Source organism: Haliotis rubra, unplaced genomic scaffold, assembly GCF_003918875.1.
Source record: "Haliotis rubra isolate DU_JTF1 unplaced genomic scaffold, ASM391887v1 Scf1476, whole genome shotgun sequence".
Classification (NCBI taxonomy): Eukaryota; Metazoa; Mollusca; class Gastropoda; order Lepetellida; family Haliotidae; genus Haliotis; species Haliotis rubra.
The window spans coordinates 89,440-161,528 of NW_025765421.1; the positions used below are offsets into that span (position 1 = coordinate 89,440).

Here is a 72,089-nt window from a genome sequence, read left to right on the forward strand (position 1 = left end):
TTAACGTGATCTAAAATGAATAATACATTAAACATTTCGTCACCTTTCATTGTGAATGATCAAATTAATTAGTTACACTATGAAGTTTTTTAAGAAGGAATTTATTTGGGTTGTTTTGCCTCAGTCCGCCCGTGTGTGGACAACATAACCAATAATCTATTAACAAGTTCATGATATTTCATGAATACACCAACTGCATAACACCGTCTCTGACCACAAACCCAAACGGGTTGTTCTCTATTCCCCTACATCCCAATTTGCCTACAGCCTTACAACAACATCTCATGGTCTGTTGACTGTTGATTACGCAATAATAAACCACCCAAACGGTCCATCCCTTGTGACAGGTGTTAATTAGAGGGGTACCAATTAGAGAATGTATTCTACTACAATAGCTTCTATTATTCCCTGGCAGGGTTCACTTTTATGACATGTAATAAACCCTGTCCAGTCAGTCAGTGGGTCCAGTAAACTTTTATTTAATCCATGATTTAACAGTAGGTCTATGTAATTTGTGTTTATGCAAACCGTGACAGGTAAAAAAATATTTGCGTTTCTGTGGATTACAAGTAAAACATACACTTACAACGATATTTTGGAAAATGCTAGCCATACCAAGGCAAATATAACAGTCAATATCAATTTTTGACACTTAGAACAACAAGGATGCAGATGAGTGAAGTTATACCAGGGAACGTCTTTCTCCAATCTTTCTCTCTCTTTGTTGCTCTCTCTCCTTCTCCTCTAACACGCAGCATCCACCATTATAAATACAACGTAAAAGTGAATAACATATCATAATATACTTGGGCAAATCAATATCAATAATATTCAATATCACAATTATAATTCACAGAGGAGGATGTCGTATATACACGGCCAGTCATAATAATCATGTTAACACCGGCCCCATGCAACATAAAATATATAAAAGCGAAATGGAGGATGTGACGCCATCGATATTGACTATTGCATAAATATATTTTTAAATACATATAAATATATACAGATTACAGCAAATGCAACTATTCTCTAAGTAGTCATAATTAGAGACTTACAGTTGTGTGTGTGTCAACAAGCTATTTTAGGAATATAAATCAATCATGAGAAAGTTGTTGAGTTAATTTAAGCATTTCCCTGAAAAATTTGAAGCGCTTGTGTCTGATGATATATATAATCGTGGACCGGATTCAAATATATTCTGGTTTACACAAGGAGTAAATTCTTTGTTTCCGTTCAAAATATTATCCAGGTTATAACGGGTAGTTGATATCCACAAGAGCAACGTGCACTGTCTATTAAATGTCTGTTATACTTATCGGCGTTTGGGTCGCTAGATCCGAGCCTGAGGCGACAGGGAACGATTTGACAAAAACAAGAGCCATAATTAAGATCAATATAAATCTTTTTTCGTTTTAAAATTCTTTGAGACTGCATGACTCTTTCGAATTTGGCAGGGCATTCTATAAATTTATTGTGTCGGGTAGAAAGGGTTTGGCATGAGAGGCAGTTCGACTGGAAATTCCTTGTATTTCAGAGTTATTTCTTAAACTATAGCTTGTAGTTTCGCAGACGGAGTAAATCTGAGTAGGTAAATTAATTTCTCTTTGATCACGAAGTTACCTACACAAAGTGTTTAAATTATTAAAGACATTTACATGAGTATGTTAATCAATTTATCTTATAAAGTTTCATTAAGTTACCTCGACAAGATTCAGTTACATAGCAAATCAGTAATTAGCTAGGGTGAATCCATTCTATCAGACAGGGGAGTATGGTGTGTTTTCCTTGTTAATTACCTACTCCACTGTCTCATAACTAGGAGTCTCACAACTGGGAGTTCTCTCAAATGGGAGTAGATATTAATGTACCGAGGCGGTGAACGGAGTTGATGCATTGTGTATATGTGTGGTGTTAAAAGAAGGTGTTTAACTGTGTACAATAATTGTGAAGTATGTCCATATGCACAATAGCAAAAGAAAATGCAATATGGATGTGACGCAGGGCTGGCGTGTATTGGATGTGGTTGGAGGTGGGGTCGGTTGGCGTTCAGCAGGCGCTCTTGAAGAGCAGGAGTTAAATTCTGATGTTATCGGGCTGTATGGAAAGCCCTATGGGTCATAAAGAACATCCATGTTTAATGCAAACAAAATGGTAACAGAAAAGATTTCTTACCGACAGCGTTCCAAAGAATTAAATAAGAAACACACTGTTTGAAAACAAATGTCACTATTGTCCTGAGAAGTGTTCGGTAGGTTATTCTGCCAAGACACCGTAAGGCAGTTGAGCAGAGAGTTCTAAAGTTCAGGTAATGACGTGGTCATCGCCGATCCCTGTCACAGAGTTGTTGCTGATCCGTTCTGAAGGTATTTGTGAAAACTGTACACAGGGGGCTTGGTGCAGGCCAAAGAAGCTGGATTCTCCGCTCCACTTACAGTTTGTCTGGTATATGTTCGGGTTTCCAAGTCCAAGAAACAGCAATGGGGTGGTCATGTGATGATCACTGGGGTAATCACAAAGGCTTCGAGGACGGATGATAATGATGAAAATACAATGACGAAAGCACAGATCACACAGAATACCTTGAGAATGCCTTGTTGCGTGTTGTTGTTCTTTGTTGAGACTGTTGTTGCTGTTGTTGTGGAGCCCCAGGACCTAAGACTTTGTCTTGATATAACTTCTTTTTGCTTCGTGCTTGGTGCTTGGAGGTACCGAAGATCTTGTCTCCACCAATATATCCGCCGTAGCAACACCAGTCCGTAGACGTTTCAGGTTGTCTACTACTATGTTGTTGTTGTAGTAGGTGTTGGTTGTTGTGTGTTGGCGGATATACCTCAAAGTGACAACACAAGTCCGTCTGCGGGTCCACAACGTTTTATTGTGAGCTGTGTTTAACTAGGAGCTTAGTGCTCAGCTCCCAGTTCCAAACTAACTAACCAACGCTCATTAGTTTGACTATATCTCAAGTCTGATAATCTGTCTTCCTGAAATGGTATTATGGCAAGACCATGTGGAACCTCGTCCACAACCCACATGCCTCTCGTGCAGTGGTCATCAGGATCATCCTACTCTTGACCTAATAAGACCATAGCAGAAAGCCACAGTGTCAGAATTTCAAGAGTATGTTTAAATCCTGCACCCATTATCAGGCCACTGGCCAAACAGCTGACCAGTACGTGCTTGACCTGTGACCTCGTTACATCCCCAATGCGGTGTTTGCTAAGGGGAAAGGGGGAGGCGATCAGTGTTACGACACTGGGAGTTCGCCCAGCGCACACTGCACGTGGCACGCCGTATAGTGTATGTGGTATACAGTATATTGCACTTGATATACTGTATACTGCATGTGATACATACATAAAGGAAATTTTGATGCTAGAGTTGATATGCCTCCTGTGTTTATTCCTGAATTAAACTGGTGGATAAACAACATAGGGAAGCTACCAACCCCTGTTTATACCCCTGACCCAGAGATAGAGTTATCTTCCGATGCGTCCCTCACCGGCTGGGGAGGGGCGTGCGAAGGGCAAACAACTGGGGGAGGCTGGTCAGCAGAGGAGCAACAGACACACATAAACTGTTTTGAAATCCGAGCTGCCAAGCTTGCTATTCAAAGTTTGTGTTCCTTGCGTTATTATCAACACGTAAGAGTGTTAATTGACAACACGACAGCCGTGGCATATGTGAATAAACAAGGCCGTAGCAAATTAAACTGTTATGAGGAAGTTAGATCATTATTGGACTGGTGCATCGACAGAAATCTCTGGGTTTCTGCTGCCTTTTTGCCAGCTGCCCAGAATACCTTAGCTGACCGCGAGTCACGTGACACTAATTGGCGGGACAAAGAATGGTCACTGGCTGACGAGGTGTTTAACGCAATTAAACGAGGGTATCCAGATTTACAACGTGACCTCTGTGCATCCCGGGTCAATTACAAGTTTAAAAATTATGTCTCGTGGTGACCTGATCCTCCTCATGGCGATTCACAGTGGCCTAGGATACAGTGGTTTGTGTACAGCAAGGTCAGCTTTATCATCCATTGTCACCATAGACGACACGCCGCTAGGACAACATCATTTCGTAAAACATCTTATGAAAGGCGTGTTTCATTTAAGACCCTCACTGCCGAGTTATTCCGTCATGTGGGACGTTGAGGAAGTGTTGTGTTCAATGAAGAACTATGGAAAATCACAGGACATACCTTTAAAAGACCTTTTATCCGTTCAGCTGTTCTTTTGTGCTTACCTCTGGACAGCGAGTTCAAACTGCGCATTTACTACATGTAGAGAATGTAGAATTTAGAAGTAACCATTTAGTTATTAGAATAGGCGATTTATTGAAACAATCTAGATGTAGTTACCATGTAGGAGAGCTAGTTTTTTAGTTACCCTGAGGATGATAGATTATGCATTGTGGAAAATATTCGTGCATATTTAGGCAGGACCCAAGCCATTAGGGGTAATGAGCCCCAGATGTTTATTGGACTTCAACGGCCACACAAGGCAGTGTGCAAAGACACAATTAGCAGATGGGTGAAGCTGATAGTGAGAGCTTCGGGTGGACGAGCCATATTTAAACCACATAGTGTGCGATCTGCTGCGACTAGCGCGGCATCGAGGTGTATGCTGCCGCTCCACACAATTCTGAGGACGGCAGGTAGCAAAACATCCTCGTTTAGAAGACATTACAACCTGCCACTCACTTTACTTATTTCTGCCAAAATGTTTTAAATGCTGCAAACCAGTTGTAACCTGTGTTACATTGAAGATTCTTGGTATAAACATGTGTTATACATATATAAATATATATATATATATATAGTTGTTGTGGATATAGGGTGCAAAATATTTGCATCTACTCTAAACATCTCACGTGACCCCTAAGGGAGGATGGTGAAATGGAATTACACAATTAAACGAGACTAATTACCTGTAAGGTGAAGTTTGATAGTAATTCCATGTGAGTTATGTGATCTGACTTGGAATCAATTTATTTCAAAGCTCATTTTCATGTCTTCACAATCTTGTAGTCTCCTATGGCCATTTCTTTACATATCTAGGTTTATTTCACAGTCTTGTAATCATCTACGTTTAGATTTCACAGTTGTGATCATCTGTGACCATTTCTTTATCTATCTGGTTTAGATTTCACAGTCTGTATCATTGAGGCTTTCAGACAGAAGTGCCTGTCATGCCTCCAGTTTCAGACCTTTGCTTGAAGTGTGGCTGTCTGCACCCTGACTGCAGTGTTTGTTCGGGTCACAATTGGCAGGTGCACTCCTCTGCTGGGTTTTGTTGTTGCAAAGTAATGGGCTCCTGTTAAGTTTAACTGTCAAATGCCCTTGGAAACAAAGTGAGTGTGTGAGTGGGTTTAGTTTTACGCAATCACGACGGAGGACACCAGAAATGGGCTTCCCACATTAGACCCATGTGGGGAATCGAACTCAGGTCTTTAGTGTGTATGCTTGAAGCTGGTAGGCTCGCCAAACACTCTTGGCAATAACTAGGCCAAAGGGAGGTGACTTCCAAAAGAAATTTCCCATACTAAAATACATCAACAAATAGCAGAAAACAATAATATGGAATTGCGGAACACATCACATATGACCATATGCATAAACTTGAATTATTTAGAGACAAAAACATTTGTGTATGATGTAATCATGGTGATGGTATTATATGTTACTGGCAATATTTTATTGGCATGTATGTTTGAGTTATCTTCATCACTGCATTGATGACTTAGAGTTTATACTGTTTGACAAGACCCATTTTCATGACAGCCAAATGTTGCACTCCTAGCAATGTCAACTAGTATGTTTAGCAATTGAAAATATCTGGAATTTGGTTTATTATACAAACAAAATCTTGTTTTGGTAAAGAAGCTCAGAGAACAATTGAACACTTTTGAGTGGATAGTTTTCAAATTTTGGGATCACCTTCCATGTTGATAGGAGAGGCGCAGAGCAAAGTTATATTTTGATATTTTAAATAAATGGAGAATTGTCACAAAGTACATCTCCTGAACTTGGGAGAAAAGTTCCACATCAAATTATTCAACCAATAACTTTACAGACATTTAATGGATTGTTTTCAGATTTGGGTAATGGTCATTGTTCATAGGAAAGGTGCAGTGCAATGTTTGATAGATATTTTGTATTTTTGTCAAGATATCTTGTCCAAGATATTTTTATGGATTAAACTTCTTTTTAATTTCTCTCACGACGTTTCGAGACCATTCCAGGTCCCTTCATCAGGTGAAAGAATAATGTTTACTAATTGTTGAACAGTTGAAGCGTGGAGTCACGATTAGGGGTATTGGTGAGCCTTGCTAACAATTTTTAACTTGTTTAACTCAGTTATAATGCTTCATATGCTACATGGAACATATAACTTGAGATTGTACCTGCTATGATTAACGTGTCTGTATCTATGTACCGGTATTTGAAATATTTTTAGGTGACCATGTCAACAACATCTGATATCCAGTTTCATCTGCTGATGAATAAGTGACATCCAAAATGGATCCAAATGACTCTGACGGGGATTTCTACAATTGGTATGAGTCAGAGGATGATTGTCTGGATTCTGACACTCAAAGTCTTCCTGATTCTCCAACACTAAGTCCTCCTATTGCTCTAACTCAAAGTCCTGCTGATTCTCCAACACAAGATCCTACTGATGTTCCAACTCAAGGTCCTACTGGCTCCAACACAGGGGCTACTAATGCTCCAACACTAGGGGCTACTAATGCTCCAACACTAGGGGCTACTGATGCTCCAACACAAGGTCCTACTGATTCTCCAACACAAGGTCCTACTGGTGCTCCAACACAGGTCCTACTCCAACACAACTCAAGTCCCTCAGAATGTCACACAAGGTCCTTCTATTCCTCAGACACAAAGTCCAACTGATGTTCCAAGACAAATTTGTCGGGGAACACAGAGGAAGACCAACCTACCTTGCCAAAACGTCTTAAATTAGATGATGGCAGCCATGATGTCATATATTCACGGGTGCCTCAATGCACCAGTCCTCAGACTAAACAGATGTTCCAGCCATGTACAAGTTCCCAACATGCCACTCAGCCAAAGGTGGGCTCTTCTGTGCAGAGTGTAGATAAAAGCCATGGAACTGTGGGTTTCAACTCAGAACTAAGTGCTTCAGGTAAAAGCAATATTGATGGTCAAAATATATATTAGTGCACTTTACAGCTGTGATTTATAAGTTTGCATTTATTGCCCCACAATGAAATATTGTAATGTCTTGATACAATGGAAAACCTGGTGTGCTAATTTGATCTAAAGCTTGTTTGTTCTCTTCATTTCATTTTGGTGTCAGCACATAGCATTTAGCATCTAACAGATTCAGGTGATTGACATGCTTTCTGTGCGGCTGACATATTCAAGTAAGGTATATAAAGTTACAAGCAATGTATACATAGCATATGTTCTTTAGTCAGTGTTTCTGTAAGTTTTGCTGGTATGGAAACTACTCAGTACATTGGACTGGTCATGATCTTGTTTGAAAATTTGAAAACAGTAGCCTACAGTGGTACTATTCCGCAGTAAAGATAATGATTCATCAAAGATTCACATTAGTCATTATATGTGTGTGTGTGCGTGCGTGCGTGCGTGCGTGCGTGCGTGCGTGCGTGCGTGCGTGCGTGCATGTGCGACCATTGTGTAATGTCAGATATGTTCTTGCAGGGTATGAAACTCCCAAAAATTTCAGCCAGACCACAGGGCAGGTTAGATGTAAAACTTGCCAGCCCTGACCAAAACTTACCTGCCCACACAAAATACTATTTTTCCATATCCTGACTCATGCTTATTTACTTTCTCTTTCCCCTCTTCCGAACGGTTATGTGGAAACTTGAATCCCTTCAAAATTCCCTTGAAGCGAACGTACAATCACCCACCCTGAGCTACCTCCTTTTCCCGCCAAAAGCGTCCACGTGATCCGCGCACTCCTCAAACCTCACTCTCTCCTCTATCGCCCAAGCGGACGGTTGGTCGGTTTCTCAGGGTCCCTTCTCGGCTTATATCTCTTCTAACTTTGGATAAATAACTCAAATTCTGCCGTGAATGCCTTTATAGCAATATTATTCATCATATTTGCAACAAATATTCTATAAATTTTGTCAGTTAACTTACGTTTTTCACTCCGTTCGAAGTGACTGTCTGTTTAATTTTGCGAATGTAAACATTGACCACATCACGTACAGCGCTTGACTCACACCCTGGTGTTCTTTTACTGCTGTATATTGGTTTGATGTTGTTGTTTTGTGTATAATCACATAATATGCATATTTTTATAACCTTGCGTGGGGTTTAAAAATGTATTATTGACTTATAACATGTGATTATTGACTTGTAAATTTTTGACATGTGAATTTGAAACTAAACTTACACAAGCTGTTGTCAGGTCCAGCTAGCCTGTGTCAAGATGAGGCAGTCACTGGCCTTGTGAGTTTTGTTGCGGACTACGTCGCCTGTTCGCCGTATCCCGTGTCTATGATGTGGTCCCAGTCAAAGTCTGCGCCATCTCACGTGCTGGCAGAGGTAACAGTACATACCTCAGGTAAGAGGAAGTCCTCTCCAGCAGAGACACCATCGAAGCATACCGAAAACCAGGTCAACATCGTCAGCGAAGCAGTCCTCTTCGTCCAGGCATTCCTCTAGATTAAGTCTACGAGGTCGGTAAGTCATGTCTGTTCGCAGCAATCACCGAGAGGATTGCAGTCATCCTTGCAGTCTTCGCCGGGATCGCTGCTCCCTTTGAGGGGCAGTCAATCGAGGGCACAATTGATCCAGCAGAAGCAGAGATGTCAACGGAGAACCTGTTAGCGTTTGAACGCTTACATCGGCCGACAATGTCCGGACGATGAGACTGTGACAGCTGTCACTCAGAAGTGGTCTCGAATCAACGATGAAGACTACTATGCTGAAGACTTTGTTGATGTGATCACCCGGCCGGGTGTATCAGGCTATGGAAAAGAAATTAGACATCCAGCAGAAGCAGATGTCTATCCAGGGCAACGTGAAGATAGCTTAAACTGTATTATTATTATAGGATATTTATATAGCGCATTATATCCAAGCAACTAGTTATCTCGCAGCAGCTCTACGGGCAACGGCGAGAAGGCCTTGTACCGCAGTATCAGCAACCAACATTGAAGACACACATCCGGGATCGGGCGTTTGAAGAAGAACAGCACGCTGATGGCGCATGCATATATCCATCCTGATACTGAAGTGCTGTCTTGGGAGGCTGACGGCCTCCCGAAATCATCGCCGACAAAGACATCCAACCCGGCCGAGACATACTGCATGCGGGGTGACGACTTTGAGTTGATCACCATCCCGCCGATGAAGCCCATCTCGGAAGTAGCAGACAACCTGAAGGCAGCCTTTGGTAAGGCTTCGAGGACTCAGGGGCAACATACCCCTCCGTTTACCGAACGATGATTTCGACATCACAACATGGACCATTTTATGAAGGCGCCTGAGGTAGATGAAGACTTCTACCTGGCCTGCGATGTGAAGTCATGAAGCTACCGAGTCGAAGATAAGAAGTTGGCCCAACACGACAACCCGGAGGGCTTTCTTCGGGTTAGCAAGATCCAGGGCAATTAACGAGGCGCTCTTAAACGTCTTTAAGAATCCTAGAACGGAAGAGGAGCGGATGATCCTGTCTACACTTGCTATGCAGCGTGAAGATCATGAGTTTATCTCGGATCACTTGGCCTCTACGTCGGCAGGTATTACACTACTATGTCGACAGGGGTTGTTAAGCTCCTGTATGTGGCCGGACGTCTACACAAAGCGTCTCCTGAGGAAGTCCTGGGCGGCACCTACCTTATTTGACGGTGGCATCAGTCAGTTATCCTGTGAACTCAAAGGACTTGATGTTAATCAAGTTGGTCCAGACTATGAATAACATATATTGGCAGTCGTCTCAACGAAGTCATCTACGATCCCGTTTCCCGGGCATCCAATGGTCCAAAGAGAAGAAGTTTCTGGCGTCACGGGGCGGATACTCGGGGTCTTTTTGTCGTTCCAACAACACTAGAAGATACTCCGGCCGAGGTTGTTCCTACGGGGCCGCACAAAGATCTCGGTACTGAAGAGCAGGTTTGAATCGACTGGTCCCTTCCAAGCCCCAGTCGTTCCTGTAGAACCGTCAATTGTGGGTGGACACCAGGGACGTTATTGGAAGAATTGGAGAGTACTCCAAGACGATTACGTTGTAGAAGTTGTCAGAAAGTAATGCATTTTGTTATTTTGAGTTTTAATTATGATAAGGGAATTAAGCCTTTTCCCTTTTTTGCCAGTTCAACAGTTACATACACCCAGCAGAAGCACCCGATTTCCTTTGCTCTTGTACATGTATATTTGTTATGTAACCACGTGCTGTCCGTGGGTTGACAGTGAGGTAATTTTGCCTCAAGCAAATGCCGGAAATGCCTGTAATGAAACATGAATGCCAGTAAACACTTACACTAACTACCGGCAACTTCTGGTCTTCTTTTCATGGTCCCATGAAATGGATTGTGTAAGTACTTGCCTAATTATGAACTTTGACGATGATGACTATGATATGCCCGGTGGAACACTGCCACGCTCGGAAGATGGGCGCCCTGTCCGGTTTTCGTCCAGACGCAGACGACCACCTGCCCTTTTGTCAGATTATGTTGTTGACATGAATTATGAACTTGATGAAATAATGACTACTCGTTCAGAAGTAAGTGTAGGAAGAGCACATTCAACTAGTTTGTCCGTTTTGTCCAGGCTGAGTGATAGGCAAACTGCCGAACTTGAGACGGTGAAACGAAAACATGAACTTGATGAACTTAAGAAACAGTTAGAGGAAGAAAGAGAGATAGCTGTTCACATTAAGCATATGGAGGATAAAGCATCTGAAACTAGACATGAGTTAGAGAGAATGGAGAGGACTATCAAGAAAGAGAAAAGAAAGTAGGATGTTACAGATAACTAAAGAAAGAAATTTAAGAGAAGCTGAGAACAAGTATATAGAGGCAACGTTAATTTCATCTATGATTGACAGTGGGGATCATGGTGATAGGATGAAAGAGCCAGATGTCAGTGAGACATCCAATCCCAGAGAAGTTAACACTGAGGTAACATACCCCCAAGGAAATTATTGATCAATGTGCACCAATACCCTCCAATAGACATATCAAACATGAAATTGAACATTCACATGTAGGCCAAAATCACAGCCTTGATCCAAGTGCTCACTTATTTGTACCCAGACAGAATGAGGATTTCCATGTTAATCCATCACCTGCTGATGTACCTCAGCCCAAACTTGCTTCAGGTGCTACCAGTGCTGATTTGCCCATGAATGCAATGCTGATTTCCTCTGTGTATGGAATTCCTAAACCTACTCTACCAGAGTTCAAGAGTGGTAAGGAACGAGACTTTATCTTACTGAAGATGGCACTTGAGACCTTAGTTGATGTACACCCTCACCTGACTGAATCATACAAGTATCAACTATTATTGGACAAACTTGGGAATAAACCAAGACAGCTTGCCGAGGCCTTCATGTTTAACCCTACACCTTATACAAGAGCTATGCAGGAGTTGCAACGCATATATGGTAGTGCAGGCCAACTGATTCAGAATGAGATAAGTGCCTTGCTTAACAGTCCACCGATTAAGTTTGGGGATTAGGATGCCTTTGAGAATTTTGCCTTGCATATACAGTCATTATTTGGGATGTTGAAATCTATGCAGAGCAGAGCAGAACTGTGACAGCGCGTCATGTGTGAACTTTGATCACCAATCTTCCCCATGGTATGCGTGATAACTTTACAGAGTACTGTATCAAACAGGGACTGTATGATTCAGGTTCTACTGTATCATACAATTTGACCCATCTTGACCAGTGGTTTCACCTGAAATCAAGGGCCAAAAGATTATCTCATCAAGCAGTGCCTAAAAGTGACTCCAGTAAGTTTGATAGTTTAATATCTCGATGTACAGATATCTCCAGCCAACACAGTAAGGAAGCAAGTTCTGCTTCAACATTCTACACTCAACAAAATGCTTCAAATGGTCGACAACAGAGTCAACTGGTCAAACCAAAGTACAAAAGGATACTGTCCTAAATGTGTATCAGCTGATCATTTTCTGAATAATTGCCCAGAGTTTAAGAAGCTTTCTTGATGTGGAAGTTGAATCTTGGATGAGAGATGTTTGCTATGAAAACATAAACCAGAGGACTGTAACCTAAAGAAACCGTGCAACTCTGTAACGAAGTTGCATCTACTGCCCTACATGATGCATACAGAAAATGACAGCACAGAAGATATGAAAGCATCTTCCCCATCTGCACAAGTATATCTTGATCAGCCATCCAAGCCCCTTAATACCATGTTGAATGTCGTTGAAGTTACTTTGTATGGACAATGCCAAAGCATGAATGCCTCACGTGATCCTTGATGACGGATCCCAAAGAACTATGATCCTTGAATCTGCTGTGAAGTCTCTTGATCTTGTGGAGATACCAGATACCGCTTTGCTTTCAAACAATTAGGCGTGAGCCATATCTGTGTAGTGGACAGTCTGTGAATCTCCAGGTATCTGCAAAGGATTTGCCAGAAACACGATACAATGTCGTCAATGCCTTCACGCCAAGTAACTTTATCTGAATATACATACCCAGTGGCTGCACTACAGAAACAGTGGGCACATATCAGAGACTTACCTTTGCCAAATATTGACAATGCTAAGCCAGTAAATTTGATTGGTTCAGACTTGGCTGAATTGATTGTGCCTCAAGAACCAATTAGAAGTGGACCGAGTGATTCGCCAATAGCTGTGCATACCAGGGTTGGTCACTTCAAGGACCCCAAAATGTACAGAAACAAGTTAAGACCCAAGCAGTATTATTCACAGAGATGGAATCTACTGGTCTCATGAGTGATGTTCAGGCATTGTGGAAAATAGATGTGATACCTTATCTGAATAAGGATGTGACAAGGTCCAAGCAGGATAACCTTTGCTCTTGCATATGTTAGAAACCCACACTGAAAGAGTGGAAGTGAATGGTGTTTACAGATATGCAACTCCATTGTTGAGATTTGATGATACAGTGTTTGATGCCTCAAAGGAAGATATGATCCCAACACTTCAAGGTATGGAGCCGTTTACTGAGTCATCCAGCAAAGGCAGAAATACACAGTGGTCTTATATACAACTTAGTTGAAGCTGGACTAGTACGAGTTATTAGTGACGAAGAGGACAGAAGGACTTCTGAGTCATGGTACATCTCTCATCATGTTGTGGAACACTATGATAAACACCGGTTGGTGTTTAATTGCTCCTTTGAACACAATGGTAAAAATCTCAACAAGAAATTGCTACCTGGACCACAGTTAGGACCATCCCTACTTGGAGTTCTTATGAGATTTCGACAGCATTCTGTTGCCATTGCTGGGGAAATAAAGGCTATGTTCCATCAGGTGAGACTTTTGCCAAGGGACAGATCACTTCTTCGTTTTCTGTGGCATGACATGAGATGCTATGGTGAACCAGATATTTATGAATGGCAGGTACTGCCATTTGGAACAACATGCAGTCCATTTTGTGCTACTTATGCGTTACAGAGGCATGTGAAGGATCACAGCTCTGGGAAAGAACGTCAAGAGATCTGTTATGGAGGCTTTCTATGTTGACAACTGCCTTGGCAGTGTACCAACTAGTGAAGAAGCTAGAATCTTGCTTTATGATATTGGGAAACTGTTGGGGACCAGTAATGATGCTTCTGTTGTGTGAGATGTCCCATCTGAGGACCGCTCAGATTCATGCTGCGAGATGTGGTTGAACAGAAGTGGAGATGATCAGTCTGAGAGAACTTTAGGTTTGTTGTGGTACATCAATACTGATGAGCTTGGTTACAAACAGAAGCTAACAGAATATGCCTCACTTACCTTGAGAGTGATTTATCGTGATACTTGCAGGACAATATGATCCTATTGATTTTTAAGCCCTTCTTAGCTGTAGCTAAGTGTATTGAGCAGTCAAGAGAGACTGGGATGCAACTATTGAACAAGGTGCGATATATGACAGTTGCAGCTTCGAAATGTCAGTGATTTGCGACTTCCACGTTGTTTTGCTACATTGACAACTGACCCCAAAGGAACAACGCGGGAAATTAATATTTTCTGTGATGCATCCGAGCGGACATATGGAGCTGTTGCATATATGAGAACTGTTGATGGTGACTATATTCAAGTCGGATTTCTTCAAGCACGTATGCGAGTTGCACCTAAGCGTCAATTGTCCATGCCTAGGTTGGAGTTATGTGCAGCTCTTGCTGGAGCTCAATTGTCAGATGTATTGTCTAGTGAACAATACACAGAATCTTTCTTTGGAGTGATTCAACAACAGTATTAACATGGATCAAATCTGACTCTTGCCGTTTCAAAGTGTTTGTTGGAACACGTATTGCTGAGATACAAACCCTCACTGAATCAGTGGTGTTATATCAACACTGCATCCAATCTAGCAGATGACTTGAAAAGCAGGAAATTAATGGACATAACTGATGAACAATCTAGATGGAGAAATGGTCCAACTTTCTTGCATCGACCTCATGACCAGTGGCCGATTTAATTTCAGCCAGACACTTTAGATGAAAGTGAATTGAAAACAAGGTGTTTGATGTCAGGATTCAATGTTGATCTGCCTGTTGATCCTAACAGTTGTACAGATTGGAACGATCTCGTCACCAAAACTATGGAGGTGCTTCATGGGGAAGCTGATAAGGCTGAGACTAGACACAAACTGAAATGCATCTCTACAGCCTTGCTCAGCGACAGTGCTTTCCAGATGAATTTACTGCACTTACCACTTACCTTCCAGTAGTAGGTTGTTGAAGATTGATCCTGTATACAATTCAACATACAAGGTTATCCGTGTTGGCGGAAGACTGAACAGATCTGAAGACATACCTGGTGACTTGAAACACCCTGTAGTGTTGGATCCAAAGCATACCATAACCCAGCTTCTAATAAAGGAGTATGTCGAACGCCGTAAACACTATGGGCCAGAGCGGTTCTTGCAGAAATGAGGAGAACATTCTGGATCATACATGGAAGAGAGGCAAGCAAGTATCAGCGCAAGTGCAGTACATGCCAGAAATGGAGGGCAAAGCCAGAAGCTCCCAAGATGGCTGATTAACGTCAGCACGACTTCGATTATTCAAGCCAGATTTTTTATTCCACTGGAATAGACTGTTTTGGTCCTTTGATTGTGAAGGTTGCTCAGAGATTGAAGAAGAGATGGGGCATTCTCTACAAATGTTTGACAACTAGGGCTGTTTGTCTCGACATTGTGGAGAAAATGGACACGGATTCATTTTTGATGTCCCTTAGACGATTCATATCAAGACGTGGCAAGCCTTATGAACTTTTATGTGACAGAGGTACAAATTTCCGGGGTTGCCAGAGAGAGCTTGAAGAAGCTTGGGCTACAATGACTCCTTCCCTGATTCAACAGCTGGTAAAACAGAAAATTTTAATCTATATCTCTTTTAGAATAAAACACTCCCGGATACATCGATAACACATCCGGTCAGCTCGAAGTCGCGCTCTGCGATATTACCTACTACCCACGATGGACCAGCATCAGCGGCAACAACAACAGGCTGATCGTCAATAACGAACGCAACCAACTAATGGACGGCTACTACAGCGTGTGCTCGCTCAACGAAGAAATCTTCAAACCCGTGGGAGCCAAACTCAAAATGAACAACTCGAACGGCATGGTTGTGGTAGCCAACAACGGAAAAACCAACTTGAGACTCAGTTGACTGTTGGCGAGAACGCTCGGGTTGATGTCAAACCGAATTGTTTTCGTCGCGGCAGTACAAGAAATTAACATGAGGCACCATCATGGAATTGGAAATATCAGTTTAAGACATTAAACACGATCCCATAAGTATAGGATATCTCAGTGCGACGCTGCACATACGACAGTGATCATGTCTTGAGGTCCATTAACACGCGTTAGAAAATGGCCAACATAGCGATCTCTGACCTCGGGGACACGCATGGATTTGACGAACCCGGAGTCGACGGCAAACTGTATGCCTTGCAACTGAAAAATAACATTTACAAAAGCATTGAACTGCCACCCTCTACTGCTGCCGGTAGCAAGAACGACCGAGGTGATTTCATCGATACCAAAGGAGTGGTCAACAACACGCAGTACGACCTGGTCCGCAACCACGAGGACGAATGGACGATAACCCCAGCGTTCCGCGGCAAGCTATTCCACCTGGATGACGTCGAGATCACGGCCGTCTCCAGAAACACGCAGTACACTCTCGTCTTTAAATGACAACAAATGGGTATTAGTGCCATCCCAAATCGACTGGAGTCTCAACATCACGCTCGGCTCTCCCCACGTTTTCACGGACAACAAAGATGACTATCTGACGAAAGTCGTGAACAATGGAACGCTGCTCGTGGCTTACATCCCAACTCATGGACGAGCATGATCGCTGTGAAGTAGCCCACATGCTATCGAGCGAACCCGGGACGCAAAACGTGGGATTACATGCAGGTGAACGCAAATGCCTACACCACTCTGCAGGGAGTCACCGTCAACGTGGAAGACACGATATCGCTCACCAAGTTTTCCTACCCGACAACATACATCTCATGGATCTGAATTGCACGTCGAAGGAATTAACTGAAAACCAAGTGAAAACCATTTCGTAATTTGTATAAACGATGAACCATCAATCCAACGTAGAACGCTAGCGCCGATCTCGGGACACGCGAGGGATTCGATCTGCCCGGCGAGGACAACACCTTATACGTCCTGCACTTACAAGACAACGTGTACAAACGACAAGAAGTGATGATCGAATCTCAATTGAACTGGATCATCGATATTATCCTTACCACCCCCTATCTTGTGATGGATGATGAAGGTAATGTCATGGAACTAAAAAATAAGGGGGTTGTACTAAATAGTTTTATTGCAGGTACAAAAATAGGGAAGTACGTATCAACATTAACCACACACACACACACCCCACAAACCCTCCCCAACACACACCGCGACTTGCCCACAGCGCTCGCTCAACCCAGAAATACAATTGTGAACTGTGACCTGTCAACTCTGACCTCTCTCGCTCTCTCAACATAGACTAGGAAAATCGAATACGGAGTTTGGTGGCTCAGTCCGCTAAGCTGCTGGGGTCAGCTTGCTTGTCGTGCAGCCACGCAACTGTGCGATTTGTGAGTTCGTGTCATGACCGGCATCTCAAGATTTTCCGAAACGTCAGTAAGGTTATCTGAGGCTCGCAGTTGGATGCAATCCCACAAGGGAGGAAGCTTTGCACATCGCAATCTATCTATCTATTTCTTTCTCCCTCGATTGGGATTGTGACCGCAGTGGACGTTTTGCTAAAATATACTAAACCACAAAAGAAACGCAACTTGAATTGCAAATGCCAACAAATGTTAATTTATGGAACACATAATTTGAACATTATGAATAAACAACAGACAAGTAAACGTTGAAGAAATGGGTAGTAGTCTCTGGCGAAAACAACACTAATGTTTATTGAAAAAGCATTTGTCACCACTCCACCCCAAACACAAAAAATGTCATGAAACAGTGTCTCCATCAGTAGCGGGTGTGGACCCCCATTGGTTGCCATACACGCTGTACAGCGTCGTCTCATTGAGTCAACAAGTGTCTGGAAGAAGGCTTGGGGCATTTGATTCCATTCTCTGACCAATCTGGCTTCCAAATCCCTAAGGTTTAGAGGTGGACCAGCTGCCTGTATCCGTCTTCCAATTTCATCCAACACATGCTCGATCGGTGCCTTATCCGGGGACAGAGAGGACCAGGGCACTACAGCAATGTTGTTCCCTCTCAGGAAGTCCATAGAGACCCGTGCTGTGTGAGGACAAGCATCGTCCTGCTGGAAACCTGGAGCTGAGGCTGGGCCTAGAACAGCGGTACAACGTGGTTTTAAAGAATTTCGTTTCTAAAGACTATGGCAGTCACACGTTGACGAAACACGTACAAAGGTGTTCTCTGGTGGTAGCTGAAGCCACCCCACACCATGACGCTATCTCCTCCCCAGCGGTCAGCCTCCAGGACGCAGCAGTTGGCGTAACGCTCATTACGTCGTCTCCATACACAGAACTGGCCTTCGGCGTGTGACATGTGGAATCTCGACTCATCAGAAAACAACACTTGTGCCATTGTTGACGTCACAACGCTGGTGTTGTCAAGCCCACTGTAAACGATGGTGGCGGTGACGTTGTGTAAGTATTGGTCCGACGTAAGGACGGCGACATCTGATCCCCGCTGCCCTCAGTCGACGACAAACGGTGTCTGCAGAAATGTTACGTTGTGGCCCTTGAAAGGTTGCAGCCGTCTGTAATGCTCGTTGTTGTCGGTTACGCAGATGAGTAACCCGGATGTCATGATCTTGACCTGGCATTGTTACTCTCGGATGTCCTGAGCGTGGCCGGTCTTGAACATTTCTGGTATGTCGATGCCTTGCGGAGAGTCTGGTGATTGATGTCACTTGACATCTGAAGTGCCTGGCCACCGCAGTTGCTGTTGATCCGGTCAGCAACATTCCCATGGCGATCCCTCGCTGCTGTTGCGTTAGACGTGGCGTGTTTTTTCAGCGTTCTTCAAGTCGATTTTGTGGTGTATGGTGTTTTTTGAATGACCTGCCTTGTAAAGGATTCAACTGGATGGAAATGCACGCATTTTTGTGTGAAACGTGAAAAAATCATGCAGAAAACATGAAAACAATCGCATTCCGGCGATATGGTCAAGAATAACCGGAAACAACGGCAAAACCATCTTGGAATGAGTGGTTTCATCATGGGATAGTTTTTTCCCCTATTATAAATTTATTGGAAGCGCATGTTTTTCACAAAGTAAGTTGTGTTTATTTTGCGGTTCAGTATATTTTTTCAATCGCCTCGCCACTATGAACATGTACGACAATTTTACGTTGGATAACTAGCCTTCCCACGGACAGAACCCCATGCTCCGTACTTTATTCTTAAAGTAAGGAGGCAAGTCTATGTAGGATCCACCTTTGAATGGCATGTAGCTTGCTAACCTCTCAGATACCTATCCACAGCGTGCTTTGTGGGCATGAATCGCACTGACCAACTTGGTGTCTCCCAGCAATGTTAACAGTTGTGCTTTTACCATACAAGAATAATTTTTCAATCCGCGACTTTTTGCGAGAGCTTTGAGCTCTTTTACTGTGGGGGGCTTAACATATTTAATGTCCAGCAATGTCAGCAATTTGGCTTTCCTCTTGCCTGAATAACCAGTCATACCATGACTTTTCGCGAGAGCTTTCAGTTCTCTGACGGTAGCCATGGTTATAGCCTAAGTAATTATTTATCTCTAATAGGACTTTCATAGCCCATTATATTGACTGTTTTTTATTCTTATAATACAAATTTCTGTTTGCTTTCGCCACACTTCCATGCTCCTTTCATAACTTCAAAGGAGTTCTCACACCTTTTCCGCATATATCGCAAACATAGTTCATGCAACCTCTTTTTATAAGTTTCATGTGCTGAGAGCATCGGGGCCTCTACAGTTCTTATTACACAAATCGGTCATACCGAGAACACTTATTCAAAACCATTTTGATATACTCAAAATGAGGCACTCTTTTAATTTAGCGATAAAAGTAACATTTAGCGCTATGTTTCATATCACTAAAACGATGATGACCGTAAAAGAGCTGTGATCTGAGGCTAAAAAAAGACGTCTGGTTGGCTACTCCGATCTGACTAAACCAAAACTTATAGAACTTTTGAAAGAACAAGAGATCATATTCACACCAGCAGATCTTACAGTGGAAGGCTTCCTAAGAACTTGGAGAATGCGAGTCAATGAAAACATAAAACTGGATAGAGTCAAACCCATTATATACGACAAACTCAGGATGGAATTGTTTGATCTGGTTAGCATGCAGTATCAACTTCCAGTAAAACTATACATAATGAAATCCTCAGGATACATGAGCGATAGGTCTGAACTACTTCTAGTAGGAGGGTTAGAACCAATCAAAGAATCATTGCCTAGATCCATAAATTCAACACTTCTGACAACATCATGAAACTAGCCCCTTTAACCATGAAAGATGACACGTTAAGGGAAAGCATCGACGCATCGAAAAAAACAATAGAGGAAAAACTATACGATTCGGTTAAACCCGATGTGAAATGGTTCTTTAACAAACTCAGCGATGTTTACATCAATGTAGTCAATGCATCTCCAATACGTAGTGGATCTTACCTCAAACTACCTGCTTATTATTCGAGAAGACAACTGCTTAAGATGGGCATTAAGATCTGGCCAAAACTCAATTTGGCTATCAACAATTTGGCTATCAATGTCTTCGGAGACAATGAAGGCATCGTTGAATATCGAAAGTTAGCTCGCGACCCACAAATATTCCACATTCATTTTTTCCTAGTCGAGAAGGGCAGTAAATTTCATTACACGTGGATTAAAATATTAAACCGTTTCCTATTCGATCCAAGCATTCACCCTGACAAGAAGTACTTTCTGTCTGCAAGGCGCCTCATCAAATGAGCACGTTAGTTCAGGGGTAGACAAATACTAGCCGACAGACAATTAATGGAAAAGATGTTGAAAGAGGACTGTTGCAAATTAGGCATTATAAACGGACTTCGCCACTCTTTTCTTTATTAAATGTTAATCTTCCTGAGTCTCTTAAATTCACTAATCAAATCTGCATGCCTTTTATTGATAGGTTTCATTCTTACTTTGTCAGCCCCATGTGCTTTGCACAAAGAAGACAATATTCAGTCATACAGCGTTTTCCACATTTCATGGGTTTACCCAGCAATACCCACTTACAATGGTAAGTTCCCAAGGTCCACATACTTGTATACACATAAGGTACACAAATCTCTAAATGGTTGTTTAAACGCCCATGCACATTCCATGCTCAGCCACAGCATTGTATAGAAAGTAGGTCAGGAATGTTTAACCACTGAGCTGACTCAAGTCCACACACACACACACAACATTGTACAGAAAGTAGGTCAGGAATGTTTTACCACTGAGCTGACTCAAGTCCACACACACACACACACACAACATTGTACAGAAAGTAGGTCAGGAATGTTTAACCACTGAGCTGACTCAAGTCCACACACACACACACACAGCATTGTATAGAAAGTAGGTCAGGAATGTTTTACCACTGAGCTGACTCAAGTCCACACACACACACACACACACAACATTGTACAGAAAGTAGGTCAGGAATGTTTAACCACTGAGCTGACTCAAGTCCACACACACACACACACAACATTGTACAGAAAGTAGGTCAGGAATGTTTTACCACTCGAGCTGACGCAAGTCCACACACACACACACACACACACAACATTGTACAGAAAGTAGGTCAGGAATGTTTAACCACTGAGCTGACTCAAGTCCACACACACACACACACACACACAACATTGTACAGAAAGTAGGTCAGGAATGTTTAACCACTGAGCTGACTCAAGTCCACACACACACACACACAGCATTGTATAGAAAGTAGGTCAGGAATGTTTTACCATTGAGCTGACTCAAGTCCACACACACACACACACACACAACATTGTACAGAAAGTAGGTCAGGAATGTTTAACCACTGAGCTGACTCAAGTCCACACACACACACACACACAACATTGTACAGAAAGTAGGTCAGGAATGTTTAACCACTGAGCTGACTCAAGTCCACACACACACACACACACACACACACACACACACACACACACACACACACACACACACACACACACACACACACAACATTGTACAGAAAGTAAGTCAGGTCTAGAGATATCGAGCCAGGCTTTCGCTATGCTTGGCGTTTGCTTGATGTTTGCTTGTATTTGCTTGATTTTGCTGGGAGTTTGTTTGGATTTGCCTGGAGTTTGGCTAGTTTTCTTGGGGATTTCCCAAACCATGGGGAGGAAAATGGGAGAGGATGGGATTTCCATTTAGACATATAGGAAGGAAACCAGTTTCTACCTAGTTTGCCTAATTTCTGCCTAGATTGCCTAGTCTGCCTAGTTTTCCATATAGACAATTGTGCGATGTAGATATATAGTACAAACAAAATGCCTCCGAAAAGACAACTATCGCAAGACCAAGTGGAAGAGATTCACAAGATACGTGGAAAAATCTCTGCACAAGAAACGAAAAAACGATTTGGAATCGGTTCCAATCGACTCAGCAAAATATGGAATACAGTAGAAGATATGCAAATAGCTTCAAAGCCCATTTCCTCCTGCCCGCTACAAATCCGAACTCTATCACATCTGTATTGCCAACCACAGAACCGTCTACCAACACCCTCTTGCCCGGCCGGGCGAGATAACTCAAAATCCGGACGTCGACCTCCAGCACAATCAGATATTGCCTCCTGCAGAACCGCCGATGCTGCCCACCGTCCAGGACTTCTACGCTCGTCTGGGAAGATCGAGGTCCGTGGCGGAGCAAAACGCGACGATGTTGTCGGCTCGTGTGGAGCAAACAATGAATTTGTTGGTCTTGTCTAGGCTGGACAAGGACGACAATGATGACGAAGAACTCTGGGAGGAAATAGAAAGCATCTAGGAGGAACGAGAAGAGACCCATAGGAATATTGAGAAGGTTCGGCAGATGGTAGAATCGATGCAAAAGTGGACCTACTTTTCGATAATTGCCTTGTTTCCCAGGAAGCTCGTCCACAAGACCTGGAAGCACAGCACACCGGCCCACATACCGGTCGACAGACAGGCCAACGAGAAGACAGAAACGACCAAACCCCGGGACCCCCACTACATAGAGTAGAAAAAAAAGCTGTGTACGCAGTTGGAAATATAAATATAGAACTAAATATTTTCAAGCAATGCATATTGTATACAACAGAGTAAATCCCATTCGAGGAATTCAACAAAGCAGAGGCTGCATACTTGAAAGAGAACCCCATGGAGTATTCTTCTGTGGAGGAAAAGCTACGAGAAATAGCTGGGAAAGGCCTAATAGACCGACCAGCTCGTATACTAGGCCACTTTGGCAAAGATACGTCAAAACGGTTTGCAAATCGGAGCAGAATGTAGATCGTTGGATACGCTGGTGGTATTCTATTCTGCATTCCTGGTGGGACTATTTATTTCTAGTTTGTATACCACAGACACCAGTTTATCTTTGTTTTTGTGCAGTGTCGTCTTTTCCGGGTCTATTCTACAGAGAAGAAAGCTGTTTGCTTTCCTTCTCTAGAAAGTATCCATACATTGGTATTTCTATGTCTGTAGTGGCAGCAGATACAATACAATTCTTGCTTTCCCTCGGAATAGCATACAGCAAACTTTCTGCACATTTTTTTTCCAGGTTCGACTTCTAGAAGTTTGATCGTGTCCTTTTGAATTAATGCCGTTGCAGCTTTTATCGCTATAGTTTGCATTTTTTCGTCCAGTAGGTCGTTGTAGCCTTGCTCTATCGAAGATAGCTTTCTAGGATCTGGGGCAACGACTACAGATTGGAAAATCTGGAAACGTTTGGCTTTTTGGTTCCATTGCATTGGGGTTGCCGAAACTCCTGGTGCCCTACAGATTTTGTGGCTCCTATAATTGGAAGTTTGAGCAACCTTGGTGTCGGTCGAAAAAAGGATTTGAGGTTGCTGAAAAAATGGGTTGCCCTAGCTTAAAATGAGATTCATAGAACGATGTCTCCGCTCAGGGGGATCATCATTTTTGCTAGGCGCCATGGCCGGAATTAGACAGAAATAACGCCCTAGGAGGAAGTGGTCAAGAACCCCATTATGTAGACTGGTATGTCTTAATTTTAACCCGACTGTCGGGCAGGTTTATTTTGAGATTCTGGCGGTCGGGAAGGGCAGATATTTCGAACACTGGTTCTTGGGGAAATGTGAGAATGGTAATGGGGACAACATCTATGTTAAGAGCTTGGATTACTCAAACTGAGTTTCCTCACTGATTCTTCTTCCAGCCCAAGATATACTGTTCAACCCTACAGGCAGAAACCGAGTTAACTTCAACTTGGCCAACAACACTGGGGTTACAATCAACAGTTCAACAGTTCAAAGTAAGGTGATCTGTGTATATTTAGAACTGATCTAAATTCCAAAATATTCCTTGCTTGGTATTTTTTGTAAACTTTGTTCCATGGAGTTCATTAAACACATGTCGAACAATGGCTGTCGTGACAAACGTTTGCTATCTTACTACCCCACACTGACTCACATGTTGGACGATGGTTGTCATGAGAAACAGGTGAGACTGTATGCTACCGAACTGTCTCACACTGACTCACATGTTGGACAATGGTTGTCATGGCAAACAGTTGAGACTGTACACTACCCTACTACCCCACACTGACTCAAAGGTTGGACAATGGTTGTCATGACAAACAGGTAAGACTGTACACTACTCTACTGCCCCACACTGAAACACATGTTGGACAATGGTTGTCATGACAAACAGTTGAGACTGTACACTACCCTACTATCCCACACTGACTCACAATGTTGGACAATGGTTGTCATGACAAACAGTTGAGACTGTACACTACTCTACTATCCCACACTGAAACACATGTTGGACAATGGTTGTCATGACAAACAGGTGAGACTGTACACTACCCTACTACCCCACACTGACTCACAATGTTGGACAATGGTTGTCATGGCAAACAGGTGAGACTGTACACTACCCTACTACCCCATCCTGACTCACATGTTGGACAATGGTTGTCATGACAAACAGGTGAGACTGTACACTACCCTACTACCCCACTCTGACTCACATGTTGGACAATGGTTGTCATGACAAACAGTTGAGACTGTACACTACCCTACTATCCCACACTGAAACACATGTTGGACAATGGTTATCATGACAAACGTGAGACTGTACACTACCCTACTATCCCACACTGACTCACATGTTGGACAATGGTTGTCATGACAAACAGGTGAGACTGTACACTACCCTACTATCCCACACTGACTCACATGTTGGACGATGGTTGTCATGAGAAACAGGTGAGACTGTATGCTACCGAACTGTCTCACACTGACTCACATGTTGGACAATGGTTGTCATGACAAACAGGTGAGACTGTACACTACCCTACTACCCCACACTGACTCACATGTTGGACAATGGTTGTCATGACAAACAGGTGAGACTGTACACTACCCTACTATCCCACACTGACTCACAATGTTGGACAATGGTTGTCATGACAAACAGTTGAGACTGTACACTACTCTACTATCCCACACTGAAACACATGTTGGACAATGGTTGTCATGACAAACAGGTGAGACTGTACACTACCCTACTACCCCACACTGACTCACAATGTTGGACAATGGTTGTCATGACAAACAGGTGAGACTCGGCTCACTTGGTGGGAATTTACTAGTGATAATGACTATAAATTTTGGTTCATGATGGCCAAAAGTATTCCAGCATGAACATTCATATTGAAATGTATATTCTTCTTCTGACAAATAGCAATTTGTTGATTCAGTCAAATACAACGATTTTCAGTGTAAAGCTTGTGTTGTTGATTTGCTTTTAAGTTATTATTATTCCATGCTACAATCAATAATTATTTCATTATGAGTATGATTACACCTGGGTTTTTTAGTGCATGTGTTCTATGTCATATCTATTTATTTTTCCTTATCCTGACTTTGCTCATCACCTTCTTCCTTCGGCGGTTATGTGGAAACTTGAATCCCTTCCAGTTCCCTGAAGTGAAAGTATAATCACTCACACTCATCCTTATCTCCTGCCAAAAGGCACCCATGTGACCATGGGCATGCTGTCCTCTCTCTTCTTCATTGCCCAAGCTTACGGTTGGGTGGTCTCTTCAGGGTCTCTTCAGGCTTATATCCTTTTTTACTTTGGGCTTTTGACTCAAATTACGCCGTGAATGGAATATGTGTGATATACTCCATCATATTTATGAAAAAAAATGTATAAATTAAGTCTAATCTTTGAACGTTTTCACTCCGTTCCAGGTGAATGTTTGTTTCATGAAGTCATGTAAACAATGCAAGTATCTAGTCTCAGCGTTTGACCCGCACCCTGTATGCTCGGCTTGTGTCTTGAACTCATGTTCTTTATTATGACGATTTATGCAAAACTTTGGATAAGGTGCGGCGTTCCAGCAAAGTCTACACTGAGAAGGGTGAAATGCAGTCATCTGATCGTGAGTTGTTGCCATCTACTTGTGCAGAGAATAGCCGTATTCCTGCCCCTACCATGTCGTCGGAGTCACCTCTCGTGGTGTCCCCTGGTGCTGCAGAAATAGCGTCTCAGCCCCCGGCTAAGAGGAAGTCCCCTCCTATGGAAGGATATGAGGTGCGGCATAAGAAGAAGAAGTCGTACTCCTCTACTAAGAAGCCCTCTACATTGAAATCGTGCCAGTCATCAAGATCTACAGCTCCTGTTACTATTCAACAGTCGTTTGCGGACGACCTGATGCCTGGTGCTGAATTAGACGATTCTACATACTCAGACCCACTGGCATTAGAACTTGAGATTGTCATCAGATCGTCTCAACATTTGACTACATCCAGGGCTTCAGGGTGGCCGAACCCTTCATCGCAGAGCAGACGAACTTCATCTTCTACGTTGTTCAGGCAGTCTACACCTCGCAATTCCTCAACCAAAAACATCAGAGTGTGTGAACCCTCCTGCTTGCAGTCGTCCGGCTTCGACGCAGCAATCATCGAGGTGGGTGAACCTCCCCAGACATTCATCTGATACTCATCTCCGTCAGCAGTCATCTCATAACCCGTTACCACATGACCGACGTCTATGGAGGAGCCTACGGCGATTGTACTTCATCAACATATGACGTCCTGTGCGCAGTCCTTCAACCCAGATGACTTTGTAGATGACATCACTAGGAGGGTGGTTCAAGCTATGACACAGAGGTTGGAATTAGAGAGCTATCAGACAACTGGTCACTCATGTGCAGCCTGCGGGAACCCCTCAGCCTGCACGAACTCTACAACCTGCTCGAACCTGTCAGCCTGCGGGAACCTCACGGCCTGCGCAAACCCTACTGCTTGTTCAAACTCAACCGCCTGCGCGAACCTCTCAGACTGAGCGAACCCTACAGCTATGTCAGAGGACAACCAACAGGATGAGGAGAATTCCTTCATCTATACCGATGCGGAGGTGTTATCCTGGGTTGCAGATGGCCTGCCTATTTCGTCGCCTACTCAGGACTCCAATCCAGCAGAGACGTATTGTATGACAAATGAGGATTTTGTCATCACAATCCCACCTATAAAGTCGATATCTCAAGTACCCGAGAATCCTAAGATGGCCTTTGCGAAGACTACGAAGGCACAGGGTAAACATACGCCTTTGTTTAGCACTCATAAATTCCCTCTACACAATATGAACCCCTTTGTCAAGGCGCCGTATATTGATGAGGATTATCATCTCCTCAGCAACTTGAAGTCCCATAGTTACAGAGTTGAGTGAATTATGGGATGGAGTACAGCTGATCAAACTAACTCCTTAGAACAGTTACAGTTAGAAGCAGCTCGTATAGTGACAGGACTTCCAAAATATACTTCTCGTGATCATTTGTATTTTGAAACTGTTTGGGAAACCCTTAGTGAACGTAGAAGAAAAGGAAAACTTTGCTTATTTTATGAGATTATTCACAATATTGCACCATCATACCTCCAGGAATTACTACCTACATATGTTGGCCAAAAATCATCTTATAACCTTCACAACTCTTTAAACTTCTTCTTTCCATTTACGAGATTGAAACTTTCCTTATCATCTTTTTTTCCATCTACTATACGAATGTGGAACAATGTGCCCATAGAAACAAGGAACATAGATTCTTTAGCAGGTTTTAAATTGAAAATTCAAAGTAAAATAAATCCAGCCCCACCTTTCTTTTGGTCTGGTACAAGGAAATTGAACATTTTTCACACAATACTAAGGTACAATACAAGTCCGCTTAATTACGAGTTATTCAATAAGATCAGATGCTTCTTGTACTTGTGGTTGTTCTCGTGAAAATTCATGTCATTATCCTTTAGAATGTTCTTTGTATACAACGCAGCGTAAAGATTTGTTTGTAAATGTAAATACTGTCGTTAAACATCGCATACCCATTAAGAGATTTATTGTTTTTTGGTCATGTTACACTAACACTATATGAAAATGAATGATTATTTGAACATGTACACAGATATATTAAGCTCACTGAAAGATTTTTGTAGTTTTATTCTTGTATATATACACATCCTCTTTAAAGACTTTGTTAATTCATTTCACAAATCCCTGTTGTCAATGTTTTTCAATATTGTAAATATGATATATGTAATTTCTGGGAGAGGGCGTTCCTAAGTTGGATAACTTGTGCCCAATCCATTTAATTTTCGAATAAAATATATTTAAAACAAAAAAACACAGAGTTGAGGATAAGAAGATGGCTCAACTTGACACCACCACAAGGAAGGCGATTTTCAGGCTTGCTAGATCCAGGGCTATCAACGAGGCTGTTATGAATGCCTTCAAGAATCCTACAACAGAGGAAGAGAGGAGATTTTATCAGCGCTTGTCAGTCAACGTAATTCATCTCTGATCACTTAACTTCAACATTGGTGGGCATCACATTATTACATCGTCAAGGACTCCTAGGATCCTGTAACTGTCCGGACACTTACACCAAGCCTCTCTTAAGGAAACCTTGGGCAGCACCTACGCTATTTGACGGAAGTATTTGGCAGATGTTCTGGGAAGTCACACAGGACTCGAAAGATCAGATGCAGACCATGAACAATATGTTCCGGGCAGAAGTTGCAACGTAATCAACTGCGGTCACGTTTTTCCGGCATCCAGAGAACTAAGGAAAAGAAATACCCCACTTCACATGATGGCAAGGCAACAGTTGAAGGCAATGCCACCACTCACTGTCAACCCACAGGTACATCGGTATCCCAAACTTCAACGTGTCAAGTTGACAGAGGCCATAGACACACTACTAGTAAAGAATGCTGTATAGATCTTAGATCAAGACGAACTCTCACCCGGGTTTTATTCTCCAGTTTTCCTGGTACCGAAAAAGAACTCCAAGGAGAAGTTCCACCTCATTTAGAATATGAAGCGGTTCTACCTAGATTACTTACTAAGACCGGGGCTAGTTGAAGAGGCTACATTTGCCTTAACTGCAAGATCTAATCACACCCAACGACTACTTAGCCAACATGGATCTGCAAGATGCATACCTACACATCCCCATGCATCCAGAGTCGAGAAAGTATCTACGATTTCTCTACCAGGGGCAACATTACCAATGGAAGGTCGTCCCCTTTGGAATTTTGTCGGCCCTGATGCTATTTACACGTATAACCAAGCCCATAGTTGCACAATGCCTTCTACCTAGATGATGGGATTCAGGCTCATCAACAAGCAGATCAACTCAAATGTCAACTCAAGTTCACGATCGAACTACTGACGCAGTTAGGCTGGCAAGTCAACCAATTAAAGTCGGATTTATAGCCATCTCAGGATCTACAGTTTCTAGGCATCAGGTTTATCACCACGAAGAACTGCATTATGGTACCGGAAGACCGATGGTTGAGCATTCAGGCAAGTCTACCAGATGCCATCAACACTCCACTAGACATAAGATGGTGGCAACGACTCCTAGGTCTCTTGACATTGGCTCAGGCTCTCACACACAGAGGAAGGTTACAACTACGTCCGTTACAACGCTTCCTGATAGCTCATCTAGACAGCTTCAAAAGAATTACCATTCCGCTGCACCTGAAGTCATATCTACTTTGGTGGACAGTCAAGTCGAATGTCTGCAGAAGAACTTATTTACGAGAGCCGGCTTACAACCTACGTCTCTTTGTGGATGCATCACACCAAGGTTGGAGTTTCGGTAATAGTCCTTACCTTAACATATTGACTCGCGACACCAGTTTCGGTAATAGCCCTTAGTTTAACATATGGGTCGTCCAAGATAACTAGACATCGAGGCGTACTAGTTGATCTTAAAATCCATGAAATCTATATGATTTACTGCTTTTACGTATGTAAGAGAAGGTGGTCTCCCGGTTATGATCAGGAAATTGAAGCATTCAAGCCGCAAGCTGAGTTCCCAAGGGGTATATGAACAAACACTGACGTCATCCCGTAGGTGGCTAACCCACCACCTATTCCATCGGATTCAATCAGGAAATATAGCATTAGTCAGGATAAGGGAAAATATATAATGTTTCGGGTAAAATTGATACTAGTATATTATACTTATTCAGACTCATGAGATAAAGCCCTCCCAACCGTCCCCTCTCACCACTACTGGCTTCCCTGTAAGCCTTTGTGGGGGCTTATTCGGAGAGAGCGAGGACAGCATGTCTATGGTCATGTGGGTGCCTTTTGGCGGGAGATAAGGGAGGCAACTCCAGGGTGAGTGATTGTACGTTCGCTTCAGGGAACTGGAAGGGATTCAAGTTCCCAGTTAACCGTCAAGAAGGAAGAAGGAGATAAGCAAATATAGCATGAGTCAGGATAAGTATATGATATCAATTTTATCCGAAAAATCACATTTTTCAAATTTAAGTTTTGTGGTGGGTTTCATGATGAAGTCTACCCTAAAACCTGCAATGTCTACTTGCCCTTAATCATGGTTTGGAAATATTCTAATAGGTCTATATATGTTCTATGTCTATGTACTTAATTTGAGCTCAAATCTCACAGTTTGTTTTAAATGTTTGTATATTTTCAGTGCTGAGTTAAGCTAAAACATTTTCTCCTCTGTGTTTAAGACCGCCTCCGTGGTGTAGTGGTTAGAGCGTCCGCACGGAGAGTGGAAGGTCGCGGGTTCGATACCCAGCCACTTCATACCAAAAGACTTTAAAATATGGTACTTGTTAGTCCCTGCCTGGCGTTCGGCATTAATGGGTGTAACAAGGACTGGTCTGCTCGGAGTCAGTATAATGTGTCTGTGTGGGGTACTCATGCTTCACTGCGGCATGGTATCTCAGTGGGCTAGCACTATAAAACCAGCTTAAGTCTGGGTTAGTACAAGCAGCCACACATACCCATACACATGCATGCACGTCATCATATGAGCGAAATATTCTCAAGCACGATGTTAAACCCAATTTCACCTCACCTCACCTCTGTGTTTAAAGCTCATTCATTTCATTGTTTCAGTTGGGTTGGATACGCAACTTAGAAATATCATTGGTAGGTACCTTTTTTGTTCTGTCCATTTGTGTTTTAAATTCTTTTCTCCTTCTTTTCATCTCTAATCCTATTTTCCCACCACTGAGAACACAGGGATTTGTTCAAGAGGCTCCAATCTCCTTTTCATTTTAGACATATTGAAAAATCCATTATTTGGCATAACTCGGGTAGATATCTTTTAACAATTGAAAGGAGTTGCAATAATTTGCTAAGCATTCTGAAGAGTTGCAAATACACTTTTGAAATTCAAGTAATAATAAACACAAGGATGACAAGAAGTGTTACTCCTTCTGGTAGAATTGTCATTATCAAGTCTTTGCTTTGTTCAAGATTGAATTATTTGTTTCTTCTTATCCCTAACTGTTGTTACGAGTGGAGAGATCACACAACAATTTAAAATAGTTTTAATACTGGCAGTCTATACATATATACAAATGTTCAAAACAAGTATCATGGTACATGTTAAAAGTCTTACTTTGGTTATCACACGGATATACAATTGTTCCTGCTCCATCACATTCCTCAGAATAATAACACATATAATCCTTCACATGAAATCACTCTATGCCGACATGGCATATTCAAGTAGACAGTTTAAACTTGCCGACATGGCCAAACCGTTCAGTTCACTCCCGACCTGGGCACTGATCACTGTGTGTGTTACCTTGCTTGAACAAGTCAAAAACCCAAGCTACAATTATATAACATCGTTGTTTCATTACCCCAGCTTACTTATAGACAATGGAGAGTGGTCACTGGTAAGCATAGCTTCTCAGTTAAGGTGAACAGGTATTTTAGGGAATGTAAATATATTTTAGAATGACTTCAGATTTATAAATATATATACAGAATTATGTATAGATATATAAGACATTCTCATAACATTCCCCCTCTTGAAAAAGAAGTTTTGCATGTTGAAAAACTTCAGTGTAAAACTATGTACAACATTTGTCATAAACACATTCACATAATGTCCGCACATTCAAGATGTCTCATTTGTCAATTTGAAACAGGCTTTGGATTACAGTTCATACAGTCAAGGTAATCATGACTTCTTGTCCCAAGCTACATTGCCCGTGGAAGAGCATCAGCCAATATATTGTCTTTTCCCTTGATATGACGAATGTAAAGGTCAAAATCTTCCAGCTGTATACTCCAACGCATTAATCGCTGATTTTTGTTCTTGAGCTTTTTCACAAACACAAGTGCATTGTGGTCCGTGAACACTAGAATTGGTGTCACCGTAGTGCTCAGATACACTTCGAAGTGTTGGAGAGCTAGTATTAGTGCCAATGTCTCCTTCTCTATTGTAGAGTAGTGTTTTTGATGACTGTCAAATTTCTTGCTGAAGTAGCAGATGGGATGATCTATCCCCAAAGTGTCTTCTTGTTGTAACACTGCTCCTGCTCCTATGTCACATGCATCAACACAGAGCTTGAAGGCTTTGCTGAAGTCAGGCACTACTAGCACAGGCGCATTAGTCAGAATAGCTTTGATTTTCTCAAATGCCTGCCGTTGACATTCTTCCCAGATAAATTTGCAGTCTTTCTTCAGTAGGTTGGTCAGTGGTGCTGCTACTTGGGAAAAGTTCTGGCAAAAACGACGATAATATCCAGCCATTCCTAAGAATCTCATCAATTCCTTCCTGTTTGTAGGTTCTGGATACATGTTCACAGCTTGTATTTTGGCCTGTACTGGTTTAACTTCACCTTGTCCCACAACATGACCTAAATAAGTTACTGTGGCTTTCACAAATTCACTCTTGGTCAAGTTGATAGTGAGTTTGGCTTGTGTTACAGAGTCAAACAACATCCGAATGGTCTTGATCTGATCATCCCACTCGTCAGTAGCCACGATGACGTCATCAATGTATGCGTCACACTGGTCAATTCTTCCTGTGATGGAGTTGATAAGTCTTTGAAAGGTAGCTGGTGCATTTTTCAATCCAAAAGGCATCACATTATATTGATATAAGCCTTCTGGGGTAACCAATGCTGATACTTGTTTTGCCCTATCTGTTAACGGATCTGCCAGTATCCCTTCAATAAATCAAATTTGCTTACATATCTAGCTTTTCCTATCCTATCAATACAATCATCAATTCTAGGCATTGGATAGGAATCAGATTTGGAGAGAGCATTGACTCGTTTGTAGTTATTGCATAGTCGAACACCTCCTCCAGCCTTAGGTACAGGTGAAGCATACATGGAGAACTCCAAGCGCTATTGCTGGGTTCGATGATGTTATTGTCCAACATGTATTGAATCTCAGTTCTAAGCTGAGCTAATTTGATTGGGTTCATACGATAAGCATGTTGCTTAACAGGAGTTGACTCCCCTACATCTATGTCATGATAGATGCAATCTGTCCTAGATGGTACATCTGGAAATAAATGTGAGTACTCGTGAATTAACTCCTCCAGTTCTATCTTCTGTTCACGAGTCACATGTGATAACTTAGAATCTAGATTGCTTAAGACATCAGAGTTATTAAGTTTCACATCAGGTTCTTTGCTCTTTGAACAAGAGTCTCTAGCCAATGTATCATTCTCAGTTATTTCTACTGTGTCTATTGTGCTAACACTCACAGTCTTTGGTACAGTTTCAGCATACCTATCATAGTATGGTTTCATCATATTGATATGACAAACTCTTTTGGCCTTCCTCCGATCTGGAGTTTCTATTTCATAATCTGTGTCACTCAATTTCCTGTGTACAAGATATGGGCCATAGAACCTAGCTCTAAATGGATGTCCTGGTATTGGTAGAAGGATGAGTACTTTGTCACCTGCCACAAACTCTCTATGTTCTGCTTTTGTATCATACCAGGTTTTCATCTTCTCTTGACTATCCTGCAGGTTTTGTTTTGCAATGCTACAAGCCTTAGTAAACCTCTCTTTGAAGTTTGAAACGTAATCAAGCAGACTCATTTCTGTATCCTCATCTAGCCACTTCTCCTTCAGGTACTTTAATGGTCCCCGAACTGTACGTCCAAATACTAACTCAAAAGGACTGAAACCCAGTGATTCTTGTACTGATTCCCTAGCTGCAAACAACATGTATGGAATCCCTTCGTCCCAGTCTTTCTGATTGTCTTCACAATAAGCCTTAAGCATATTCTTTAGCGTTTGATGGAATCGCTCAAGAGCACCCTGTGACTCAAGATGATAGGCACTCGAACTGTACTGAGTGATACCTAACTCATTCATAACCTGCTGAAATATCCCAGACATAAAGTTAGATCCCTGATCTGACTGGATGGACTTTGGCAACCCTACTAGAGTGAAGAACTTAATCAACGCTTTGACAATGGCAGGAGTCTTAATGTTCCTTAAAGGAATAGCTTCAGGAAAACGTGTGTAGATGCACACATTATTGTCAACAAATAGACATTTCCTGTCCGTAAAGCGAGGGAGGGGTCCAACACAATCTATTATGATCCTGCTGAATGGTTCTTTCAACCGTTGGAATAGGGTTGCAAGGGATATTTTGTTATCTTCTGGTTAGGTTTACCGACCATTTGACACGTGTGACATGTTCTACAGAATTTCCCTGACATCATTCTGAATTCCTGGCCAATAGAAATGAGTTACGATCTTTTGGTAGGTCTTGTTAACCCCTAAGTGTCCTGCAAGTAAAGTATCATGCCCTAGGCTAAGAATCTCATGTCTATACACTGGTGGAATGACAATCTGGTGCAGTATGTTCCATTCCTCATCTGCTGAACTATCTGAGGTCTCCCACTTCCTCATCAAAACATCTGATTTAAGGTAATAGCATACTGCCTCCCTATGACTATCTTTCTCAGGAAACAGCTTTGTCTCTTAGTAACCTAAGTTCTGGATTCATCTTCTGTTCTTCAATAAGTTTCTCCCTTGAAGCATCACCAATTGGTTCCTCAGAAAATGTGAACTTATCAACAATAGGTGTACTCCCTTTTAGAAACACATCTGTCCTTTATCAGTTTCATCCCCATTTCTAACACTGGAAGGTGTCACTTCCTCACCTTCATCAAGATGACTGATAAAAGTCTCAGATAAATCAATTTCCTGCATCTAGGAATGTCAGACTTTTCTTTGACTTTGCTTTCTGTTGCGCCATAGCCCTAGTAACTGCACAAGAAGGGTATACTCTTAACTTGTCTCTCTCTCCTGCTTGGCACACGGTATCTCACTAACCTTAGGTAGATCAGCTACAACCTTATCTTCTGCAAATATCATTGCCCATGATAAGTGATACACCTGGTACTGGCAACGCTGACATGAGGCCAACCCTAACAGATCCTGTCACTAAATCTGACTTCAAATGGACGCCATGAAGTGGTACCTTAATGTAACCCCCACTTCGCATTAGGACACTGGTTCCTGTAACGCTTCTCAGAAAATGGTAGATAATCTTCTAGCATAAGAGTCTGGAGGGCTCCAGTATCTCTCAGGATATCTACAGGTTTTGAGACAGACCTATCACCCACTAAGGACACCAATCCCTTTGACATAAAAGGAGAATAACCATTTTCAAAAGGGGCCTTGTCTTCCTGCACACCCTCAACATCCACTTGAGACAACTGATGTGATATCACTGAGGCAAGAGCATTTGGTGACTGTTCACTCTGAGATTTGTTCTTCAATTTCCAACATGCACTTAACAAATGTCCCTTTTTCTTACAATAAGAACACACTGGCCCTGAACTCATCAATCCTGCTGACGGGTTTACCTGTGGAGAACTAAGTGCTCTACCTGCCATCTCATTACTGTTAGGACCTCTAGCTGAAGGCTGAGACAATCCATGACCTGTAGCATTACCACATGTAACATTTGACCTTGGAAAACTACTCCCTGAAGCCTTAAAAGAAGAACCATACTTCTACTATGGTACTATGCACTTGTGAGAGTGAAGCCTTTATGTGTAAGTGCATAATCATCTGCTAGAGTAGCTGCTTGCTCTAATGATTCAGCCTTCTGTTCATCCAAATAAGTTTTAATGTCACATGGAATACACCTTTTAAACTCCTCAACCAGCAAGAGTTGTTTCAATTTCTCATAATCCTTGTTTATCTCTTTGGATGAACACCATCTATCAAACATTATAACCTTGTTTCTAGCAAACTCAACGTAAGTCTGTCCTTCATGCTTTCTACAGTTTCTAAACTTTTGTCGATAAGCCTCGAACTAACTCATAAGCTTTCAGTATGACACTCTTAACCACTTGATAATCAGAGCTCTGATCAATGGATAGAGCTGCATAAACTACTGAGCTTTGCCTCACGCAGGAACACTCTGAACAAGTGTAGTCCATGATTCTTCAGGCCATTTCAAATTTGTAGCTAACTTTTCAAAATGCAAAAGAACTTATCAACCCCATTTTCTTGAAACGGGGAATAAGTTTCTCACAAATTTTGCCACATCAAATCCCTTTATTCTTCCTCATCACCTAGTTTCTGCTGTTTTATCTTCAGCTCTTAACTCCAGCTTCTGAATATCTAATTGCCTGGATCTTCACCCCTTCTGCATGCTTCTTTCTCTTTTTGGATCTCTAATTTTCTTTTTGGACCTCTAATTCCTCTTTTTGGACCTCTAATTCCCCTTTTGGACCCTCTAATTCCATTTTAAGATGATTTGTTCACTCTTGACTTTTGTTTTAGGTTCAAGACTCTCATCTAAAAATATTTTCATCCACTAAGCATTCTATCACAAGGTTTTGAATATGGGATTTCTAGACAACGGTCAATGTCAACCTGATAATACTGCTACAACCTGTATTACTTCAGATTTCTTCAATGCAAGGATACCTTTCAACACTAATTGTCTGTACAAAATCCTTCACTTTGAATTCCATGACTACTAATTGTTGTGCTTTCTCTATTTACACTGAACAATAAAACAATGAACAATTTTGAATTTGAATTGATACGTGAGTTATGTAAATAAGTGCTTTAGTTGCACAAGTTTCCTTTGATCTGTTTATGAACAACATTTCAAAATGGTTAAATGAACAGATCCCGGACGAGCCCCCAATTTGTTACGAGTGGAGAGATCACACAACAATTTAAAATAGTTTTAATACTGGCAGTCTATACATATATACAAATGTTCAAAAACAAGTATCATGGTACATGTTAAAAGTCTTACTTTGGTTATCACACGGATATACAATTGTTCCTGCTCCATCACATTCCTCAGAATAATAACACATATAATCCTTCACATGAAATCACTCTATGCATACATGGCATATTCAAGTAGACAGTTTAAACTTGCCGACATGGCCAAACCGTTCAGTTCACTCCCGACCTGGGCACTGATCACTGTGTGTGTTACCTTGCTTGAACAAGTCAAAAACCCAAGCTACAATTATATAACATCGTTGTTTCATTACCCCAGCTTACTTATAGACAATGGAGAGTGGTCACTGGTAAGCATAGCTTCTCAGTTAAGGTGAACAGGTATTTTAGGGAATGTAAATATATTTTAGAATGACTTCAGATTTATAAATATATATACAGAATTATGTATAGATATATAAGACATTCTCATAACACTGTCCATTCATGAAGAACAAAATGGACAAAATGTCTTACATCTCTTTGGAGTAGAAAACCCAATAAAATTGTAATACTTCTTGCATGTGAAATTTGATATAATTGAAACATTTTCACACTTAAATTCTCTGAAGCTATCTTGAATGAGAAAACAAAGAAATCAGTGATCATTTTTGGACAGACATTGTAATTGACTTCCATTAGGTTTCACAGAAAATGCAGGCTGAATCATTTGAAGATTTTATTACAAAACCTATCTTTTACCACAAAGACATCACCAGCGGTAAACATGGTAAATAGACCATCTTTTATTGTAAGTGGTTTGGTAGAGGTTTCAGCCATGTAGAATACATAACCCTGACAATCCCTGGCACTTATGAACTGGTGATGGGTGATAATCTTCTTGTCAGAAAAGTGATGCACTTGAAAAAACACATATTTTGGGCTCGGAATGAAAAGTGTTCACATATAAGAAACATTAAAAAAATTTATTTCACTATCTTCATGCCTTCCTTGTGGTTTAGTATAAAAAGTAAATGGATGTAAATGGAGTCCTCAGAAATGGTGTGATATTAATGAAATTATTAGTGAGACCCAAGCAGGATTTAGGTGTAGGATAAAGCACTCCTCCTCTGTTATGGTTGGGAAAGTAAGACCCGATGGTCGAGGGCTTACTTTCCCAACCATAACCGAGGAGGAGTGCTTTATTATACATATAAACCATCAATGATGGATAATTAGATGATCATGTAATGAAGCTACATAACAGTAATTGAAGCGCTAGTAAAATCAATTGAATGACAGTAGGCCTAACTACAAACAGATAATTCAACCCTTGTTCTTTGTTGGCCTGGTGGCTGTGAGGTAGAGCGTCTGCTTATGAATCTGAAATTTACGGTTCCAATTCTGCTAGGGAAAACATTTGCACATTTAAGTTGATCTTTGACGATATTTTTCGATTGATTTCAAACACTAACATATCATCTGAATTTGAATGTTGATGTTAATATAGAGTTAGGAAAAAGTAAAACCTGGGAAGAGGTCTTACTTACAAAAAGTAAAACCTGGGAGCAAACAAAAACCTCAAATGTGGTAATTCTGGGAAAAGAAACCATGTCTAATATAAAGTGGGAAGCAGCCTTCAGGTTTATAGAGATAATTATTCTACAACTGATCATATATTTTCTGTCCAGGCTTTAATTCAGAAATATTCTTGTAAAAAGAAGGGTAGGTTTTATTGTCTTTTTATTGATTTTTCCAAAGCATTTGACACTATTAAGCATGATGTTTTACTCCAATCTCTCTCTGAAGATGGTAAATGCGGTAAACTTTTTAATGTTATAACAACAATGTATCAGAATTTATCAGCTTGTGTCAGAACTTCAGATGGTTTGTCCAAATGTTTGTCTTGTAATATTGGTACCCGTCAGGGTTGTGTTTTAAGCGATCAATTGTTTATTATCTTCATGAACAAGTTAGGTACTTAAATGGAACTGGAGGGTGGTTCAGGTGTAACTGTTTCATCAGATTTTAATAATGTATGTTCACTTATGTTTGCTGATGATGTCTCGGCACTGCCTGTTATGTATCCAATTACAGAAAAAGATTAATGTTCTTTAGAAATTTTGTACACTCACTGGTATGTCAGTAAATCTTAAAAAGACTGAGATTCTTGTTTTTAGAAATGGTGGGCCTCTAAGAGATTATGAAAAATGGTATTACAATGGTAAACAAATTGAATCTGTATCTTTTTATAAATATTTAGGACTTGTATTAACACCAAAACTTGTATGGAGTAAAGTTGTCTTGTTTCTCAGGCCAATAAGACATTCTTTTCTGTAAATAACTTTCAGAGAAAAATGGGTGGTGTCAATTGTAAAGATTTGTTTAAAATATTTGATTGTATGATCTCACCTATATTATGTTATGGGGCTGAAGTTCGGGGCACCAGGTATTGTAAACTCATAGAGTCTGTACAAATTAAATTTTGTAAGTATTTTTTAAAGTTGGTGAATCTACTTGTAATAATGTGGTACTTGGAGAATGTGGTAGACTCCCTTTACAAATTGTATATATGACTAAGGTTATCAAATATTGGTGTCATTTTTTGTACTTACCCCCAAATAGACTAAAAAAAACCTGTTGGATGTGTAACTTGGGCAATTTAATGTTAAACATATTTTATTTATTTATGGTTTTGGCTATGCATGGGTCAGTGAGGATATTGGAAATGTTAAGTATTTTATCTTTTTAAACGAAGACTGGCCGATAATTTAAAGCATTCCTGGTATACTTCCATCGAAAATTCACATACAACTGTTTATTATTGTCAGTATAAACCCCTTTTAGATGTAGAAAAATACTTAAATTGTAATATTTGTTTAAATTTGAGATCTGCCCTTTCAAAATTCAGATGTGGAAATTTTAACTTAGCAATAGAGACTGGGAGATAAGAAACTATTGCTTCTAATGAAAGATTTTGTTTATTTTGTAAATCAAAAGGTAATTAATGTTGTTGAAGATGAGTGGCATATTTTGTATATTTGTGATGTTTCTCTGATGTTTGAGATAAATATATTGTGAAATATTTAAGTCAGCCTCTGATGATAAACAACTTTATACATATTATGCAATCTACTAATGCAGAAGTACAGATAAGATGCGTATCTGCATAAATTACGCAAATATTTATGTGAAAACTCAATTCTTATTAAGTCTATTGTGTACAAGTACGCTTGATTTTTGTAAAAACTCAATAAATTTGATCTTACATGCGTACACACAAAAATGTCGAATCTTAGCTTGCATACCGGTGCATAGATAAAATAACTGAGGTATACTAAGAGGTTCTATATCAGGGCATGAACTTGACAACTTGCAGCCTTTCTTATCGTTTCTCATATTACAGAACAAATAAAATAACAAACACTAACATTTAAACTTTATTATATTTTTAAAATTGATGGAGTTTGAGTGGATGGGTACAATTTATTTGGTTACTCAAAGGAAAATTTGGATACCCAATTGAGATGAACACTAACAAGTACATAACTCAATGACCCAAAAAGTTATCTGTAGCTCTGTGCTAATGTCAATGTGATTAAGAATGTCTCTTTATTTTCATATTATGTAAAAGTTAAAATTAGGTGCAGAACATTTATATAAATTATTGTGTACCATTCATGTGATGTGTGATCATGCATTTGTCTGTATTATGGGCCAATGGCCTTTTACTGAATAAAATTGTCTGTCTGTCTGTAAATGGATGTGAGTGTAAATTAGGGTTTATGTTAGTGTCCAATATTTTGTCCTTGTCTATATTGAGTCCTTACTATTCATGCCCCTAATATCAATATATTTTAAATGTATCCTATCTCACGGTATGCACCTCTTCTCTTCTTCTACGACCATGTGTGGAAACGTGCTGTAGGCTAAGTTGAATCAAATCTTGCTGGCCTCTGACCCGCCCTGACCTCTGCTCTGCTCTCACTCCGACATCAGCACCTGTCAATCATCTCTGTAAGCATGGAGCTCGCACAGATAATCATGTGACTACCTGTGCCTGTCATTCTCTTTCTTGTCGCTACTTTGTGTGGACGTGTGCTTGTCTATAGAAAGTTTGTTTGCGTTTTTTCTTCAACTATGGGAAAGTCTAATCGCAGTAGTTCTAAGAAACGAAAGCATTGTGATAAATGCAACAGTAATTTTTCGGCGGCGGAACCACATGCCTTGTGTGTAGACTATTTAGGCACATGTTAATGGTCCCGTCGATGTACTTTTTGTAAGGACCTCAACGATGATGATTTCTCGGCATATCGCCGGGTGGCTGGTAGACGATTATCCGATTGAGATCGCCGTCAACTATCTGAGGGTCCGTCGGTATCGAAACGTCCCAAGGCCGAACGTCATAGAACTACGGCAGTCCGTCGTTCGATGTCCCCGTCTCCTACTGAAGATTTCTTAGGGGAGGCGCCTGATTCTTACCTCAGTGAGAACTTTTACTTATTAACTGTTCCGACCGCTGCATGCTAACCCCATCACGCTGGAAGACCTCGCCTCCATCTAGGGTTGTTGTGTTGTCTACGTCCTCTCCACAATCTCATCTGTCTACGGTGGTTGTTACTTAGTCTGTTTCGCATCCGGTGTCTCAGTCGAATGTGTCACTTGCTTCTAGACCACCACTTTATTCTAGTGCACCATTTGCCTCACAAGCGTCATTTCCTTTCCGCCAGATATCGGTGAGAGCGCCGCTTGTTGCCGGTCACGTGATGTCTTTCAGAGCGCCGCTTGTGTCCAATTCGGCGCTTACTACTAGTACTCCCGGTTCGGTGCTTTCTCCCGGTGTTCCCGGATCAGCGCTCTCCACTGGGGGTCACAGATCGGCGCTTACTACAGATGGTCCCGGATCTGCGCTTACTACTGGTGGTCTCGGTTCGGCGCTTACTACCGGTGTGCTCGGATCGGCGCTTACAACTGGTATTTTCGGATCGACGCTTACTACTGGTGGTTCCAGATCGGAGCTTACTACTGATGGTCCTGGTTCGGCGCTTACTACCGGTGCTCCCGGATCGGCGCTTTCTCCCGGTGTTCCCGGATTGGTGCTTCCTCCCGGTGGTCCTGGATCGCCGCTTACTACTGGTGGTCCTGGATCGGCGCTTACTACTGGTGTTCCCAGTTCGGCGCTTCTTACTGATGCTCCCGGATCGGCGCTTCCTCCCGGTGCTCCCGGATCGGCGCTTCCTCCCGGTGTTCCCGACGAGACACCATTACGAGAATATTACATAATAAAGATTACCGGTGTTTGTTTACCTTTTTTTAACGATCACTGCTTGCATCAACAACGAGACGCCATTTGGAAAGTGGATATACAGCGTAAGTGTTGGTGAGAATATTACATAATAAAGATTACCGGTGTATTGTGGCAACATGTGTTTGTGTTCCTTTTTATATCCCGACGATCACTGCTTGCATCAACAACGAGACGCCATTTTGTGAAATCGGTGAGTATGGAGAGAAAAAGTACCATCGGTAAATAAAAACTGAAGTCAACTTTTGTTTCAAAATATATTATTTAAGTGTCCATATTTCATCTATATATATATGACAATAAGAAAAATAGTCCACTAACAATAAACACTGACATTTCTGCAAGAGAGTTCTGAGATTTTCACAAGTCATCGGCCGTAAACCCATCAAATTCCGTGTCACTGTCCTCCTCATACTGTAAGTCGATCCACATTATTCAAAGAATTCACTGTCATATATATTGTGTCTACTCACGGATCGAAACGAAGTGTAGTTGACAGAAAATGCATAATATATTTTGCTTCTCTAAATATCATATTTATTGTAGCAACAAACTGGCTTGCTTATTTTACCCCATTCAACAATCACAAACTGATTACCGCCTCGTTCCATGTCACGTGCTTACCACGTTCATGATGGTCCGTATAACCTTAGTGTTGATTATATATTTTTTACATAAAAACTATTACACAATGCTAGGATATATTTCTTTGGGTTAAATAATAGTATTCAATCAATAGAATTCATCCCGTTATATTACTGTGCATGTTTGAACTTGTTCGCGGGGAAACGTGTGCACAGCTGATTGCTATTTTTTATAGAGCAAAAACTGTAACTAAAATTACACAATGCTAGGATATATTTCTTTGGGTTAAATAACGGTATTCTGTATTATATTTTACTGATGACTGCGTCAGAATTCGTCCCGTTATATTATTGTGCATGTTTGAACTTGTTCGCCGGGAAACGTGTGCACAGCTGATTGCTATTTCCGGTTTTGTGTACGAGACAAATACGCACGGTAATCTTAATCCCTGCAAATAAAACAATGCCCAGCAAATCAACTTATAACTTAAATGGTAATTAATCTTGTCTAGTGATGTTTAATTGCAAATTTGACGTCTCTACTGACAAAGTCGTCTTCTGTTGTTTGTTCACGCGAAGTGATACGATGTTGTTTTCTTACCCCTGGAAAAAGGTTTGACGAAAGTGTAACTCATGGATAAGACGACCCCCTTCTACAGACTGCTTTTTTTGGTCCTCAAAATTCGGCTTATAGACGGTCATATACGGTACTACTGGTGTTCCCAGTTCGGCGCTTTTTACCGGTGTTCCCAGATTGGCGCTTATTACCGGTGCTACCGGATCGGCGCTTCCTCCCAGTGTTCCCGGATCGGTGCTTACTACTGGTGTTCCCAGTTCGGCGCTTTTTACAGGTGTTCCTGGATCAGCGCTTACTACTGGTGTTCCCAGTTCGGCGCTTCTTACCGGTGTTCCCGGATTGGCTCTTCCTCCCGGTGTTCCCAGAGCGGCGCTTACTACTGGCGTTCCCGGTTCGGCGCTTATTACCGGTGCTCCCAGATCAGCGCTTACCTCCGGTTTTCCCTGGATCGGTGCTTCATCATGGTGCTTTTCGCTCAGCACTCACTCAGTCTTCCTGGTTCAGCGCTTACCTACAGTATTACCGGTGTAACAGGCCAGAGTATACCCCTGTCCCAGACTATACCCAGGGTTAAACTGGGCTAGCCCAGACCATACCCCAGGTATAATCTGGGCCAGCCTAGTTTATACCCCGGGGTATATTCTGAACTAGGCCATAGTATACACACCCACCCCACCCCCCAGCCCAGATTATACCCCTACAGAAAACAAGTGATTAAGGATACTACTATAATTTTATTGTACTTCTCACACAATTAAACACTGGTTACAACATTGAAATGGTCCGATAAATTTTCCAGATACAAAGCATAATCAGTGTGAGTTTTCAAGCTGAAGCTGGCAGGGTACATCAGCCATTGCATTGACTGACCAACTGCACTGTAAATATAAATGTCACATTTTAACAGACTGGCTGTTGACATAACTTCTGCATCTGTTGCCCACACTCCATCTCGTGAAATTCCCGAATCTGTGATGTACTCATTGACATTTTGGTTCAGGAAATGTTTTAGTTCATCATTAATGTCATTGTTCATATGCTGAACCACTCGATCTCGGATAGTGCTGTGACTGTCTTCGGATCCTGTCAGGCTGTAACTGATGCAGCGGAAGTAGCAGTTGCCGTCGCCTTTGGTTCTGTATGTCCGTCGGGGTGCTGTCAAGTCTGTTGATCTTCCATAATAAATGTCCTTTGAAGACTTCAGGCCTAATGCAGCAGCCAAATTCCTTCGAGCATTTTGGGGGATAGGGTTGAACAAACGGGTTGACTTGATTTGTTTGGTAGTAAGGTCTGTATGGCCGCCTGACTCCAGTTCATCTCTGAGTCTTTTTCGTTGCTTCGAATCACTGGGGCTTTCGGCGTTGTCGTTAGTGGGTGGGCCATTAGACAGCCAGTTGTTAGACAGTGGAGTAGGGTATTAATTAAGACAACACCCATCTTGTTGGTTTACAGCCCTCTGTAGATTCATGAGTAGAGTGACCTTTGTTAATCTGTTCTGTTGTTGTTGAGTTTATGGTCCAATGTAATGTGTTTGTAGCATGTGGTTTAATCTTGGACTCATTTCACATATTGATTGATGTAACAATTGTTGATGTTTTGTTTAATTTTTTAACTTATATGTTTTCTCTAAAAGTCAAACTAATTTGTGTCACAACAAGAAGGTAGGTATAAAATAATTCCACAAACACCTTGATGATCTCCATAGACCATCAAATCTCCCAAAACAATAATAGAATAATTCCACTTTTTACCATCTTAAAATTGTTATATATGTTTTTTTAACTTTTCAAATCAGTTTTCCCTCAAATTTTCTATTTTTGGTTCCACCTCATTTCTTAATAAGTGTAATTCCCCGTCACTGAAATACCTTAGTTAAAGCAGATAAAGCAGATAACTAACTACTAACCTTAATGATATATCAGCATGGCTGGGTTACGCAAAGTTGAAAATATCACATCGCAGAGAGGCACTAAACAAATGCTTCATAAATTTTGTATTATGCAGTAATGTAAATAAAATGCACCTACAAATTCCTTTAAATGACACCAAGACCACTGCCCAGAGTCACACACTCATATTGAGTGAATTGTCAACATAATTTTTTAGGGGTATAGTCTGGGCTGGAGGGGTATACTTTGGCCTGGTCCAGAATATACCCCCGGGGTATAAACTGGGCTAGCCCATAGTTTACCCCGGGGTATAATCTGGTGGGGGGTTATTCTGGGCTGCTACACCGGTTCAACGCTTACTCATGGGGTTCCTGGTTCGACGCTCACTTATGGGGCTCCCGGTTCAGCGTTTACTCATGGTGTTCCCGGTTCGGTGCTTCCTCATAGTTCACTTGCTTCAGTATTGAGCTAGGCCAGTGATAACTGTCAAGCTGTCCCCTTCCTCACAAGAGTCAAGCATGCTGATGTATAAGTTCTGCAATGGGAGTCGTAGATGAACTTGTAGCTCTACAAGAACCTTTATGTATTCAACACTGTTGGTTATTTACGGCGCTTCATTGAGACCAATGACTATAGTCTACAAGTAACAGCGTTAAGCAAGTATAAACTTCAGCTGATCATCTGTTAAGACAGGGATACTCTACAACAGGGATAGGTCACTAGCTGGCTTTCTTTACCATTTGTACTAATTAGGGTGTGCCTCGTCATGCTCCAGCGCCACACAGTGACTTGGTTCGTTCCCAGCGCAACTTCGGCTGCGTTTAACAGTACTTCAGCCAGTGTATTGTATCAGTCGGAATTTTACAATGAATGAATGAATGAATTAAGTGCCAGAATTATATGTGAATGAATGAAAGAAATAAAGAAAAAGAACAAAATAAAAAGAACATATGTGAATGAATGAAAGAATAAATGATACACAACGGCCATCCCTCCCCAAACATGTTAAAGAACGCAAAACTATCGGTAGAACACATGTGTTAACATCAGCTGTCCTTTTTAAAAGAAATCTACTTTGAGACATTTTTTCACATTAGTAACTAATTCAGATATCTTATACTATGATCAGCAAGAAAGAAAGAAGTTTTAGAACTATAACACTCAAGCATCACAAGCATCAATGGCGTATGTCATATTTTTCACACACCTCAAATACACCCTAACAAATTTAAAAAAATTATAAAACTATCACTATTACTTGCAAACACCTTTGAACTAAAGGTATATTTCCCTTCTAAAAATTAAACGAATATGTGAAAGAAGTCTTTAGCGATCGAATTTAGTCTTTCTTCGCTGCATGTACTGAGAATTGAAGCCAGTGAGCTACAACAAGCCGACTTGAAACTTTACTACAAATCTACTGTACTAATACTGACACTAATAACAATTATTTGACTTAAAATGAAGTGACAGAATAGGTAACTTATCTTCTACATGTAGGTTTTCAGTTGTCACAACACTCAGCGTATGTAATCAGCTGTTGAAAATAAACCGGGCTCAATCTTAAAAACTACGCTGCTGCCATATTGGCTACACTGGTCACGTGACGAGCCGAGGCATAGCTTAGGGGTTTTCAGAGGAGTGACCACTCCCCCTTATAGAGTCTCCCTGGTTAAGATGACGATTACTTTATCTTCAGTGAAGAAGGAAACAATCACAATAGCCAGGGAGACAGTCTACTTACATCGGTATTTCGCGGCGAAATCTTTCACGCGTTTTCCAGTCAGTCTGCTGTACACATGTAACTCGTGTAACTCCGGGAGATTACGGACAAGGCTGAGTGTTGATGAAGAAATCAACGACTGCACAAGATTTTACAAGGATCTTTTTCCTGCAACACCGGTGCCGTCACTTCGCGGGAATCTGAGATGAATCAAATGCTGCAATTTGATTGGTCCATGAGAGACAACGTCGGGCATAGCATAACAGGAAGTCGTGTATAGTTGTAAACAGCTTTTCAACGGGGGAGACTTTTGATGATACATCGATTAGGAAGTACCTGACAGACTTGTCTTGGTCCCCCGAAGCGGATACTTATCCCAGCCTTTAATTGCCAGTGATGATGAACGGTGCCATTCCCGGTAGGAGTGATGGGTGCCAGTCAAATCGCCCCAGCTACAAAACGCCCCAGCCAATTTGGTCAAAATGCCCCAGAGTTTTGGTCAAATCGACCCAGGTTTGGTCAAAATGGCCCAGGGGGTACGGTAGTCAAAATGCCCCAATGTATTTAAATTGGTTAAATATATGCCACAAATGCATAGTTTTTGTCAACTTCCATATTATATGCTATATATAATATTATATAGTAATATTTCTAATAGGTGAGGTGAAATTGGGTTTTACGTCGTGCTTGAGAATATTTCGCTCATATGACGAGATATTTCTAATAAATTTTGTATTAGTAAATTGACAAGAGCAAAAGTAATATTCATGTATAGACAACACTGTAATACCAATTATTTGGTAAAGAATTACAAGAGTAAAATGAAAGGTTTGTATAATATGTTTATTGGCTGTAAATAGTTTTTGGTCAACAAATGGCATTGTGTAATCATAACACGTATGGTATAATATTTATGATTCAAACATATTTATTTCCAAAGAAAGGAACCGGATTGGTAAACAAGTATAACCTTATATGAATACTGCTCCGGGATACAATGGAAGGAAGGATAAACACATCATGATGAATGTACAATGTGAATGATATATAAATGTTGCAAAAACAAGCAATAACGCCAATCATTGTTAAACAGTATATGTCATATAAACAAATTATTTTGGATCAAATCTGCCTGTTAAATTTATAAAAGAGTGCACTGAAATTAAAAGTTCTTTGTTTACTATTGAGGAGCAGCTTTGGTTTCCAAACAAAATTGATTTTAGGTCAAATCCTTTGGTATTAAAATACATAATTTGGACGTGATATCGTTGTAAAGAGTACATGAAAAGAAATAGTGAGCAGAGTCTTCATAGTTATGGCCACAAGAGCAAGATAATGTTGGAGATATAAACTTTTCATATTTGTGTGCATTAAGGTCACTACATTCAAGTCGGAGACAAGAATGTATGTTCTGACAAAATCTGCTACTGAAATTTAAGTCAAAATGACTGTAGTTATTAGAATCGTTTAAAATTACATTTTAGAATCTCGATAGGTGATGGTCAATTGATGGTCAATTAGTGAATATGTTTTTATAGCCTGAAATGCTCATACATTCGAGCCTCAACATTTCCTTCAACTAAACACATCATTGAATGTCAATTAGTGAACATGTTTTAATAGCCTGTTTTATCCACACTTTTGACAAGATTAATTAACAAAAGCTCTAGATTGTTTTGATAAGCATTATACCATACTTTTTGAGAAAATCTATGCATTTATGGCCTCACCTTTTGACAAGATTAATTAACAAAAGCTGTAGATTGTTTTGATAAGTATTATCATGATTATACCATACTTGCTGACAAAAACTATGCATTTATGGCCAATGAACATTCTATACAAACATTTCATTTTATTCTTGTAATTTTTTACAGAAGCATTAATAACATGCAAATAATTGGTATTACAGTGTTGTCTATACATGAATATTACTTTTGCTCTTATCAGTATACTAATAGAAAATTTATCAGAAATATTACTATATAATATTATACGAAGTATATAATATGGAAGTTGACAAAAACTATGCATTTATGGCATATATTTAATCATTTTAAATACACAGGGGCATTTTGACTACCCCCCTGGTGCGATTTGACCAAACCTGGGGCGAATTGACCAAAAATCTGGGGCATTTTGACCGAATTGGCTGGGGCGTTTTGTAGCTGGGGCGATTTGACTGGCACCCGGAGTGATTATGTCGAGTTTGTCAGTCAGCCGGGAGATGCAGTTTACCGTGGGTGCCAGATGGAATCACCAAGGCGCTTTCACTTTGGCTGGGTTTACTCGTTTTTTTAGCTGAAGGCCTCAGTTCAGAGGTCACTGCAGCTATGTCCGGACTGTCCGTAGGCATCGATGTTACTACCTTCGCCTCTTTATCAAACATGTCTGGAGTCATTGGTCTTTTTTACCTCTGCCATTCCATCAACTTTACCAATGTTCCGGTAGATTGACGATCCCATGCATCGTATCTACTAACTTTCTCACTCCATCTGGTGGACCAACACTTCATTTGGCGAACTATATGTTCCTACAATCACTGTTTATATGGCCTTCATCACTCTGTGTACAATGTGTACGTTCCTGACATCTCCATGCCACGAACCTCCTACATTCAGCACTTCTTCAGTGCTGTCATGGTAGCTTGGCTACTCGAACGTATCGTATCTCAGACGGCTGTTCACGCTCCACAATCGACACTCTCCTTCAGAAACTTGCGATCGAGCCCTGGGCCTGGCTCCGACAGACCTGGGGTTCTATTTGCCAATCTTTCTGGTGCCAAAGAAAGATTCGGACAAGTTGAGACTAATTTTCAATATGAAGAATTTTCGATAAAATGGTTCTACAACCCCCGCCTCACTTTCGTATGGTGTTGGTGGCTCTTCTCAACAGTCATCAAGCCGAGAGACTACATGGTCAGTGTCGATCTCCAGCAAGAGTACCTTCACATCCCGATTTTTCTGGCTTTTCGCAAGTTCCGTCGATTTGTCTTCGAGGGCACCCACTATCAGTGGCGTGTCCTCCCGTTTGGAATTTCTTCGGCCCCGTGGCTGTTCACACGGGTATCGAGGCCTATCACCTGTTTCCTTCACCGCAAGGGGATAGTGTTCGAAGCTTACATCGACGGCTGCATTCAGGCGCAGACCGATCATGCCCTTCTGCTTCATCACATGCAGTTTGCGATACAGCTTCTTCGCTGGGGCGGTGGGGTAGCCTAGTGGTTAAAGCGTTGGCTCGTCATGCCGAAGACCCGGGTTCGAATCCCCACATGGGTACAAAGTGTGAAGCCCATTTCTCTTGTCCCCCGCCGTGATGTTGCTGGAATATTGCTAAAAGCGGCGTAAAACCAAACTCAGTCAGTCAGTCTTCGCTAATTAGGCTAATTAATCAATCTGCAGAAATCGGAACTAGCCCCTACACGCCGTCTTCAATTCTTTTGAGCAGTGTTCGACACAGAGGCCAACAAACTCTGTCCCGCGAGATCGTTTCTGCAAGATTCAACGATTGGTTTCTCTGGCATTTGCGCAACCCAGGACGCTTCGTCAGTGGCAGGAGCTCCTGGGCCTCTTGACGTCGGCTCAGGCGTTCACCCTCAGGGGTCAACTACAACTTCATCCCTTGCAGTTCTTTCTAGCGCCTTACAGCAGAGTGGGAGATCCCGTTGCCTTGATCTCTCTACCTCTGCAGCTCCATACCCATCTCCGGTGGTGGATGGAAGCATTGAATGTTTGCGACGGAGTTTGTTTAGGGCCGTTTGTTCCGTCTCACCACCTGTATGTGGACGGTCTCTACATGGGTGGGGAGCTCATCTTCTCAATCAACTAGTGGCAGGGCGGTGGTCTCCCATCGATCGCGCCTGTCACATCAACGTTCTGGAGTTCAGGGCGGTGATGCTTGCAATCAGTCACTGGCAGGATGTCCTACGGGTAACTTCCCTCATGATCCGGTTGGACAACGCAGCTGTGGTTTGGCATATCAACAGGATGGGGTCCACGGGGTCTACTCAACTGCTGCAGTGGACCCAACGGTTCTTCGATCTGGTGGACTCTCTCCACATCTTGGTACGAGCCACCCACATTCCGGGGGTGTAGAATGTCATCGCAGATTCTCTGTCCCGACCAAGTCGTCCCTCTCCAACGGCATGGAAATTGCATCCTCAGGTGTTCCAGACCTTTTGCCTTCCATTGACGACTCCGACAGTAGATCTCTTTGCCACCCAATTCAACCATCAGCTGCCTTGGTTTGTGTCAGCGATTCCAGACCCTCTGGCTTGGGACCTCGATGCTCTAGCCATTCCGTGGGAGGACCTGAATGCTTATGCGTTTCCACCAGTGGCCCTTCTTCCTCACATATTAGTGAAACTGTGCGCAACTCAGGGGATGACTCTACTTTTGGTCGCACCCTATTGGCCGGCCAGAAGTTGGTCAGTAAACTTTCAAGACCTAACCGAACCAGATCCAGTGCCACTTCCCATTCGACATCCACACTCCGACCAGCTACATTGGTCCCCATTGACGCTCCATCTGCACGCTTGGCACATCTACATCAGTCGTTAACGGCGAAGGGCTATTCTAAATGGGTGGCTCCTGCCATTACTACAGCGCATCGTACTTCTACGAGGTCACTCTACAATGACAAATGGAAGAATTTCGAAGCGTATTGTAGGAAGAGGGGCGTCACATGCCCCACTACGGCGTCCCCACAGATGGTGGCAGAATACCTTCAGCATCTCCGAACCTCCAGAAAACTCAAAGGTTCTACACTATCTACCTATCTGCCGGCTCTTAACATGGTTATTGCAGCGGCCTCAGGTGTGAAGGTGTCCACTGTCCCTGAACTCCTGTCTCTCCTCCGGTCTTACAAACTGGCTGACCAATCTCGGAAGTTCCGGCCCCCAGCTTGGGATCTTTCCGTTGTACTTGCTCATCTCACGCAGCTGATTATGAACCTTTGGAGGAGAAAGATTTCGAACATGTCTCCTGTAAGACCTTCTTTCTATTGGCCTTGGCTACGGCTGCTCGTATTTCTGAGTTGCATGCTCTTGATGTTTCTCGGGTAAGGTTTGAAAGGTCTAGACATGCGAGAGTTTCCTTGGTTTGCGGTGGGATTTTCTCGCCAAAAATCAGTTACCAGGACAGCCGGATCAGACATTCACGATTCAGCCGTTGTCCACTATCTTCGGCCCAGATGACACTGAGGATATGTCCTTATGCCCGGTGCGTGCATTAAGGATTTACCTAGCTGCCTCACAGGATCGCCACAGATTGCGTAAGAGATTGTTCATTCCATTGTCTACTGCCTCCACCTCGGAAGTCTCCCGTACTACCTTGGCGTTTTTGATGCGAAACTACGATCCTGCGTGCTTCTGCCTTTGCTGACCTGCCTCCACCGTCGACGGCGAAGCCTCATGAGACTCGAGCTCTTGCTTCCACCATGGCTCTTCACAGAAATTGTTCCCTGCGGTCCATCATGGAGGGCTGTTTTGGGTGATCAGATACAGTGTTTGCTTCACAGTACCTGAGGGACCTCTCAGTTACAGACGTGGAAGGTCTACATCAATTCGGCCCCCTGATCCTGGCGCACCAATTGTCATCGGCCCGTGTTCGCAGATAAAGCAATCCTTCCTTGGTCGGGTTTGCTTTGTACCTAATATAAGATATCGATGTCATCCATGTGTTGGTACTTTTTTCTCTTGGGCTTAGATCATTCTCACCTATGGGAATAGGGCGTGTCTGCACTGTCATCAGTTATGACTTCATAGACTGTTAGGCCAGTCTTGTACTACATGCAGAGATGGTCGACACTCCGCTTACTGACCTCTACTCTTTGAGCAATTACGCCAGTTAAGTGTTGATTTCCGACACCTACATGGTTTTCGCCGCTCTGCTCCTGAGTCCTTTCTCACCTTTGGCACGCTAGGGAGATTGGTACTGAACGTTAAACTAGTTGAGCATCCGAACTATTCCTCTTTCACCGCCTTCCAGCGTGTGTCTGTCTGGGGGTAGTTTCAAGCAGGACTGGCCAGATTAAGGTCCTCGACTTTAATTCACTGGGTTCCCCTGATAAATCGTGGGTGGCGGGGCCTACTTGCCAAACTAAGGCCCTTTTGCTTGTCAAAAGTTGCAGGCGAAAACCACATTAATTGGGAGCACCCACTCCCTAGAGTTTTTGTGCTGTGTAAGCCAGGGGTTACATGATGAAGCCCATCTCAAGTTGGAGTTTGCATATCGGAGTTGGTGCTTTCTCCTGGCCTCCTTGGGTTATGCGTTTTTTCTGGTGGTAGTAACGGGTAATCTAGTGATCCCGGCCTACCAACCGTGGGATTGTGCATACCGTGAGATAGGATAAGTTTAAAAATTTGATTTTTTTTTTATAAATTGTATATTTATATACTTATCCTATCTCATGCGATAGGACCCACCCGACCTGACCCACATCACAGATTACTAGAAGCTCCAAGACGAGAATGACAGGCACAGGTAGTCACATGATCATCTGAGCGAGCTCCATGCTTACAGAGATGATTGACAGGTGCTGATGTCGGAGTGAGGGCAGAGGTCAGGGCGGGTCAGAGGCCAGCAAGATTTGATTCAACTTAGCCTACAGCACGTTTCCACACATGGTCGTAGAAGAGAAGAGGTGCATACCATGAGATAGGATAAGTATATAAATATACAATTTATCATAAAATTTTCAATACTATTGATATTGATGTGCATAACACTAGCTTTTGAAACTCATTTGATAATTTTGCTTATGTACGGTATTTTAAATCTGTCTTAATATCTATTCCTACTTGGGTAACATATTGCCTCCAAGGTGCCTGCTCTAAAACATGCAAAATGAAGTTTGATGAGCAACATACATATTAAGAAATATTATATGTTGCAGACTGAAATATTCTGATATGAGTTTGTTGACCTTATGTTGATCTTTTGTCACTGTAATTCGATTTTTATGAAAGAGAGGAAAATGGACTTCTTTTCATTATAACATAAACTAAAATAAGACAAAGTTGTATGGCACAATGAAAATGAAACTCTTGTCTTCAGCAACCATGCTTGTCATAAGAGTGGACTAACAGGATTGGGAAGTCAGACTCGCTGACTTGGTTGATGGATGTCTTCTTAACCAAACTGCATGGATTGATGCTTATGTCAATCACTGTATTATCTGGTCCAGACTCAATTATTTAAAGACTGCTGTCAAACAGCTGAAATATTGCTGAGTATAGCATTATGAAAACAGATAAATGAAATGGTTGCAGATAAAAGGATGCTCATTAAATGTGATACTTGTGGTATATTTTCAATATTAGTAGAAAATACATGATACCAAGGGCGACAGGAAATTTTGTCAAGCAGATGCCTCAGTTGAATTGTTGCCTACTGATGCTGGAGACTTTTAATGTTGTGACACTAATTTTCTTGTACTTTTGCAGATCAGAGTAAACTCTGTCTGAGAGATTTGAAAACGATACCGTTTGTGAAGACACACTTCATCACACAATCTGAAAAGTTTCTTCACACAAGGGGCATGGTTGTTCTCACTGGCAGGTCAGGCGATGGAAAGACGTCTGCTGGTTTGCACTTACTAAAGAGTGTCTCAGAACGGGAGTCCCGGAGCCCTGTAATTCTGACTGACCCCAGTCAGTGGGACCATATTCCAGTGAAACTTAATGAAAGGAAAGTTCAACAAACATTTGTTGTTTTGATAGATGATGCCTTTGGAAAAACAAATCTGGTTCAGGATCTGGTGGACAGATGGGGCAAGAAATTCCCTATGATGATCCCTGTAATAGAGAATGGAATTGTCAAACTGGTGATAACAAGCCGTTCAAATATACTGTCAGCATGTGTTGGTAAAGTTACTTTTCTTACGAAATGTCCAAATGTTGATTTCTCAGTCATTGAGGAAAACCAAGCTCAAGAAAGATTAGCAATTCTTGAAAATCATTTGAAACTGTTTGGAACTGACACCTGCATTGACTTTAATGAGAAACAAAGGATTGTCCAAAGCACTGACCTGATGGGATTCCCCCAATGCTGCTCTGTGTTTGCTAAAGATAAATCACTCCATCTCAAGGCTTCAACTTTTTTCTCCAAGCCACTGAAGTGTTTATCAGAGAATATAAGAAGTCTGTCAGATGCTGATCCAGTAGGTTATATGGTGTTGTTGTTGCTATTTCTGAAAGGTGGGGAACTACACAGGAGCTTTTTTGATCCATTTGACCGATCAAAAGAAGACAGTGACCTCCTTGAGAAGCTGCTCCGTTTCAGAAATTGTGACATTCATCAGTTAGAGAGTAAAGCCAAGACAATGTGCCCAATGTATCTTACCTTTGTAGAAAACAAAGAAAGCTACAGGTTTGTACATCAATCAGTAATGGATGTCATTTCCATTCAAGTCTGCAAAGAGAAACTCACAAGTGGGCTCAAGTTCTGCACCCTTAGTGTTTTACTGGAATATGTAAGAACATCACCAACATCAGAATCTGACCATATCATATTAATCCCCAGAAATAAGTTTGGTATTCTTTCTGAGAGACTCACACAAGAATTGTTGTCCACAAACCAGGAACTAATCATTACACACCCAGCTTTTCAGGATCCTGAATTCTGTCAGTTCCTGATGCATAGTTTCTGGAAAGGTACAGACAAAATGGAAATTGTAACGTTTAAAAACTGCACCAAAGAAGTCTTCACAAAAGTGTTTTTCAGTAAGCAAACAGTGGAAAGACTTTCAGCTTTGGCTGTAGGTATTACAGAGGACATTCCGACTTTATATATTGAAGATATCTTGGTCTTGCGGTTTACTTCTGTCTTGTGTAATTTTGCACTCAATGGCTGCAACCTGATAGTAATGGATCTGATGGCAACAGCTGACAACTGTTTATCAGAGGTGGAGTTGACGGAAACAAGACAAGATGTATTGGCCAGTGCTATTTATAGGGGAAATTCAGAATTGATTCAAGAAATGTTAAAGAGAAAGACTTGTATATCTGAAGCCTGCATTGTTGCATCATGTGCTTCTGAGACTCCAGACAACACTGCTTTTGATCACATCCTGGATACATTTGATGCATCAATCATGAACATTTTCAAGTGGCCACTGATGGCATTGCTGATAGAAAAGAATAAAAGGGAAACTTTAGAGAAACTTGCCCTCTTAATGTGTAACGCTGACAGTTACAAAGGGAGAGAACTGCTTGTGCAGCTGTGCAAATGCCTCTTACTACAGTATCATAATGTGACACCCCTATTATATTTGAAGACTTTCGGGCAGATGAAGAAAGATGCATTTTTAGAATTGTTTCCAATCTTTTGCAGTCTTGGTATAAGCTGTTTTACTGATGAATTGGTACTTTTGGCAACAGGTTGTAGAGAAACGTATCCTCTGTCAATGATTCATGGATATGGTGGAAACATTGCATGTACAACAAGCAGAGGAGACACACCACTGCACCTTGCAGCTCACATAGGCACAGCAGATATGGTGGAATATCTGTTACAACTCAATGTAGACAAATCACTAAAGAATTCAGAAGGATGGCTTCCACTCCACTTTGCTGCTCAGTCAGACATAGAAAGTGAAGAAAAACTTCATCTCCTCCTTGAACTTGAACATGTGCTACAGCCACAGTGTCAGGAATGACACCTCTTATGTTGGCCTGTAAGGCGGGGAATATCTCTTGTGTTGAATATTTTAGTCTGAAGTATAATAGTCACGGAGATCACCCAATACATGCTACCATTCTTGGCCTCTGCGAAATATGTATAGGGAGCAACCTACAGAATCATTTGGGCAATCCCGTATTCATACAGAAATGGTTTGACATCACTGACATCCTCCAACATATTGGTTATTCCTTCAGCCACAAATATGAAAATTTAAGTCCCATTGAGCTTATCATTTGGTTAGATCGGGTGGATATTCTGGGATTGTACTTGGATAGATGGCCCTTTCTTCTTGATGAACTGAAAGAGGGTTCAGTCGACATGTTTAATGTACAAAGGACATGTGCTGAACATGAAACTGCTAAGTATCTCATAGAGAAAGGTGCCATTGCTGATGCAGAATATATGAAAGGAGTCACACCACTTCATGTAGCAGTTCAGCATTGTAAACATAAAATTGTTGAGTGTCTCACAGAGAAAGGTGTGAATGCTACTGCAAAAGACTTGAAAGGAGTCACTCCACTTCATATAGCAGTTCAGCATGCCAAACATGAAACTGTTGAGTATCTCATAGAGAAAGGTACGAATGTTAATGCAGAAGACAAGAATGGAGCAACACCACTTCATGTAGCAACTGAGCATGCCAAACATGAAACTGTTGAGTATCTCATAGAGAAAGGTGCCAGTGTTAATGCAACAGATATGATCAGAGTCACACCACTTCATGTAGCAGTTCAGCATGCCAAACATGAAACTGTTGAGTATCTCATGGAGAAAGGTGCCAGTGTTAATGCAAAAGACAAGAATGGAGTCACATCACTTCATGTAGCAGTTCAGCATGCCAAACATGAAACTGTTGAGTATCTCATGGAGAAAGGTGCCAGTGTTAATGCAGAAGATAGGAAAGGAGTCACACCACTTCATGTAGCAGTTCAGCATGCCAAACATGAAACTGTTGAGTATCTCATAGAGAAAGGTGCCAGTGTTAATGCAGAAGATATGAAAGGAGTCACACCACTTCATGTAGCAGTTCAGCATGCCAAACATGAAACTGTTGAGTATCTCATAGAGAAAGGTGCCAGTGTTAATGCAGAAGATATGAAAGGAGTCACACCACTTCATGTAGCAGTTCAGCATGCCAAACATGAAACTGTTGAGTATCTCATGGAGAAAGTTGAAGATTATTATTATAGAAGATGGGACATGACAGCACTACTCCATGTAGCAGTTCAGCATGCCAAACATGAAACTGTTGAGTATCTCATGGAGAAAGGTGCCAGTGTTAATGCAACTGATAGGAATGGAGCCACACCACTTCATGTAGCAATTCAGCATGCCAAACATGAAACTGTTGAGTATCTCATAGAGAAAGGTGCCAGTGTTAATGCAACAGATATGATCAGAGTCACACCACTTCATGTAGCAGTTCAGCATGCCAAACATGAAACTGTTCAGTATCTCATAGAGAAAGGTGCCAGTGTTTATGCAACAGATATGATCAGAGTCACACCACTTCATGTAGCAATTCAGCATGCCAAACATGAAACTGTTGAGTATCTCATAGAGAAAGGTGCCAGTGTTAATGCAACAGATATGATCGGAGTCACACCACTTCATGTAGCAGTTCAGCATGCCAAACATGAAACTGTTGAGTATCTCATAGAGAAAGTTGAAGATTATTATTATGGAAGATGGGACATGACAGCACTACTTCATGTAGCAGTTCAGCATGCCAAACATGAAACTGTTGAGTATCTCATGGAGAAAGTTGAAGATTATTATTATGGAAGATGGGACATGACAGCACTACTTCATGTAGCAGTTCAGCATGCCAAACATGAAACTGTTGAGTATCTCATGGAGAAAGTTGAAGATTATTATTATGGAAGATGGGACATGACAGCACTACTTCATGTAGCAGTTCAGCATGCCAAACATGAAACTGTTGAGTATCTCATAGAGAAAGGTGCCAGTGTTAATGCAACAGATATGATCAGAGTCACACCACTTCATGTAGCAGTTCAGCATGCCAAACATGAAACTGTTCAGTATCTCATAGAGAAAGGTGCCAGTGTTTATGCAACAGATATGATCAGAGTCACACCACTTCATGTAGCAATTCAGCATGCCAAACATGAAACTGTTGAGTATCTCATAGAGAAAGGTGCCAGTGTTAATGCAACAGATATGATCGGAGTCACACCACTTCATGTAGCAGTTCAGCATGCCAAACATGAAACTGTTGAGTATCTCATAGAGAAAGGTGCCAGTGTTAATGCAACGGATAGGAATGGAGTCACTCCGCTTCATGTAGCAATTCAGCATGCCAAACATGAAACTGTTAATCATCAATAGCGAAAGGTGCGAATGTTAATGCAGGAGGCATGAATGGAGTCACACCACTTCATGTAGCCACTGAGCATGCTAACATGAAACTGTTCAGAATCTCACAGAGAATTATGTGAATGTTAATGTGTGTTTAGTTTATTGTGCCTAACAGACAGCATGGCTGTATGCTCCCCAGGGTGTTGAAAAAGTATCGGAAAGTGTGATAGTGTCCTATGACCGTGGATAGTAATGTACGTAGCACCGTGAGCAGGCAATGTGCCTGGATATGAGTGCCATATAAGTGGACAATTACTATTACTATTACTATTAATGCAGGAGATAAGAAAGGAGTCACACCACTTCTTGTAGCAGTTCAGGTGCGGTGGGGTAGTCTAGTGGTTAAAGCGTTGGCTCTTCACGCCGAAGACCTGGGTTCGAATCCCCACATGGGTACAATGAGTGAAGCCCATTTCTGGTGTCCCCCGCTGTGATATTGCTGGAATATTGCTAAAAGCGGCGTAAAACCATACTCAGTCAGTGTAGCAGTTCAGCTTGCCAAACATGAAACTGCTGTTTATCTCGAAGAGAAATGTGCCAGGGGTAATGCAAAAGGTATGAATGGAGTCACTCCACTTCATGTTGCAATTCAGCATGCCAAAATAAAACTGTTGAGTATCTCATAGGGAAACATAATAATTATAATGAAGCTAATGAATTTATTTATATCATTGAATTTTCTGTCCCTTTTGACAGCAACATGATTGACAAGATTCAGGAAAAGCATGCTAAATATGCGGACCCCGCCTTTGAAATGTCTTGCTTGCATCCCAAGTACACTGTCGTCAGGCTCCCCATTGTTGTCGGTGCCCTTGGTTTGGTACCTTCTGATCTCTTGGTGCAGATCAGGAGAGTGCCCGGTTTCTCCACTTGGAGCACAGCCCTTCTGATACTCTGGGTAATGCAGAAGGCTGCAGTGTTGGGGAGTCTACATATTCTCCCGGAAAGTTCTTGGTGGGTTCGACTAGGCAGCGTTTCCTGGGAGTCCCATTCATTTTGCTGGGCTGCGTGTAGAGGGGGCAAGGGCCTGAGCTGATGATGAGTCTTACCAGCCTGACTGTTCCAGGATCACCAAAAACCCTCTCTGCTGCATGTTTCATCTTAATCTGAAAACATAATGATAAAGACAGTCCATTTATACTGCTCATTTATCCTTGCACACTGCATGCTCAAAGGTGCAAATGTAAATGCAGAAGATAGGAATGGGGTCGCAACATTTCATGTAGCAGCTGAGCATGCCAAGTATGAAACTGGAGCATCTCATAGAGAAAGGTGCAAATGCTATTGCAGCGTTGCAAACTCCCGCCTGCCCGACCGTCCGGGACGGTCTGTTTTGCGACCGGACGGTCAGTTTTAAAAAGTTGCACGCCCGATGGTCTGGCTGTTGAATCAGCGTAATTTTGTAATGTATATAATGACTGAAAACATTTAAAAACGTGTTATTGTGACAATAACCTGACATTAAACAGTTCCCTCCTCCTATTTACCTCCTCTATATTTTATCTTAATCCTGAAAATTCTGGACTGGTAACTTTCCAGCCGGTCTGGTAACTTTTGAGAGTTACCAGACCAGTTGTCTGGCCGAAATTTTGGGGAGTTTACAACACTGGCTATTGCAAAAGATATGAAAGGAGTCGTACAACTTCACGTAGCAACTTAGCATGCCATGACATAAGGTTGGTGAAATGTTTCGATTGCTTATTATAGATATTTGCACCATTAAGAAATAATTATGTCATCAGTATATTGTCCTAATTTACGTTCTGTACTAGCAGGATTAAAATCTGCATCCTATAAAGTTGTGTAAATGTTTTGTTATGTGAAGCTAAAGTAAAGCAGCTTTGTAACTTCTTCAAACTTTTAACAAATACATACATTCTGTACACACTTTTTTCTGTATCCACGGGTTTAGCTTGAAAATAATTTTTAAGATTCATGGGGTTGTGTTGTCTTTCTTTCTTGTGGTCCTCCATGCGCTATTCACAGGAGTTATCCCCCCTAATAGAAGGGCAGGAAACCTCATAATTTTTATTTTGGTATACATGCACACGTTTTTTACTTGTTTTCTGAAATGTTTTGTCAAAAGTTGTTTTCTAAGGCTTAGCTTCTTATTTGGTTAGGTTAATGCTCTAAAAATATTTTGTCCTCCTCTTCGGGTACAATAGTAGTGATAGAACCCTTGTCACATCCGTATTTGTTTTAGCAGCATTACAGCTGTATGATTTTTGTAATCAGATCAAGCATCCATGTGATATGATGACAAAGCATGTGTTTACGAATCACTAAGAAATAGTGATGATACCAGATGTTCATGAAAAGATGCTGAACAATAATTATTGATCAGGGTGCAGGCCAAATTAATGTCTCCTCAGGGTTTGTATGGATACTGCTGAGAGAGTGTTGACACTAATTGCGCTTATAGTTGCCCGTTGTGGAGCTTGTCAGCTGCTATCTCCATCAGCTTGTATGCTCTATTTGTTATATTAGTCCACCAGCAAAAAGTGCCTTCAAACCCAGAGATGATCATTACATAATCAGTTGGACTCGGTGGAACTAGGTGTTACTCTTGTCTTATCTGATCCTGGAACAAACCATCCGTCTACCTTCTGGCCGTTTAACCCATTTTTGGAACCGAGGAAGCCTTGTCAGTGGCTCTGAAGTCTTTTAAAGATTTGATAATAGGTCCAGTTGATCAATTTTCGGGACTATTTAAAGGTAGGTGTGTCGCCCATGATCTTCCTCCTCCTCAGACGAGAGTCAGGTTGGAGTGTAAGACACGTACCAGCTGAGGTACACCCTGGACGCAAGGCATGGCCACGACTTTGATCTTAATGACCATGATGACCGCATGGGAATTCATAGTTCGGCAAGTGTTCATCATGTCACGGTCCATAGGATATCGTACGATCCTGTTTGAGATCATTATAGCAAAGACAACGGGATAGGATATAACAGTACACGCACACACCGATATTTTGGTATGGACTACACGGGTAGCTCAAGCCGTATGGAGACCGGGACAGCTATAATCAGTCAGCATATATGAGCAGGTGATATGACAAGCTCCACAGGCTGTACAGGTAGAGATACTGCATGTGAACAGCTGCGTTTGGGTGTAACGTTTTGTTAAGAATTTGCCAATTTTCACTGATTTTTATCATTTCTTGAGCTTACGACAATAATCTTTTCGACTGTATGAATTTGTCTTACAATACATCAGGTCATGTGTAGACAGTATATGTACCTTTAAACAGTATGGAACATTTTTTAAAAAAAATTGTCTTACAATACATCACTTCATGTGTAGACAGTACCTTTAAAGAGTGTGGAATATTTTACAAAATTTAGTTTAGAACAGTTGCCTGAAGTTAGTGGTTATATTTATAATGACACTAGTTAGTCTAAACTTTTGATGGGAAGTATACAACTACTACTAGACTCTCTTCTCACATTTATACAGAGCATTGTACAGATGCTTCAGATTGCAAGGATTCTTATGGATTTAGGAACAGAATCCTCAGACCACAATTCAGCCACATACACATTATCTTACGTGTTGGGTGCACTAGTTGTCCTATTTCTGCCTGATCAAGAGGACTTTGCAATGGAAATTCAATGACCAGATGTTCCTCTATTCAACACCAGAGCTAAATGCAAGTTACCTCTGTCATCCACAGGCCCTCGTGTCTTTGCAAGGATTGAAGATTAAATTTTTGTATTCTTTTTGAGATGACCTCCGACTTGAACTGAAGCATTGTTCTGTGTAGTATTTCGACTCGGGGGGGGGTCATCTCAATTTTTCACATATTTTGTTTTAAATCTTTAATCATCGCAAAGACACGAGGGCCTGTGCTGTCATCCTGCCAGTGTAAGATCATGAAGGATCTGAATGGGTGGTTGTCTTCACTCAAGTATTTTGACCGTTTAGGACGCTCTTCTCTTCAGGAAAGGATTTGTATGTGACTTGTGACTGAGATTTTCCACTCCAATTGCCTTCCCTTGATACAGTATTTGGAGGATATGCAGATAAAATACCTGAACAATTATCAATCAAGGAATTGAGAATCAGTAATTTTGATCAAAGTGTTCGGCTTCTTGACAACATTCGAGGGTCTAAACTGTTGGTTTGTCACAGGAATTTGGAAGATGCTGAATTCAACTAATGAAGCAGATGCTACATATGATCCATCCACTGTTTAGATGGAGATTGCAGGAGATACTTTTCAGATGATCCAAGGCTATCTACACAGCATGGCAAAGGCGTTTTTGATTCTCGGTCCCTACTAGTGAATCTTGCGGGCTAGTTGTCCCCCGCCGCAACGCGGAACGGAGAACTATGTATTCAGCGGCGTCCGTCCGTCCGTACGTCCCGAGTCTTGTTTACGCGATATCTGATGAACTGTTGTACTCAATGTCTTCAAATTTGGTGACAGTCTACATTGGGGGATTACGCAGACACCAGTCGATTTTGGTGACCTTGACCTTAATTTCAAGGTCACCACGACACTTTGACCACTTTTCGAACTCTTGTTAGCGTGATATCTCATGAACTGTTGTACCCAATGTCTTCAAATTTGGTGACAGCCTACATTAGGGGATTATGCAGACAATAGTCTATTTTGGTGACCTTGACCTTACTTTCAAGGTCACCACGACACTGACCACTTTTTAAACTGTTGATAACGTGATATCTCATGCATTGTTGTACCCAGTGTCTTCAAATTTGGTGACAGCCTACATTGGGGGATTACGCAGACACCAGTCTATTTTGGTGACCTTGACCTTATTTTCAAGGTCACCACGACACTTTGCACGTTTTTAACTCTTGTTAACAGGGCATCTCATGGACTGTTGTACCAAATGTCTTAAAATTTGGTGACAGTTTACATTAGGGTATTACACAGACACCAGTTTATTTGGGCGACCTTCAAGGTCACCACGATACTTTGACCGCTTTTTAAAGGCAATATTTCATAAAACATTGCACCCAATGTTTTCAAGTATGTTGACAGCCTACATTGAGTAATTATGCAGACACCAGTCATTTCAGGCATCTTGTATGTGACTAAAAAATAGAAAGTAGTAAATATTGATATTCCATTCTTTAGCGACGGGGGACATTGCCATATCAGTGGCAATATAAAAGGCCTTCAATCAGAGGAAGACAAGAAGTTCCACAGGGCTGTAACATCAACCTCCCCCTACTGCAACTCAGGCTTCAACTGAGTAAGTCCACTGAAGAAGTTTATCTCCGATATTACAGCAGAAACAAATGTAATTCTCTTTCCAAAGGATATAGGAAGGCGTTTGAAGTCAAAAAGGATGGAAAGCTCAGGCCTAAATCTTCTTGACTCTCCAGGGTCAAAACATTTGTAGCACAGACCTCGAGTTTGGCTATAGACAACAATCATGTGAATAAGATGTATTTCATATGAAGGTGTTTCAGTGTCCAGTGAGCGGTCGTTTATCAACCTATCACCTACAATTTGTCAAGAAGACCCTCTTGGTAACACACTTTGTAGGACATTGGTATCAACTCTGGGGGCGATGTTTTGTGCGGTGATGACAGCCACAGACGAGCTTTAGGACAAGAAGGCTGGACAAGTTGGGTCCTTTGGAGTCCCGGACCAGGGTTATTCTTTCTGGTATACCTGGTCCCCAAGGATTCTGAAGAAACCAGTTGTTGGACTTAGTCCATTTGGAACCTCTGACAAAAAAATCTCTGTGAGGGACTCTATGATCTCCATAGACCTGCAAGATGTGTTACTACACATTCAGATCCATCCAGCCTTTCAGATATACCTACGATTTGCTGTCAATGGAAAAGTCTTTCAGTTCAGGGTTCTGTTTGGAAGATTCTCAATACCTGCTGTCTTTCCTTTGGACTTTGGAGTTGCCTGTTCATCTGGAAAAGTCAGAGCTACAACCCAAGAGAGTGCAGAAATATATTGGAGTAATATCTGACACCAACCGAGGCTTAGTTTGTCATCCAGATCCTGAACCCCCAACCCCCTAGGTAGCTTAGTTGATGGTGAGAGGGTAGAAACAATTGTCTTGTGGACTAACTGTGGTGGATAATCATTGAGGTCAACAGACGCTTCTTTGAGATAATTTAGTTCCTCTTGAAGATTAGTAGAACAGATGTTCTTTGCTCTCCTGGTGAGTGTAGATATTATGCCAGTCTTCCCCTGTGGTGGATTGTTGGACTGGTAGTGAATATATTGGTTGGTGTGCATGGCTTGCGGTAAACTGTGGTCTGGAGTGTGTTGTAGGGGTGCGGGACACAAGGACGTCTAGGAAGGGCAATTTGTTGTAGGTTTTGGTGCCATGGCAAATAGACCGATCCAGTCTGTCAATCAAAACTGGCGCATGCGTCAATTTTGGCCAATCAGCAGGCCGGGCGCGCTGTGTGGACTTATTTCCGGGGTCAAACGATGCATCCGAAGCGATGTGCTTCAAATTATGCCATTTACACTCGCTATATTTATTACATATTGCTGCGATTTGATGTGTACCTTAACAAAACCATTACGGTCAAGACAACAAAAATGGAGGCGGATCAAGAAATGCGATAGGCCTGACGATCAGTTAAATGTCTGCACCATCGTTCAGGAAACCTACGTCTGCCTGCTGATGAGAATTTGCACGAATTTGCACATGTGCAAAATCATTACCAATTGATGACAACAAATAGCAGTTTAAGACTTTGCAAGTGTTATAAACACGGACAATTCTTGTAACTACAAAATTGTTTTTGCTTAACGTTTTTAGTCACTACTAGGCATTGAGTTGGTACGCCACAAAGCTCAAAAGAGACAGGCGAGAAAGCCGTCACACAACGTCAACAAAATTTTCATTTCGGTTAGGGTCAACCGAAATGGCAAAACATGTTACATGAAAGAACAATGTGGCGGATATTGTCCTCTTCGCTCTTAGATATTCTTCAATTTGTCACACATTTTAGGATGTTTTAAGTTTCATAAGCACAATCTGAAGGCCTACAGTATCTTGTTAACAGAGCAAAATATTCGAGGAGTAATATTTTTTATTCAAACGGAAATATTGTCAGTGTCAGCAGTTGCCTATCATGCACTATCCAAGTGTCAAAATTAGTTCATATGAGTGCCTATAAAACAATGCTTTAAATATTTCAGATTTTTTATAAAGAATTGCATGGGGACTTTGAACTGAATTACCTTCCTCCAGGTTGATTGAATACGAAAACTATGTGAGAAGAATAGTGACTTTCTGGAGTATTGGACGGAGTGAAATAAAGTGTATATCTTAATTATGAGAACATTATTTGAAGTTTTGTTACCACATAAATAATTCACATATAATGGTACATTTTAGGAGTAATATTACAACTGTAATTTTGATTAATTCACTGGAAATGATATCAAGGTATGTTTTCAGAATCTTGCTTTTTTTAGTAAACGTGGAAGGGTAATAAAATTAATAATAATCTAATCAATAATAGATAATTATTTAATTGATTAACATATCAGATTTTTTAGATTTTAAGGCAGAACTAGGCAAACAAACACCATACATATCAAGGCAGGACAATCACTTGGTATTAACTTAGTTTCTTGGCTCTTGCTTTTAGATGGGGGTTTTTAAATACTACATTTACTAATAAGATAATTCTGAAAGTGATTGCTAGTATCATAACTCATTAAAGTTATTTCAACATCCAGAAAATTTGAAAAAGCAAAGGCTACGTTTTGGTCAAACCCTGGTCAGGCATCATCTAGTCCTGGAACAGAATAACTTACAAAAATCTCAGGTGACTTTTCATGTAACGGAATAAAGATTGAAACATATATTTAACCCATATTTGATGTAATTCTTCTGATAAATCATAAGTTTTTTAGGCGGTTACTACTATTTTAAGACTGAGCCAAAGCTAGTGTTTATTAAGATGGTGGATTTGGACAAATTGTTCAAGGTTTGTTGATGGTTATTTGCAAAATGAGCTTCATATTAAATTGCACACTGGTTTGTAGGAGGTGAACGCTTCAGGACATTTTCATGTCTGTTTTCCTAAACCTTTGTTATGACTTTTACCAAATTTTGAATCAACTTTACTACAATTTTTATGACACCAGTAAGTATCTCAGAAAAGGAAATAGATCAAAATCAGTGTTATGTCCTCTAGGGATATGGTCTCAGATCTAATAAAACAAAGATTATCATCGTTTAATTAAGAAGCAATAATTGTATTGACAGAAGGCTTTGAACATAGGATATATTCTTTGCACCTTATTTACACTAGTGGTTAGCAGTTAAACATATCTGATGAAAAAACAATAGATCTACATTTGTATTTTGTGTAACATTCTATTTCAATGCTAGTTAATTGTTCGAATAACTGTGGATTCTCTGTTCCAAAATTTTGCATCACATGTTTCCTATTTCTGGAAGATGGGTCAGCAAGTGTACAGGTTCAGACTGTATCTTGGATCTTCTTTGTGTTCTGGTGCTGTGACATACCTGTACATAAACGCTGGCAGTTCATGAAGTCCAGTATTGTGGAAGTTTGTATGTAAATTAGGATTCCACAGGAAAGTACATATAGAAAAATTAAATGGAAATGATGATTAAAAAAAATGATTTCCTTATATTCAGTGTCATTTTATCATGGTGTACAGATTTTGAAGAGAGACACTTTACTGAGAGTTGCTGCAGATCAGCTGTTGAATATTTGCTTCTGGGTATGTCCAGATACGTCCATGGAAACATATTGTTTACAAGCCCAATTACCTTTTCCAGATTTCCAAATAAGATCAAATAGGTTATGCTGTGGTTGATTTGTTTACATTAATTGCACAGACAAATAAGGTGCATGAAGTAGTAGACGGGAAATATTTTCTGCTTTTTATTTACCATTCTCTTAATTCATTAAAAGATAGAAACCCATGTTTTCAGATTATTGAACTAAATTTCCTTTTGGCATAATTTTGTAATAAATTACCTAAGTTACAGTTTTGCCTTATGTTATTCATCTCGTGTTGTGACAATGATTTAGCACATTTACCAAATGGGACAAGCACTCGGGTGAGGTGTTGAGCAGTATTATAGAAGACGGTGTCACAGGAACAGCTCAAGAGGCGAGTTTTGACAGGGTTCTGGTGAATTTTCATTGTTGCTCTGGCATACGGAGGTTGGGGATGTGATACTGAGAGTTGTCGATGTAAGTCCACAGATAGTTCATAGTTTTTTACAGAGAGTCTTAAGGCTCAGTGACCATTGACATTGGCATCCTGGGTCTAGATTTTCGAATCTCTCTTAGCACTAAGATAGTCGTAAGTTAATGTTAATGTATGGCACTTACGACTATCTTAGCGTTAAGAGAGCTTCGAAAATCTAGGCCCTGCAAGATATAACGTGGAACCATACTAGTATGCCTTGCAAATGGGACAACCAAAGGTTTGGGTATGTTGTCCAGATAGTACTGTCTAGTGGTCCTTCTTTGCACAATATGGATTGGGGTAACTCATTTTCTGGTAGACTGATGCTCATTTTAAGCAATTTGAGGTTTTGTTTCAGCTCAACAGAAACAGATACGGATCGGCAAGAAGAGGAATACAGGTGTTGCCTACGTGGATGACTTACCCACAATGTTTATATAGAGAGTATCAATGAGAAGGCCTTTATCAAATCATCCCATTTTTCTTCCCATCCGCAACCTGCAAAGGAAAACCCTGGTCCACATTTTTATTTTTTCCCGTTACCATGGCAACAAATTTGTGTTTGACGCTGTTCATAGTAGTCTCCATGTCCGAACCATTCTCAAAACTTTGCACTCACATTGATCAAGTTGTCAACTGGTGCCTTTTAATATTTAGGGTTTTGAGTATTTTATTTTTCCTGTTTATTTTTCCAGGAGCTTCGTAACATATTATATCATGAGTCATTTACCATTTCTGACATCTACTTGGTCATCTAACACAATTAAACCTGACATACAAAAAGAATACAAATTACCTTATCCCTATTCCTTTGTTCAGTAGCTCAATAGCCTGTATACAGACAGATGGATACATACACTCTGATGACGTTGGACGTATGACCTATTACCTCTATCAAATTTGTTGGAGACTTGGGCATTTGCCATCTCCCTACATTCAATGTTTTTACCATGGTAGGTTGAACAATTCTTCATTGCAGGTATATTGTTATTCTGTGATTAATATTTAGGTTTTATCGATGCAATGTAAATGTCTTTGATCTAACATCGAGTAAACCAGTCACATTTGAATTAGCTCTTGTGTTGTGATTTCAATAACCTTACATTGGCGGCAGTGATGGGATCAAAGTATTGACATATGATAAAAGGTTAACAAATAATTATTTTTTATATGACAGCGGTCTGTAAATAATCAGGCCGGCGTCATATAAAAAAATCAAGTCTAGTCAAGACAACCCAGTGATTGACATCAAGAGCATCGATCTATGCAATTTGGATATGACATGCATCAACCAAGCCAGCGAGCCTGACCAACCGATCCCATTGGTCGCCTCTTATGACAAGCATGGGTTACTGAAGGCCAATTTTAACGCAGGTCTTTTCGGGGAAGCAAATATGAAACAGAACATGAGGAGACAACCAACTGGTGTGAAGAAGCAAATAAAATGACTAGAACTCTGATGAAGATTAAGTGAGTGAGTGAGTTTACTTTTAGGCCTCTTTTGGCCATATTCTATGTTTCAGAATAGAACGTTGGAGAATAGTCCATGTTGCCGAAGACCACGTCGTACAGTTGCCAGACTGATTACATCTCGTCCCCCTCGAATGCCTGAAGCTGTACCAGCGGCATGCAGAAATCGGTTATATACAGACAAACTTTATGGATAAACAACTTTTTTATTCGGTAGATGCGACGTTTCGATACAGATTCTTGTATCGTTGTCAAGCAAGTATGAGTAAGGTAGATAACAGGGGTTCACTCCCAAAAGACTGACTTCCCAACAGACAGACTCAATGAGTACACTAATAAGCTGAGCCATGCTGTCCATCCCTATTTAATTAATGAGCTGACCCAGAGTAACTACAGAGTATAGCAACAACACACTCCTGTCTCTCCTAGTTTACTAGTGAATACTGGGTAGTAGATAACTGACTTGTTAGAGTTAAGAATTTTCTATTGCACATTACGTACATAGTTAATTACTCTGAAACCCTTGATAATCTTGTAAAGTCATAAATCGTGTGTCTCATAAAGGGTTTCATGCCGTTTTTTTATAATAAATTGTTCTGATTGTGTTTACCTCCCACTATTGTCTTCTTCTGAAAATAAATGTTCTGTACAGACTCTGTGAGTTACACATTGTGAATGGGGCTATGTACTATCTATTTGTATGTGTTCTATGTCGAGAGGTAATGATATTGTGACTTGCAATCACTTGCAGGTACTCATTAAAGATGTTATATAGACATGCTTTAAGAATGTGAAAACTGGGGAACTGTACATGACGCACACATCTGAGATATTAAAGAAATCATCTTGTCTTGTGACTTGTTCATGTGGGAGACTTTAAATTACCTGATGCACGCCAGTAATTGGCCAAGTAAATGTTTACCGTACATACCAAACAACAACTTACTGCCTTATCCTGAATAAACGCAAAATGATAGGAATTTTTCGTTATTGTTACATATGACATAATTCGTTGTGAATATTTTCTTCGAGGGTTGTTCATCGTGATGTTTTACCCATTTTTATTATAAAAATGACTTTCATTGCAAATTATGATAAAAAATTATGTCTATGCTCTTGATAGATTTTGAATAAAGTTGCAAGATGATATTATGTGTTGATTAGGAAAATTATAGTCTTTAATACAACAAACTAAAGCTATAATTACCATTTATCTTATTATAACACAAATCATTGCAAAGACTCAGTGACAAAGCTCAATGACTGTCACAAATCATAACGTTTCTGTCGCAAAATCACAAAGACTCTCACTGTAACCAAGTTCCCTAACCTAGTTAATTCCTAATGTATTTTTTATCTTGGCACCTACCATTATCATCAAGGGTACAGCTTAATTAAACCTTATGCAACCAACCACAACATGTGTTGTTTTAAGCGGTCTGTCTTTTGGGAGGTCTGTCTTATGGGAAGATACCACAACAGGGGACTATACAGTAAATAATTAACTAAAACAACAAGGACGTGATGTACAGTAACAATGTGATGACGGATTATATGTAGAAGCCAGTGACAAGGGATATAAGTAGAAGCCAAGGGGGTTTACGGGTGATTGTCCAAGTAATACAGATTCAGATTCTTTATTTACCTTTGTCTTTACAGACAACCATTAGTGCTAACAAACACGAGAGTTGGTACGGGTGGATGACTGGACATTGATTATAATGGAGAATGAACAGAAAATTAACAAATTATTTAGCATCATTTCGTTTCTAAGACAACAGGCTTTATACAAATATTTACCTAAATTACATAACTGTTTTACATTTCTAACACTTAAAAGTTGAATAAGTTTATGCATTGACGGACATCTGTAGTAATATGGTTTTATATATAATTTTTTATAA

At 41.1% G+C, this 72,089-nt stretch overlaps 3 protein-coding genes and 1 long non-coding RNA gene across 5 annotated transcripts; all 4 read left to right on the forward strand.

Annotated features, from left to right (window-relative positions):
* The first annotated feature begins 6,520 nt into the window (after window positions 1-6,520).
* LOC124269804 (endoglucanase-like) lies at window positions 6,521-6,983 on the forward strand. Its single transcript, XM_046704841.1, has 2 exons — window positions 6,521-6,815; window positions 6,862-6,983. The coding sequence occupies exons 1-2, from the start codon at window positions 6,521-6,523 to the stop codon at window positions 6,981-6,983; spliced, it is 417 nt and encodes a 138-aa protein (XP_046560797.1).
* A 51-nt stretch (window positions 6,984-7,034) lies between these two features.
* On the forward strand, window positions 7,035-57,518 carry LOC124269803. Of its 2 annotated transcripts, XM_046704839.1 has the most exons (4): window positions 7,035-7,166; window positions 24,077-24,172; window positions 31,306-31,338; window positions 54,901-57,518. In XM_046704839.1, exons 1-4 carry the CDS (start codon window positions 7,049-7,051, stop codon window positions 57,111-57,113), a joined length of 2,460 nt encoding a protein of 819 aa, XP_046560795.1. In that variant the 5' UTR covers window positions 7,035-7,048; the 3' UTR covers window positions 57,114-57,518. The 2 variants fall into 2 exon arrangements, with proteins under 2 accessions (XP_046560795.1, XP_046560796.1); XM_046704840.1 differs by lacking the exon at window positions 24,077-24,172.
* LOC124269802 (ankyrin-3-like) lies at window positions 57,458-59,601 on the forward strand. Its single transcript, XM_046704838.1, has 2 exons — window positions 57,458-58,076; window positions 59,516-59,601. The coding sequence occupies exons 1-2, from the start codon at window positions 57,458-57,460 to the stop codon at window positions 59,599-59,601; spliced, it is 705 nt and encodes a 234-aa protein (XP_046560794.1).
* A 189-nt stretch (window positions 59,602-59,790) lies between these two features.
* On the forward strand, window positions 59,791-60,187 carry LOC124269806. Its single transcript, XR_006896616.1, has 2 exons — window positions 59,791-59,841; window positions 60,016-60,187. It is a non-coding gene; the product is annotated as an uncharacterized LOC124269806 (long non-coding RNA).
* The last annotated feature ends 11,902 nt before the right edge of the window (window positions 60,188-72,089 follow it).

What these genes read in the sequence shown, in the direction of transcription:
- LOC124269804 (XM_046704841.1), top strand. Translation starts at nt 6,521, where the DNA reads ATGGATCCAAATGACTCTGACGGGGATTTCTACAATTGGTATGAGTCA. An exon ending in TGATTCTCCAACACAAGGTC is followed by an intron (nt 6,816 to 6,861) that starts CTACTGGTGCTC and finishes CAACTCAAGTCC; the next exon opens with CTCAGAATGTCACACAAGGT.
- LOC124269803 (XM_046704839.1), top strand. Translation starts at nt 7,049, where the DNA reads ATGTTCCAGCCATGTACAAGTTCCCAACATGCCACTCAGCCAAAGGTG. An exon ending in CTCAGAACTAAGTGCTTCAG is followed by an intron (nt 7,167 to 24,076) that starts GTAAAAGCAATA and finishes TTCTTCTTCCAG; the next exon opens with CCCAAGATATACTGTTCAAC. An exon ending in CAACAGTTCAACAGTTCAAA is followed by an intron (nt 24,173 to 31,305) that starts GTAAGGTGATCT and finishes TCATTGTTTCAG; the next exon opens with TTGGGTTGGATACGCAACTT.
- LOC124269802 (XM_046704838.1), top strand. Translation starts at nt 57,458, where the DNA reads ATGTTTAATGTACAAAGGACATGTGCTGAACATGAAACTGCTAAGTAT. An exon ending in TCATGTAGCAGTTCAGCATG is followed by an intron (nt 58,077 to 59,515) that starts CCAAACATGAAA and finishes ATGTTAATGCAG; the next exon opens with GAGGCATGAATGGAGTCACA.